This window comes from Pinus tabuliformis, chromosome 5_1, assembly GCF_031772625.1.
Source record: "Pinus tabuliformis cultivar Carrire ecotype Pingquan chromosome 5_1, CPIR1, whole genome shotgun sequence".
NCBI classification, from domain to species: Eukaryota; Viridiplantae; Streptophyta; class Pinopsida; order Pinales; family Pinaceae; genus Pinus; species Pinus tabuliformis.
Genome location: NC_142305.1, coordinates 119,154,202 through 119,226,290, shown reverse-complemented (window position 1 = coordinate 119,226,290; position 72,089 = coordinate 119,154,202).

Below are 72,089 nucleotides of genomic sequence, written 5' to 3'. Positions count from 1 at the left end.
ACCAATAAGCGCCCTGGAAGATCTCAGACTTTTTTTTTTTTTAGAAAACTCCTAACAGAGTTTTACTCCTTTCTGATCAATACTGCAGTCGCCAAATCCTCAAAATGTCAATGCCACCAAAAGTCCTGCGAAAATTATATCCAGGTACAGGAACCCTTTCCAACTACTCCGATCTGGCGAATCTGGGAGATCTGAATGGTGGAACAACTGCTGCTGCTGATCTGGAATATCCGATCTGGTGGATCTGAGAGATCTGAATGGTGGAACAACTGCTGCTGCTGATCTGGAATAAATGATGTGTGATCCCTCTAGAGAAAGGGAACTATGGTCTTGGGGAGTGTTAGGTGCTACAGATCGCAATATACATAAGGGTCTGACAGTAGTACTCGGCCCAATGTTTCAGGGCTCTAACTAAGGAGGATCGACCGTACCCTTAGCCGTACAACCCGACTACCCTATCGTACGGGCGAGTAATCTCTCCGAGTGCTGTTCTCGGTGTACTGTAGCCACAAGACGGCCGAAGTTTTATCTATGGCGAGGTTTCAAGGGAGCTAGGGGGCTTCCTATATACCCAGAGGGTACGTGAAAGACAGTCCGTGCGCAGTTCTGTCTAATGCGCTACTACTCGAAGGGGTACCCACAGGGGTTACAAGGGAGTCCAATAGATGTGACCACCTCTTGTATTTCCTGCGTGCATGCCTCCCCAAATCCACAGGTTTATGCGCTTAACGAGAGATCCCGTGGTTTAAAGACGCCGGAACACGTCTCTAGCCTAAAAAAATTTTGCTAAAATTTGGAGATCCCACCGAGCCCTGGAAAGTGCTCTGATACCACTTGTTATGCTCTTAACCTGCAAAGCGATACCCAAACATAGAATTTGCGAAGAAAAGATACCGAGAACACAAAATATGCGAAGAAAATATACCCAGAGCACAGAATAGTAATGATTTTATTATCCAGAGAAAAATGTTCACAGGCCTCTTCGAGGGGGCAACCTCCAATAGAGCAGAGCTCGATTACAAAACAAGACACAATACTCCTCGCAGGGAGTCTCTATCCTTTATATATGACTCATACATGCAATACCACGAGCCAATATCGTGGATTTTATTAATACCATCTATCTAATACTACCACCCATTTACCATCTAACTAATACTACCGCCCATTTGCAACTAACTGTGGTCCCGTCATTAATTGCGGGTTAACCACTTACAATTATTAATATGGGCTTTATTGACTCTTGACTATGACGTGATCCCATGACATAAATAAGGGGGTTAGGGTGGGACCCTAACAAGGATCCATCCCTGGCTCTGGTTGATCCTTACTACCTGAAGTGGAGGTCTCCGCGAAGCTCTTCTTAGCTTCCATGAATGTCTCCTTTGCGTGTTCTAAGTCAAACTTAGTTTCCTTTGTAGGAGCCTTGTGAACCCATGTGTCTTCCTCGATCTGATTCCTCTTATCCTCCCCTGTGGTCGCACCACTTTTGAGCATCATGTTCACATTTGGGTCTTCTTCGCACGGTTCAGATCTCATCATTTGCATATTTTGAGATGAAGGAGGCTAGAGTACCCCTTTCTCGTGCATCTATGCGATCAACGTAGGACAATCTACTACTTCACGATCGAAATGAGCATAGTATGAACAAGATATTCTCATTGGGTTGGTACAATCGCAGGCGTAGTGCTCTCGTCCTCTGCAATTGTAACAAATTAATTGTCTGTGCCCCTTCCTGGTCCCATTAATCCTCGTCCTCGACCTCGCCCTTGAAATCCAGTGCATGCCATCCCTACAGTTGGGTTAAGGGTTCGCATTTATGTCTGCATCCTATATGTAGGGGTCGGATCCATCATTAGCACGTAGTTGCGACAAGTTTGCTCGTTGTGGCCTACTAACCTGCAGAAATTACAGAACAACTGCTAGGGAGTCTGTGTATACTTCTGCAACAAATGACAATTATTCGTCATGTGTTTTAATCCTATTTGATAGATCGTGCACCATAACATGGGTGTCCCACTTGGCCCTGCCTATGCCTCTGGTCTCAAAGGCATTGCCCCCCCACTTGCCAAGTAGTTCGCGAATATTGGACAGTGGTCCTTGTTATGTCCCTGGCCTTTGCATTTTATGCACCACACTTCCTCATGCGCCTTTGGCTGTGGTGCCCTATCATGCTTCAAGCTTTGCATTTCCCGTAGAGATTCTCTAGTTGCATGTGGATTTGTTGAACTCCCAGCCCTGGATCATGTATCGGTGTTTCATGCAACCTCATTGCCATTTCCAATGCTTCGGCCTCGGTAGAAAGTTTCTGTTGCGACAGCGCCATCCTCAGTTGCGGTGTTAGAGATGCCATGAACCATGCATAATGTTGTGCATCCGTGAGTGTCATATTAGCCTCGCAGATCGTACTCTCCAGTCATTGATCCAGATCCCAAGGGGTCTCACCTAGAAGCATCGCGATCTCTTTAAACCCGATGATTGATTATGTCTTTGATTTCGGCCAACTAAATTTTTTGTTCATCGCATTATGGATCTCTGCTATTCCTGCATTTGGGTGATCATTAGAGTGCTTGATATACCGTGTCAATGCGCGATCATGCAGCGCGCTCACCAATGTAGCCTTCTTAATGTTGTCATCTGTGACCCCTTGTGCTTCCCAAACTATTCTTACCACAAACTAGAACTGGTAAAGATCCTCATTCCCTACTCCTTTGAATATAGGTAGCTTGATCGCACTCACCATGCTAAACTGTGGGGGTGGTGGAGGTGAGGGAGGTGAAGTGGGTGGTAGCGTGGGTGGGGGTTGTAACTGCGGAATGCGCTACCTTATCAAACTGACCGCACTTCTCAGAGAGACTCGAGCGAGCTCTTCCTTGATCTCTCACGAAGGTGAAATTAAGGGAATGTTTCCTAATTCCTCGCTACCCTTGTAGATCTTTCCGCTCCGCATTGTTCCAAACATTAATGTATTCGCATAACCCGCTTTTCACATAAAAACCTCTTAATCTAGGTATTCAAAGATTTAATGTACTTACCTCGCGGTCCCTTGAGAAAATGTCGTTCTACTTTTCTATAGCTCACGGTCGTATCTACCGCAAATTCAGTGATAAATATCCCTATTATCCATTCAAGCCAATGGTCCATAGCTTGCGCGATATTATCTTCTGATCCCTCTAGTCTGCACACTAATTCCGGAGTCCACATTATTGGTTGGTTGAGCTTACACCTTCCCTGGCTGTCGGCTAACCTCGCGATCCACTCATATAGTTTAGAAAGAAAGGATGCAAAAAAGATCTTGTGGATTTCCATATACACGTAGCGATCCAGCTAGCTTTTCTTGGATACCTACGGAGTTCTGTTTTCCTGTGTCACAAACTCATGAATCATCATGTCCAACCACTCTTCAATTTCCTTCTTCGTTGGGTTCAAGTGGCATGACATCAGACATCCCTTAGGTAGATCCCGGTCCTGGCAACGGAACCATTTGTTGGCTACGTGGGGCCTGACCCAGGTACAACAGTGAGTTTAACCAAGAAAATATCGGTACTACTGGCCCTTTCAGCAACAGTCCGCAGAGCACAGACTGAGGTCTCACCCAAAGTAGTATGGGAGGGTGCTGGAACTAGGTTTCCGCACCCTAGGGATGTCTTGATGAGGGTTCTAGAAGTTTGCGATCCTAATCTACACGTTGCGCTGCTCCGCGGAGCTTTCTATTCTTCACAACCCATGCACACCTTCGTATTATTTTGATCTGATCCTTACTGTACTGTTATATTAGTGCTTAACTTAGTTTGTGCAAGCCCAATATTCTTATTACTTATTCAACTTTCAGATTAGCACGAGTACTCGAAAACAATATAAATGTATAAAGATAACTAGAACATAGAAATATAGATCTAAAAATAGATGCACAATAATCTGAATCAATCTTGTCTTTATTAATACTCAAGTTCCATTACAGACCCGAGTCCACCCTGCACACTCAGTTTTGGACTCTATTAGGCCTCTGTGTACTCAGCTATAGAGCCTCTACCTACCACTACGACCCAAAACACTTCAGATTCACTTCTATCTTCTAACCATGCCTTTGCATCTATTTGTTACTTGTCAAAAAAACTAAGACTTCCTTTACACTTAGAGCCTCGCTATATTTATACAATCCCATGGTCCGCGGACCATGGGTAGGCTGCCACAATTTACATTAAATTACATTATCTTAGGGCGGAAAACCCTAGACTCTCCCACTCCATGCCCACATTTCGTGGGGTCTTTACATTACACTTGACCAAAATTCGGGCTTCAAGCCCCGAAAACATGCTATGGGGGGATTCGCTACCCAACTTGATATTTATGTTCTCTCCTGTAAAATACTGATTACGATCATAAAGATAAGGACTTCCTAAGACAACTCCACATATGTTTACTGGAACCACATCTAATTCCACTTCATCAATGTAATTAGTTGTAATGGTGAATCTTAATCAACACTGTTTGGTGACTTTTATCTGAGTTGATTTATTTAGCCATCCTAATGGGTAAGGTCTTGGATGATTCCAAGTTTGCAAACCCAAAATTTTAACTAAGTATTCAGATATTAGATTGGCCTGTGATCCACTGTCAAACATTGTATCTCTCTTTGTATGCTTAGAAGTTATCCTTATATTAAACAATTCAACTCTTTTATCCTCATTTTAAGGATTTATGTTTGATGAAGATGTAATAATTTTCGAACTTGAACTAGTGTCAGAGGTTTTAATTGTTGTAACCATAGCGGTTATCCTCCTTTCATCACCTGAATTGAATCTAGATCTTGCTGGACTACTGTAATGGCCTTATTTTCATCCTTCTCCTTAAGGAAATTTTTTGGCTTAGGTTCTGGATGACGTTTCCAACACTTAGATTCATCATGACTGATTCTCTAGTAATGAAAACAAGTAGGTCTTTCCTTCTGAGCTATCACTGATTTCTTTCTCTTAGAATTATTCTTCCCTTTACTGTCATTGGAATATTTAATTTCCAACTCTTTGGATGATTGCGATGAAAACTTGAATGGTATGCCACTTGATTCAATATGTATGGCCTGAACACACACTTCATCAAAATCATCAGGATTAAACATCAATAATGTATGCTGCAAATATGAATGTAAACTGCTGATGTATTTTAATGAAGTTTCATGTGTATCCAATGAAATACCAAGTGCCAATTCTTTCTTTCTGAACTCTTAAGTAAACTCCTGAACACTCTACCCTTGACCTTGCCACAGATGTTTCCAATCAATAACAACTTGCTGCATGTATCCTAAAGGATAGAATTGATTCCTAAGAGCTTTTAAAAACTTAAACCATGAAGAGATGACTTTTCCTTTACGCTTTACATCTATCTAAGTTTTACTTTCCCACCAGATTAAATTTGTTCCCCCCATTCTAAGTGTAGCTAAATAAATTTTCATTTGATTGTTATAGATGTTCTAAATGCAACAACACACTTCTAACTGCTTAATCCAGTTATCTAACTTTTTAGGATTCATTTCACCATCATAAATAGGTAACTCAAATTTTACATCAAGTTTCAAAAGAGATGTTTGCTTAGGTTTCTTTTCTGTTTCAGATTCTGCATTGGAAGAAGAAGAAGAAGAAGATAATGATGGAGATGATGGAGGTGAAGGTGGTTTATCAGCCTTGCCTTGACCTTTGTCCTTCTTCGATGTCTTTGAAGAATAAGTTGCATCCCTCGCCTTCTTGTCTTCATACAGTTATCCCAAAATCTGCTGCATAGTCAAGAATGCGTGCTGAATCTATTCACCACCCATCTTAGTTTCAGTGTTTTCACTTGCATCGGATCCTGTCATGGTCGATTTATGAACGACTCATCACTTTCCAATCTCTGGATCAATCTGCTCAAGAATTCCTTCTCCTCGTTGTGACTTTGACCTGGTTAACATTTAATGGCAAATTTTACAAACGAAACCTAATCTGATACCAAATTATATGATCTGAAATGCTTATAGTCTAAAACTTATGTAGAATTGATTAGCCATTAATGATTTGAATATTAACTGAAAGTGTGGAAATAAAAGAAAATTGCTTGAGAAGAAGACTTTACGACAACTGATTAAACATAAGAAAGATGCATAATAGAAGTAAAAACAGTAAAAACATAGCAACACCAGAGAACAAAGTTGATTATGGAGTTTGTCCCTAATGGACTACATCTCCGGGTCTGTTTTCATGATGGGCAACTGCTCTATTAGGATTGAAACAATAGAGGTCTATTACATAGAGATTTGACTAGATTGACTATGCACACAGGTACTTCTTGTCAATGGTAATGGATATCTCTCTAAACTAGCTTTCAAACACCTGTCATGGTTCCCAATTTCGACTCTAGATGCTCCTGTTACACTAAAAAAAACTGCCTATGACCTCCAGAATTTGCATACAAAAACAAAAACCACTAATCTCCTCTTCAATGAAGAAAAACTGCCTCTTATAGGCCTACAGGTACATCAAAACCTCCTTGGTTGAATTCGAGATGAATTTTATTGCTTCCAGATGAGTTTGAGCCTTGGTCTAGTCATAAAGTGACACTTAGGATTAGGTTTCTAGGTCTTTGCATTAGTTTGTAACCAAAAATTTAACAAAAAACCCAAAAATACATTGTAATAAACACATAATCGTTTGTGGTCAGGCTAACCGGGCGGAGGTACGGACAACTTATGTGAGTAGGTGACCGAACCTATGGTTTGGATGCGGGCGGTTCTGCTGACGTTCACAGTGACGGTTGGCGGTTGCGGCTAACCCCATGCTCACATAGCGCTGCCACCTGCCTAACCGTAACTATCCACCAAACCCATGGAGTTTAACCCTGATGGCTTATCTGCTGTTATTCACACGCCACCGGTATCCACTGCGATTCTGAGACCTGGAGGTTACCACACTTGACGGTTAACACATGATCACATGTAATCATGTCCACGGTTTTCCTCTGATGCGGTTATGGTAAGTTTTGCGGTTCTAAAGACCCCGACGGTCAATCCAGGCCTGTCACATGTTATTTCGCTAGGGTTAGGGTGGTGGTTACAACCTGTCTATGTGTTTTAATGTTTTGTATTGTAATAACATAGCCTGAGAGTGTTAGAACTTTGGTTTAGGCTTAGTAAAATAGCTTTTTTTATGTATTTTAATACATATTGTTAATACGATAGGTTTTGTAGGACTTTAGGTTTTGGCTTAATGTATTTTTTGATACATAGTTGCATTTAACTCTATGTTTAGGGTTTTACAATAAATAGTGTAGGTTTTTATTGTTAGCACTCAAAATGAACCTTAAGGTTGAGAAAAGGCAATTCCGAGGTAACCACAAACCAAGCTTTTGATCTGGCATCTAGCCCTGCCAGACCAAAGAGGGCTCTCTCTGTGCCAACAAAATGTGGTTGTAATAAGTGAATATTAGGCTAGCTATGAGGTGCAGGGATTTGATTTAAAAGTTGTGGATTGAACGCAGCAAGATAAGGGACCATTAGGCTATGGATTTTGAGGCTAGTTTCCACCAGCAAACTTGGGGCAAAGTAAGTGCAATGTTCAGCCAGATAAAAGATTGCAAATGCAAGAAGAATAGGGGAGAAAGCTCACTACCCTGTAGGCATCAATCAGGGGATGGATCTACGGTAGCAGTGTTAGAAGACAGAGAAACACAGGGTTACTCAATAGAGCATCTAACAGAGGATGGATTCCGCAAAGACAACCACTACATTTAACAACAAAATCATTGTGAAAGAAGCATCATGTGTAGATGGGTTCCTAACACGTCTCTTAGATAATGTTGTAACAAGAAATAGTAGGAAAAAAAAGTATGTAAGTGAGTCTACAGGAAAAACATACTGAACATTAAACACCATGATGGATCCCAGATCTAAAGGGAAAAAACTGCTTCATTAAAATAATATTCAAGAAAAACTTTACACAGTTCCAAGCAGCCTCTCTCTGCTGCAAAAATCGAACCTCTTCATATTTAAACTAATCCTATTTATATAATATTACAAAATCATTTTAATTTCCTCAACATAGGAAATAAAAAATAAAATAAAATTAATAATAAAATCCTATCATAAAACAATATTATAAACTAAACAATATTAAATAAAACTCTCGTGAACTATGGCAAATAGAGTTTTTTGAAAACCAAAATCAGCAAATTTTGGTCAAGATTTGCTTCCTTTAAGGGTGAAATTCCACAAAATCTGCTCTTGACTGTCACCTTACAACTCCCTGCATGAATTTTGGCATTGGTTGATCAACCTGTTGTTCTTGTTCCCCTAGAAAATGGATCTGAAGATCCTCTCGTTGATTTTGTGGCCATTTCACCAGTTGTTTCCACTTGTTTCACTAGATGCTTTAGAAATATATAAATGTTGGATTTTGAGCGTGATTCTCATCGAATGCTAGAGATACCAGGAATCAACTCCTAGCTGGCAATTGTGAAACCTAATTATACACTACAAATTTTGAAAATGTATCCACCTGATCGCCATTTCTGCCTCACTGTCCTATCGATGAGCTTCCCAGGACATCATTTGAGGCAACAACAACATTAAGCGCAACACCACTATCACTCTCAATCCAATCTAAGCCTTCTGCTTCTTACCAATCTCCGTGCAGTCAAAATTGCCTCTACAGTCTCTACTTGCTGAACCAGAACATGAAATGAATATGATAGATGAAATTGAATATGTGATTCCCATGTGGCTTCAGATAGGGGAGCAGACGGTATGAATGGAAAATTGGGTGGAATTTTAATGATATATGGAAGGAAGAGAAAACAATGAGAATACAGTATGGAATGACAAAAGAATGGAAAACTGGCAATAATGAGATAGTGGAGTCAATATGGAGGAATTTATGAAATTATGGAAAGAGTGCTGAAAATGAAGTGAGACTAATGATAATGGCAGAGCGAAGGCGAGAGTATAGTAGAAATATGGTGAGGTGAGCGGGATGTCACACCCAAGGGCTACGCGTAGTGCCACACTTAAATTGCCTTGGCTTGATGTTTGTGTGTTGTGGCTGCATGGGTGCTGAGTTGGGATTTCGGCTCTTAATTTTTTAAATTAAATTTGTGATTTTTGATGCAGGACACATGAAATTTTGGAGCTGGTTGGTCTTCAACAATACTTCCGTTCATGCATTGTATGCATTTTCTTCATCAAAGCCTTCTCTGCATAACTTTTCTTGGAAAACATCTTACCATTGATACCCAAAACCTTTTGGACAAATGCATCTCTCTTGTGCATTTCACAAATCTCCTCTTCTTGTTACTTTGAGTTTAGATTCCTTTTCACGCAAAGTTTTGAATGATGCCATTAAAAGTAGCAACAACATATGTGGAGTTACCTATGCCTCCACCTGTTAACAATGTAATCTTGTATCAAACATTTAGCACCATAGAATGAATTCTTTGTCATTTAATCATTTAGACACTTGGATTCAACATTTTTTCGGTGCCCTCTTTTAACATTTTCATGGGCTTGGCACTAGACTCGGTTGCTAGGCTTTGACCTGTGTGTCGTGACCTGTAATATATAGCATGAGTGCAACTTTTTGTCCCAAATTCTAAATTTCTGTCATTGGAAAAACTAGCACTACAACACCATCCAAAACCTCTAGCGCTATGAAATAAACCAGCTGCATGAAAATAAACCTGAATCAATTTTGAAAGTGGAAACATTGCCGATGTAGTCATGTAAGATGAAAGGGATCTTCACTGGAGAATTTGTTCATGAAACTTGGCTAATTGGCTTGCCATTTTTGTTAGGACAGGTTTTATTCTGTTATTCCTTTTCAAGTCCTATCTTATCATTTAATCCCAATTTCAAGTCAGGCATGCCTAAGAGAAAACATTTCATAAGGATTTTTCCAATAACATCACACCGAGCAAAATAATAGCCAAGTCTCATCACCAATCCTCAAACATACTGACGTGAAGAGCTTATGGTGTCCTTATTTTAGGGGAAATTCCCTTCATCTAAAACCAATAGTCCTCGTCGCTCTAGTAGAATTTGTGGCAATATTTTGTCATTTGATTTTCTAATTTTGACAAACTATTCTTGAGAACTGTGAATAACTTACAAGGAGAATACTCTGTTTCTCTTTCCATTATTTCAATGTCTGAAGCTGGTTACATCTCAATGTTTCTGCTTTATTGGTTACATCATATAGGTTATAAACAGGGATCTCCTCCACTCTTTCGTCATGTCCTACTAACTGACAGAAGTTACAAAATAACTTCTTTGGAACCTACACATACTTCTGTAACAAATAATAGTGGTCAGTCATGTGTTGGCTTGCAACTAGGAAAATACTACACCAAACACTCGATCTGGTACATGGTCTAGCACTAGGTTCCAACTTCAGAGGATTAGGACCTCCAACAACCGAATAATTGGGGTAGATAGTACATTGTTACTTATAGTGACCTTCCACTTTACATGTGATGCATCAAATGTCAAAGCGCATATCAAGTTGAACTTCATTTCCCTTCTTTAACTCTTGTAGCTCCACATGTAAGCTCGCTAAATGGGTTTGTATCCACTGAACGCCTATGTGAGTATCCTATACTAACGATGCTTCTAACTATATAGAAATTTCTAATGCCTCAACTTGTGGTGCAATAGTCTGTTGCGATAGTGGTAATCTGAGATGCGGTAACAGAGCAAATATATACCACTCTTTGTGCTGCTCATCAAATATTTGAAATTTGACTTGTCCCAACAAACATTTCAGTCTCTGATCTAATTCCAAAGTAGTCTCGTTGACTACTTTCTTAATCTCTTTTATCTTTTTAATGCAGTGTGATGACGACTTTGGTTTCTTGAACTCTGTGTTTAGTGCTTTCTTCATCTCAGCTAGTGAAGTGGCGGGGTTTGTCGTACTGTACTTAATGTACCATGAAAACACTTTGTCCTGCAGCACTGTGACAATTTGATATTTCTTCATATCTTCATCATTGATCTATTGTTCTTTCCATACAGCATCTGTGACAAACCAAAATTGATCAGGATCCTCTCATCCTTGACCCTTAAAAATAGTCATCTTTACTGCGTTAGCCATATTAAATGGGGGAAGTGGAGGTGGAAGTGGAGGTGGAGGTGTAGGCGTATGAGTTGGAGGTGAAGGTGGAGATGGAGTGGTCAGATGGGGAATCCTAGAAGTGCCTTGATTATATCACTGCGATGCACATCTAGGCATACTAGGGTTTTTCCTTTCTTCTTCGCCTTCTGATTCACACAATAACAGATTGTAAATAACTTCAACGAAATTATCGTAGTCTATTCCAAATCTCTTTCCGCTCCATGTAGATCTAGTCTTGTTCCCTTTAAACATCAATCCATGTTCATGTGCAGTATGCCATAGCTAAGCCCTCTCGTTCCATTATGGAATAATTTATTTCTTCCTTAGATAACTTTCGACTCGCAAATGTGACGGGGTGATCAAGATCCCCTTTTCTTGGTTGCGTTAAGACAAACCCAAAATCTATGAACGCTGAATCTACATGAACGTGGAAATCCTTCTTCTAATATGGAAACACCATAATCAACGCAATGACCATTTTTTCCTTTAATATTTCGAGGCTCTGCTGACATTCATAATCCCAACAAAAGGTGACATATTTCTTTAGTAATTTTTCCATCTACGCAATGATCTACACATAGTCCTTTATGAACTTCTGATAATAACCAATATGTAATAGAGTCATGTGTAGCTACTTCTCATTCTTTGGTGGAACCAAACTGATAATAACAACAATTTTTGCAGGGTCCACCATTAGCCCGTACTTTCAAACAACATGTCCTAGTAATATTCCATATGGTACAGAAAAATACACTTTTTTATGTTCAGCTACATTTGATATTTCCTACAAGTATCCTACATCAAGCACATGCTTGAAACATTCTTCTTTAATAGCCTAAAGATTGTCTCGTCATCAAAGTAAACCTCCAAAAATTTGTGAATGACTTCTTTAAACAATGTGATGACAACTCTGGAGAATATCGAAGGTGCATTCTTCAATCCAAATGGCATGACTATATACTGAAATGATCCCCATTCTGTAGCAAAAGTGGTATTACTCCTATCTTTCGGTGCAAATGTAATCTGATGGTACCTTGAGAACCTATATGTAAAGGAGTAGGCCTCTTGTCCTCCCACATTATCCAGAACTTCATCAGTAAATGGTGTTGGGAATGGGTCATGCACATATGCATCGTTCAACTTTCTTAAATTGACACAAATCCTTATTTATGCCTTATTCTTTTTCTCCTGCACTACCATCAGACTCACCCATTTAGATTCTTCCATAGGTTCAATTATTCCAGCTACTATCATCTTCTTGAGCTCCTCCTTCACCTTCTCTTTGTATTTTGGGTTTAACATATATGGTCGTTGTTTTACAGGTTTCACATATGGCTTCAAAATGATCTTCATTACGCCCAGATTGCCTACAATACCTTTTAACTCAATGAACTTTGTCAGAAACAACTCTTGGTACTCATGCAGTAATTTAGTGACCTTACCTACTATATCCTCATCCCAATAATATTTGATAACCACAAATTGGGGCTCCACCCCTGAGCCTATATTGACTTGCCTCAATTAACAGGTTGTGTTTTGTAAGGTATCTCAACTTATGGTCCCGCAACCTCATGTTTTCCTTTTAATTCAGGGATGTTAAGATTGTATGGATCTTCCTTGCCCTCTTATGTGGGCATATTATAGAATTCGATTGCATGTTGGAACTAAGTGTTCCAATCAGGCTATACCCATCCTTTCACCATGTACATGTCCGTGCCAAGAAAGACCTGGAGGAAGTATGGTATGAGCTGCCATTTTTAGTCGCTGATGACAACATCGCGCAAGTGGTGAGAAACTATTTAAGTGATTGGCTAACTCCACCAATAGAAAGAGTAGAGAAAGAGCAAAGAGGCACCAGTCGAGTAGTAAAATATGTTTCAGGTGCATGAACTAAGAAGAAGCCAACTAAGAAGGGCCAATAGAAGGTAACTGAGAAATTCATAGTCAAGCTAGAGAAGGACATTGTACCAGAGATAGTGTGCAGTTGAGAAGGAGGAAGAGGCCACCAGAGGTGGTGATCAGGTGGTTAAGAGCCTTTTATTGATACTGAGGAGGTGGATTCCCCTTTCATTGTTAAAGGTGGAAATCAAGTGTTGTAGGCGTGCAGAAAAAGAAAAAGTCAGATAGATCTACTGGCACAAAACCAGTGGTCCTCACTGAGGGGGACATCGACAAGATAGGAGACACATTCCAAGCTGTGACAGAGGACTTATGTGGAAACATTGAAGACCAGTACAAAGTAGTGTTGACAAAGGTCCAACAGGGCCTCAAGAAGCTGGAAGTTCAGGCGAGCGCAGTTCAAGCGAGCGTGACTCAGGTGAGCATGGGTCAAGAAAACGTGGAACCATTTAGTACAACTACAAAAATCACATCTGAGCTTCGGGTTGTGCAACTACTAAGGGGCTCACTATATTTTGAGATATCCAAATACCAAGAGTGCATGTAGCACTAGAAAAATTTGAGTCTCAACCTTGTGACGCTCCCCATTCAGACATTTCACGAGTTACATTAGGTAGTCACTAATGAAATGAAGATACGAGGAGCAATTTGCTCTGTTGGTTATTAAAGAAGTTAAAGAGGACAACCTACATATGTTTGATACCAAGAATCAAACCATCATGGAGTGTGATGAGGTAGTTGTATATAGGCAACAACTAGAAGAGGCCATCACCAAAGCTTGCAGTGAGCTACCAGAGCTCTAGATCCAGACATAGGTAGCACCTGACGAAAAGCTTTAGAAGCTTGCAGTAGTAGTAAAAGACTCCAAGGCACAAGTTAACAAAGTGAAATTTAAGCTAGAAATGTAGATTCTAGAGTTGCAGATGAGGTTGTAGTCGAAAAATCCCCCATAGGTTTGCGAACAACTCGCAGTGGACATCAAGGCTGCTACGGAAGATATAGTGGCTACAATCAAGGAATTTATTCATATCTTTGAATACACTATCGAGGTATGGACCTCGTTGCAGAAGGACCCACATGTATATAAGATTCAAGAAGATATCTATGACATGCAACAAAAATTTGATGAGATCAAAGTGATGGCAGAGACCCTATCACCTGCGCAATGGTTTTCCTGTCTCTAGAAGGGAAAGTTTTTGTAGGGACAAATTGATGATATGAGGTGAAAAGAGAAAATAATTTCAGCACTGACGTAGCCATAAGCCGGGGAAGTCATTCAACTCTCACAAACAGTGGAGAAAAAGTTGAAGAACCTCAAGTAGACGCAAAGAACCACTAGTTTAGCAATAGCAGGGCCGATGACAGAAAAGTTGGTAGAGGAAGTACGACAAGTTGTCATGCAGTGCAAAGAGACACTTCAATGTTTGAATAATGCATACATCAGTCTCAAAGAAAAGATTCAAGAAATCCCAACATAGTGACTCAGGACGAGTCATATATTTTTATTAGGGGCCTGTTGGGTAAGGTTCCCCTAGGTTAAAGTTTTGTGAAGAACCCACATTTCGAGGAGCAGAAAGCACTTCGCGCAATATTTTAGGAGTCATAGGGGCTTTAGGGTGGGTCAAATCCCCTTATTTTGTAAAGGGATGGGATTAATTTGAATGTTTTAAGTTTCGCCCATGGTTTGCGGACCATGGTATTGTAAGGGAAAAGGATATATAAAGGGTTGTCTTAGTAAGTCAAAGGAATTCCTCATTTTTATCATTTTGAGTCTGTATTATTAGATCTTTCTGTGTTAGAGCGAAGGGGAAGGATCCCGGAGTTGTGTACGCAAAGACCTTGGTAAGTCTGCAACTGTGTGCACAGGCCACTGCAGTTGTGTGCGCAGGGTAAGAGGATTGTAACAGTGAAGATCTGAAGTTAATAAAAAATATTTTGAAGGTAGATCTATGTGCTTATCTTTCTTACTTTACTTTATGCAATTATTGTTTACTTCTATGTTGTGCAAGTAAAATATAGATCATAATTTATGTATGAATGTTGTTACAGTTAATTACAGTTCAGATCCATTGGCTTATGCACGATAGATAGAGTTTAGATCTGCAAATAGTTTTTTTGTATGAATAGATCAGATTCGGTATAATACTAAGTTAGATCTAATAACGTAGATATAGATCTAAGACTAATTCAAGATGCACACTCCATATCCTTCTGGATGAGGAAACCTAGTTTCAGCATCCCCCAATATTGCCTCGAGTGAGACTATAGTCTACGCGAGCAGGTCATTGCGGAAAGGGTCGGTGGTATAGGGTTTTTTTGGTTAGCATAGCTAACTCTAAACCTATGTCTAAGCCCCCCAAGCCAACAAGGAGAAGATTTGTATGTTGGAAACTTCGAGAAATAGTGAGTTGGATGTTATTGGGTAGAGATATGGCCGAGCTCTCTCATTTGGATCTCTTGATCCTACCTTTAAGGGTCTTCCCCTTGATATGTGGACCTTCCTCCCTCTTTTGTGGATCCCTAACTCCCTCTCCCTTCCTATAAATCAAATTCCCTACATTCCCAAATGGTTGGTCATTGATTGCCTGCATTCCTATGATGAAATTATGCCTAAATTCTACCCATCTAACTTGGAGGAGTTCTTGAAGAGTCTTGGCTTGGAATGGACATATACTAAAAGGAGGTCTCCAACATCAAGGCAATGGTTGTCTGCTTCCATTTTTTATTCATTAATATACACATATGATGTTCACTTTCCATAAATGTCTAAATATTTATGCATTTAGCTAGATACTCCTTGATCTATCAAGTAGTTTATGTTTGATATATGCTATGTATGCTCTTGTATCTTGTATTGTGTTTTGATATCTTTTGGAGATACTCGAACGTAAGGAAAAAAGAAAGGAGAAAGTATGGAAGCTAAGAGATCAAATCCATCAACAAAGGATTGAGCAATTAACATCAGAGTGAGGTAGGTTTCTCTCTCTCTCTCTACATTTTTAAACATAATCTAGGAGATTCTGCATTAGTTTGTTCAGTTTGTTGCTAGACCCACTCATTGGGCTAGAGATATTACCTCTGTCTGTGGAGGGGATTTATCTTCACAAGGCATGGAAACCACCTTAGTGTTTGAAAACCACCTGCAAACACCTACAACCACCAAGTCTTCTCTCCCCCTTTGACATCAAGGGAAAATGGTTGAACTAGGTTGAACGAACTACCTCCCTTATAGAGCTCAATACTTTAAGTTTGATTAGCTGATATGAATCATGAAATTTTTGTAATGACCATGCTCCCCTTGAGCATATGCTAGACCTTATGAAGATATGAAATAAATTACAAGGCTTGAAATACATGGCTAATAAAATATGATCTTTCCTATGACCAATGACTCTAAGCTTCCATGATTACATCAATCACCCAACATAATGGGTTTGCATATTGGACCCAGCTTTACATCCATCACCCAAAATAATTTTATTATATACATGACATGACTCAATCCCAATCTCCCATACATGAATTAATTTTACAATGATTAAAACATGGGTATTTTCATGACCTTTACATCAAGAGACATACATGACATCTGTAACCATAACAAGGATCTCAACTATGAATAATCTTTGTAACAAAACCATGATAATCATTAGCAATCGCCATGCTCCAAATCCACATCTGAAACATAATCATCTGATAGTAACAACATAAATTGACATAATAATAACAACATGAGCATCCTCATCACGAAGAAGCAATATATCATTAGTGAGATAAGATAGTGTGGCATCAATCTTTCTAGTATCATTAACACATGACCAAATATGCAATGCTTCCAAGCATCACCAATCATAAGATTGTGTAATAAATATTTGTTAGCAATTCATCCCCTTGACCTCATGTCATCAAAGCCAACATTCTCTCTCTACATATAGGAGGTGCAATGCCATAGTTAGCATATACATGCATCAACAACAAACCAAGGGTACCTTCAACGTCACATGCCATTAAGTAGAATAGAAGTGACCAGTAACATCATCAACTAACATCTTCAATGAACATATCTTCAATATTTAACAATATCAAGAATAAGACACCATTAATAACTTCACTAGATGCAAATCAAGCAACATATAGGCATCATCCATAACTTCACCATATGCAATCCATGCAACATTTATAATCCATGACATAATGACAACAACATATATATCTTCTCATCAATGAAATATGCCAAAAAATAGTGAGTAAATCATGAACTCATCATTATCAACCAATCTCAGATAAGAAATTCCTAATAAAAGACCATAATTCCAATAATGAACCATTGGAAGCATATAATATGCTCCCCAAGAACCTGTGCCAACTCTTCAACATCAATCTAGATCATATCTTTCTCACCAATCAAAGAGACATATCAAAGACCTTGCAACATCTCAACATTCATCATGAGACAATACCCTAAGAAGCATAAGGGCATCACCAACGGACTGCAACAAACCAATGTTAGAACCAAAAAGAGAAGAATGAACTGATGGAAACATGTGTGAAGCTCCCCCTGAGTTTGTGCCATTCATTTTCACCATAGGAAACCATGCACGACTATCTAAGTCAAAAACCCCATATACATATGACTATATTTCATAAGAAATGTGTATTGATTTTTTTAGCCAGAACTCCCCCTGAACATGTCATGTTTGTTGTTTTTCACATTCTCTTCATTAATGGAACATCAATGATATAAAAAGAATGAAATCATGATCCAAGTACACATGCATAGCTCCCCTTGAGATCATACACCACTAATCCTATGGACTAGATATTCATCACATGTTCTCCATGAGGCTATGTACCTCACATTCACTTCTACAGTCAATGTTAGAAGTATGCTTTAAGAACAATGGACTATGTTGGGCATTAGAGAAGGTATGTAATTACCACTTATTTTGTCATCTTTTCTTTAAATTCATAACTTCTTTACATTATGAAATGGGCATATGGTGAAAGATTATGATAAAGTTTAGAAGATTTGTGAGCAACGTAAAATGACTAATAATTACCTTTCCTATGCAGAAAAAGTGGAAAATGGAAGATTGCCACTCCAAAGGAAAAGACAAGACAAAATTAATTGTTGTCCCTTTGACAGGGAACCGCATCCAAACGAGGCAATCCATATTGGAGTGTATAAGCCAGGAAAAGGGAGAGGAGATACCAAATCGGTGCAAGAGAACGAAGAGAAGAGATAACGATATGGTGAATCCCTCAGTATCCTTTGATCCTGAGGGATCGCTGCCTTAAGGATTTTCTATATCTTTGATATTTCCGCTTGGCTGTTATAAAAAGGGACAGCGTTGCTAGCCTAGGGGGATTATTGTTGTTTTGTGAAATTCACTATTGTAACTTAAACTTTGATCATCAAGTCTCTTTAAAGAGTGATTACTGTAACACTGTTTTGATGATTAATACATAAATCTTGTTGCTATTCCATCTTTGATTCTGGAGTAATCACAGCAGTGCGTCCCTGGAGGCTAAGGGCCCGGCCCTGGTGGATCACTTGCTTCCTGTACCATTATTTTCCAATTCCAAGTTGTGTGTGGTTTGATTTCTCTTATTCAATTTTTTCAGTAATCTTTTGTTCCTTATTATTTCATGTATTGACTCTGTTATATTTCATTCATATTTGAATAGTAAGGTTATCCTCTGCAACTGGAATGTTATGTTGTTCATTCTGAATTTGTATTGCATTGTCGTTCCTTTACATATTGATATTATTGTATAACATTACTGTTACTTACAGATCACCATTACTATTTGGTTAAAGAGTAACAGTGATGTGTATTCATAAATCAGTACTATTGTCTATTTATCTACAGTTTACCTCCGAGCATGATTGTTGTTCATTGGGATTGTTGTTCCATAATGACCGCAATTGTTGTTTCTTCATAACCGTGATTAATAATTGTTATGCCAAAACTCATATTATTGTTTCCTTCAATATAGATGTGTTGTGTGTAATATTCAATTTAGTTTGTTGTGCGTTTACATTTGTTCCAAGTTGTTGTTCTATACTTCATAGCTTACCTTAATTTTCTGTTCCATTTTCTATTTGCTGTTCAAATCATTTATGAGGTAAAGATTGTTGCTTAATTCCTGTAAATTACAACTACTGCTTCATCCATTTCTGTAGAATAAAGCTTTGTTGTTCAATCTTTTTAATAAATAGTTGTTGTTCCCTTTCCTGTTATTTGAATTATCATTGCTTTGGTGTGAACAAAACGATTTGAAACTGTAGTGAACATTGACTATTGTTGTCCAATTCCCAGATTGATGATCTTCTCCTTGATTGCTTTTCAATTACATCAGTTTACAAAGGGAAGAGTTATTATTACTGCACCCTTGACTGATGAAGTGCTGTAGTTTCTTAAATAAATGATTTAGTCATAAGCATTTCAAGTTCTTGCCATTACATATAGAGTTTGTTTTCAGTATTTAATTACTTTTGCAAAAGCACTATACTACTAGCATTACTCTTGACAAATGACCGCCTCAAACTGAGTGCACTCTTTGAGATAAAAAATCGTACCTGGATTGATAATTAATGTAGGGTAAATAGAGGTGAAAAAGACCCTTTTTACTGCTCGACATTTTGGCATCGTTGCCAAGGAAGAGTGTAGCCATTTGTTTCTTTTCAGAGTAGTGTAAGTACCTACTAGGAGAGAATTGGGTTTTAAAAACGGAAGGTAAGAACCTGCGTACGGAGCATGTAACAACCCTGCTCCCCTGCCCGCTTTCCTATAGATTTGTTGTTGTTTTGGGTAGAACTTAGCATTCGATTTGTGTGCATGACTAAGCAAAAAAAGCCTAAAAAGAATCCTAAACCACTACCCAAGCCTGATAAAGCTAAGGGGCCAGTGACCCTTGGCCGATCGACCTTTAAAGACGAAATCCTCAAAAATGCAGAATCTTAGCCTTCAGTAGGACCTAGAAAAGTTGCTTCTAGACAACCTACTAGTTCCCTTTAGGCCACAAGATCACCATCTGTAGCCTTTGCTGAGGTGCAAAGCCAAACTGAGGAGCAAGATCTTCAAGAAATTGAGAATTCTAGCCCAAAATCATTGTAAGAAGGGAACCTTAGTAATCTCCGTGAAGGGAGAGGAGAAACAGGGGAAACTGAAGAACCAAGATCTCCTCTTGGAGTAATGCAGCCATTAAGCAACCTAGATAAGGGAAGTGCTGCAAAAATCATTCAGAATGAAGTTGAAGAACCTCAAGAGCTAAAATCACCCTAGACATTAGGAACTCTCATCATCCCAGACAAAGGAAGTGTTGTTAAGGCCATTTCTGTTAAGGCCATCCCTGATCCATCTAACTGACCTAGGAATACCCTCCTAGAAATCCTGGAAGGCTATTGGCACATATTTGACCAAATGGCCCAGAACCAGCCAAACACCCAAACCTCCACACTGCAATATCCCATTGTAGATACTGCAGTCAATGCACCTATGAAGGCAATTCCTCTCCAGCATATCCCTACATTTCATGGCCTAACATCGAAAGACCCAGATGCAATTTTTTTTGAATTCGATGTGCTGTGTAGAGGATATGACTATACCACTGACCCCCAAAAGATGAAACTTTTTCCCTCTACATTAAAAGGAGCTGCTTTACGATGGTTTATGGGGTTGGGTGGAGGTGTTATAAATGACTGGGATCAGATGAAAGGTTCTTTCCTAAATAAATATCAGGATTATTGTGGATCCAGAGAGTTAAAAGATGAAATATTTCAGATGGTAGCTAGACCTAATGAAACACTAGAAGAATATGTTGAACGTTTTCAGTATAATCTTCAAAGATCTCCTTATGCATCATTACCCTTACCTGACAATGTATTAAAAACAACATTAATTAAAGGTATGAAGGAACAATGGATTGAAACACTGAATATTATGGGAAAAGGAGACATCTATCAAGAAGATTTTGCTAACATCATTGATTTATGTATTAGGATCTCACGAGGAAGCACAAGGCTGAAACTAGCGAAACATGACAGGTTTACAAGGGACAACAAGATCTCTAGAGAAGGAGTAACTCGCGTGGAAATTGGAAATTTATTAGAAAATTTCAAAACTGATATATTGGGGACTTTGACAGTGCAGCTCGATATTATGCAAGCCAAACAAAAACAAGCAGAGGCAGAGTAGAATCTGGCAATATTCTATCCTAGATGTAGAAAGAAACACAGCCACAAAGAGTGCCCATTAGATGTGGTTCAAGTTTGTGCCATTTGTACAAAAGACCACTCTACAGAAAGCTATCCCTCACTTCCTGGTTTGAAAGAAGTATACAAAGAAGTGAAAGAAGAACCAAAACCGATGTACCTACTTAATCATCACCATCAATGGTAGCCACGACAGTCAGGTATGTTCCCCGATCCAGCTTCTTCTTTCCAGCCTCCACAATATCATGCTCAACAATATAATACAATGTGGAAAAATCAACCTCCCTTCTCAAATTGGTCACAACAACCATTTCCTTCATCATCACTATGGCCGAATCAAGCAAGTCAATCTAATTGGCCAAATTTTCCCTACGCCCCACCATATTGGAAAAACAATGCATATCTAGCACAATGGTCCCCTCCTTTGCAGAGTCAAGCATGGTAGACAAACTGGCAAAGACCAATGAATCATCCAGTAGGAACCATTCCACTCCCTCAACCTACATTTCCAGCACTGCAACAAAACCCTCAATCCAATTTAAGACCACAATTCCCAGCCCAACCCAACCTGAACCCAAATAACAGACCGGTCCAATATATTTAAATAATTGAAACACCAAAGCTAGAAATCAATCTAATGGAGTGCAACAACCTTCAATTAAGGTCTAGGCGCATTATAGAGACCGAGGGAGATGAAAATGTTCAAGTTGAAAATCAGTTACCCGTAGAACAACCATTACAATAAAAAGATGTGGTCAGAAAACAGACTCATGACCAAGCAACCACATCTTCTCCCCCATTCCCAGAATGATTAATTATACCACGTCCTATAGAACATCCTGACTTTGATATTATGGGAGAACTTAAGAATTTGTACATAAAAATCCCACTCCTCCAAGCTATCCAAGATATCCCAATATATGCAAAGACCATCAAAGATCTATGTATAAAAAAACCAAGGAGGAGAATAACAAATAACCCAATAGTCCAAGTAGTTGGCACCTTATCTAACCTATTATCAGGGAGAGAAACACCTATTAAATATGAAGACCCAGGAAATCCAATAGTGACAATGCAAAGAAATGGACAAACCTTTTCAAATGCCTTAGTTGATTTAGGGGCTACAATTAATATCTTAACAACCACCACTTGTCAAAAACTGGGCATCACATCAGTAGAACCAACTTCCACTTTATTAGAACTAGCTGACCAATCAGTGGTTAGGCCGGAAGGCACACTACATGATGTCATGGTATCCGTTGATTCTTGAGAATATCCTGCCGACTTTCTGATAATAAACCCCAAAAATCGACTTGATGGACATCTGTTAATTTTAGGCAAACCTTAGCTTGCAACGACTGATGCTTACATTGGTTTCCGACAAGGCAGTATGACCATAACTAGAGGAAGTAATATCAAGAATCTAGCCCTATATGCTTCAGCCCAGCCAAGTGTAACAATAATAAAAACTAACAAACATCTTGTATCATATCTTACCAAAAACATTATATCCCCATTAACTATAGAAGATGCCCTCGATTTCAAAGATCAAACAGAGGATGATGTTATTAACAATTTTCTTAACCAAATGGAAACCAAATCCCATGTACAATGTCACATGATAGAGGCAGCATTTGATAATGAATTAAAAGAAGATCCTCTCAAAGACACTCATGATCAAACAATACCTACTACCTCTGTTTCAAATAGCAAAACTATAGAGATTGAACCGGGAAAAAATTTAAACATCAATAGTAACCTAACTCCAGAACAAGAAGAGAAGCTGATCCAACTATTGAGAAAATACAAGGAAGCATTTGCATGGGATTATCCAAACATGAAGGGAATCGATCCCCAGCTATGTACACACCACATTTATATAGAAAAAGATGTGAGACCTGTTCGCCAACCCCAAAGAAGATTTAACCCTCATATAAAAGATATTGTGAAAGCTAAACTACAAAAACTTCTAGATGTAAACTTCATTTATCCTATCTCTGATAGCAAATGGGTCTCTCCACTTGTAGTGGTGCCAAAGAAGAATGGAAAGTGGAAGATTTGTGTAGATTACAGAGAATTAAATAAATCAACCAAGAAAGACCGCTTTCCCCTTCCATTCATTGACCAGGTATTAGATACATTAGCAGAAAAGAAACTCTTTTCTTTCTTGGATGGCTTCAGTGGATACAATCAGATTCAGATTGCCCCTGAAGACCAAGACAAAACTACTTTTACCTGTCCTTGGGGAACGTTTTCCTACATAGTTTTACCCTTTGGCCTATGCAATGCCCCTGCTACATTTCAAAGGGCTATCCTCAACATCTTTTCAGATTTAATAAAGGAAGGGCTCGAAGTATACATGGATGATTTCACACCATACAGAGATGATTTCGACCCAGCACTAGACACATTGGAAAAGGTGCTGCAACGGTGCATCACCACCAGGCTCTGCTTGAGCCACGAAAAATGTTATATGATGATGAATGAAGGACTCATCCTTGGTCATTGTATCTCAGCAGCTGGAATACAGGTAGATCTGGCCAAAATTCAAATAATTTTGTTAATACCTACTCCTACCACACAAACAAAGGTACGCAGTTTTCTTTGATTTTCTGGGTATTATTGGAGATTTATAGAACATTTTTCTCAAATAGCTGCACCTCTATACGCACTAACGGGGAATGTTGATTTTGTTTGGACAGATAAATGTGACCATGCTTTTGAGGATCTCAAAAAGCTTGTGTCAATAGCCCCAGTTCTCAAAGGTCCAAATTGGGACCTGCCATTTCAAATTTCATCAGATGCTTCAGACACAGTTATTGGAGCAGTCCTTGGGCAGGAAGAAGACAAAAAACCATATGCAATCTATTATATTAGGAAGAATTTGTCTCTTGCTGAGTTAAACTATACTGTTACTGAAAAAGAATTTTTAGCTGTAATACATGCTGTAAATAAATTCAGGCATTATATCACTGGATATCCTGTTGTTTTATATACAGATCACTCTGCCATAAAATAATTAGCAAATAGGCCAATTACACATGGTAGAGTAACAAGATGGTTGATTTTATTACAGGAATTTGACATCACAATAAAAGATCGAACTGGGAAAGAAAATCCTGTAACTGATTTTCTCTCACGAATGCCAAAGCCAGTGGACGTAGCAGCAGTCGAAGATCAATTTCCAGATGAAAATTTGTTCACTGGTACTGTCAAAACACCCTGGTATGCTAATGTTGTGAATTATTTAGTAGTAGGCAAATTACCAAAACATCTGACTCCCAATGAACGAAAGCAGATTGTGCAGTGTAGCACCCTATTTTCTTGGATTGGGGCCTACCTATTTCATACAGGAGTAGATATGCACATTAGAAGATGCATCCCTGAAGATGAAATTTTTTACATTCTCAGAGCCTGTCATGACGGACCGTATGGCGGACATTTCGCAGATTGAAGAACTAGTCACAAAGTTCTGTAAACAGGGTATTATTGGCCCACAATCTTCAAAAATGCAAAGAAATTTGTTCAAGCCTGTGACAGTTGCCAAAGAGCAGGATGCCTGGGATAGTTTGACGAAATTCCCTTGAACCCATAACTAGTCATTAAACCATTCGAGCGTTGGGTGCTCAATTTTGTTGGTCTGATCAATCCATCATCAAACCAAAAAACATATATTTTGGTAGCAACGAAATATGTGACCAAACGGGTTGAAGCAGAGGCACTGCCAAGAGCTACAGAGGATTCTGTCATTCATTTCCTATTCCAGATATTTGTGCGATATGGCCTCCCAAGAGACATAATCATGGATGGGGAACTACAATTTTCTAGTAATAAAATTGTTGCAACACTAAAAAACTATCATATTCAACATAAAATTACCTCTCCATACCACCCACAAGAAAATGGCCAAGTAGAGAGCACGAATAAAGTAATAGAAGCAATACTAACAAAAACCATTGCATCACACAGACACGATTGGGCTACAAGATTGCCAGAAGCCTTGTGGGCATACATAACAACATGGATAAACACTACCGGTTATTCACCATATCAGCTAGTATTTGGAAAGGAACCCATCTTTCCAATAAAATTTTAAATACAAACCTTGAGAACAACACAAGAAATCGATCTAGATTTAAACGAGGCCTAGATTAATAGATTACATCAAATCAACGAGTTGGATGAAATCAGGCTCTCCACTCTTCAACATACCACATTAATCCAACAACAGAGAGCCAAATGGCATGACGCCCTCATCAAAAAGAAAGTCTTCCTCGAAGGAGATTGGGCGCTGCTATACAATTCTATGTTTCAGGATTTTTTGGGGAAACTTCAGACCCGCTGGCTGGGACCATATGAAATCTAGAAGGTGCATGATAATGGCACCATTACTCTAACCACCATTGACGGATCTGGACATACCTTTAAGGAAAACAGCCACCGCGTTCGATTGTACCGCAAACCACTTGCTCAGGAATCCTTCTACCAACAACTCCGAGAAGACTCCGACATGCAGATTCTGGCTGAGGAAGAGAACCCATCCTCACCTTTGGTTCACTAAGTGATTTGATTGCTTTTAAATTTTGTACATAATTATTTTGTTTTGCTTGTGTAAATTACTTTCTGTACAGATTTCTTCATTTCTGTAACTTTTGCATTTTGTTGTTGTTTTTGAATGGAACAAAATTTTCACCATTTTGCCGTTCCTTTCCAAAGGAACAACACTTCTGCGTTTTTGTTGTTCCTTTCCGAAGGAACAGCACTTCCACCTTTTTGTTGTCCTTTCCGAAGGAACAACACTTTTACACTTTGCTGTTCATTTCTGAAGGAACAACACTTCCACCTTTTTGTTGTTCCTTTCTGAAGGAACACCACTTTTACTCTTTGTTGTTACTTTCTGAAGGAACAACACTTCTGCCTTTTTGCTATTCCTTTCCAAAGGAAAAACACTTTTATGCTTTGTTGTTCCTTTCCGAAGGAACAACAATTTTATGCTTTGTTGTTCCTTTCCGAAGGAACAACACTTCTACATTTTTGTTGATCCTTTCCAAAGGAACATCACTTTCATTTTCTGTTATTCCTTTCTGAAGGAACATCACTTTCATTTTCTATTGTTCCTTTCCGAAGGAACAACACTTTCTTTTTCTGTTGTTCCCCATCGAAGGAATAACACTTTTGTTTTCTACTGTTCCTTTCCGAAGGGACAGCGTTTTTGCATTTTTTTGTTTGTGCTTGCTTTCTTTGTTGTTCTGATTAAGGAACAGTTATTGTTCCTCTCAAGGAACAACAGTTTTGAGCATGTTTTTTTCCTTTTGCTTGTGGTTTTTGTGTGTAAATATTTTTTTTCTGTCCCTCTAAAGAAACAATAGTTGTTCGATCTTGAGAAAAACATTTTTGGAGTGCATTTTTTTTTATTTTTTGTGTGTTTTACCATTTAGATTATTTTTGTGAATCTAGGTCATTTAAGGCACAACTATACATTTATGCAACAATATTAAAACTAGAGGATACTGAAATCAGCAAATTACATAAAAATCATTATCTTTAGAAGAAATTGCTATGAATTGATAAGAGAAAAGAGGAAAGGACACAACTATCTATCACCTTGTTGTCATTATTTTACTAATACCAATATGATTGATTATTTTTATCATGATGGTTCTTTCTAAATCCCCATAATTCTCTTTGATCATTATTATTGAATAAGAATAAGGGCATATTTTTCTCTATTGAGATGTTAAGACTTCTTCCACCATTCCAACTCATAAGGAGTGTTGAACCACCCTCTGCATATAAATAGGAAAAGTGCATTATAAAAGAAAAAGAAGAAAAAGAAAAATGTTTATATGATTGCTAACATGATTTGTCAGATGAAGGATAGGGGGTCTCATCAAGATCCAGCATACCATGATCATAAGGAAGAAAATAAAGTGGCATTCCCACTATGGCCACCACACCAGGGATATGATCCAAGAGGCACATCACAAAGATAAAAAAGTCCTTGGAACAGGAGGTCTCATCACGAGCCGCCTGCCCACCTTTCACTCCTTCCTGGTGAATGGCATTGTGATTCAGCTGGTTACCAAGCCAGCACAATGGCCTCCATTCTGACATTGCACAGCACTTTCCTAGGCATACACAAAGGATTATGGTTCCAAGGGTGAAATAAACAACTCTGTCAAGGTTATGGACACCTGTGGGCAACAAAGCTCTATTTATGATATTGAAGTCATATTTCTTATACACCAATAGTAACTATAAAACCCTTCTTCTTATATCTTTATAAGTGGTTCAAATGAGATTATGTATATAACCCTTTCGAACCTTTGATACATGAAAATCATTTATCAATCAATTATGACGGTAAAAGTCGATAATGACCGCATAAGAACTTTTATTCATGTCAGCTGTCCTATCCTCCATTTCTCGCATCATATCATGGCATTTCCATATTTATTAATGATTCTATCATACACCTCAATTTCGATAATCTGCTCGTCTTTGTAAACATGGAATTTCTCTATACGGTGTTCCTTTATTACTCTGTACTATGGCAGTTTGTTGGGTGTGGAGTATGATTATTTAGAGGTCTTTGTTTCAGCCGGATGTATACCCCAATAAGTTTGTACACCCCTCCATGCGGGGGGGTGCGGGGGGGACTTGGCCCCCCTGCAGAGGTTCAAGGGGGGTGATCCCCCCCAGCTAGGGGTCTGGGGACCAACGGTCCCCCAACGGGGGTTTCGGGGGCAGCGCCCCCGAAGCTAAAAACATATGTAAAATTGCCTTGTAAAAGTACAGTAATTTCTAGTCAATCTGGGTCGTTCATTAGGTAGATGATCTGATGGTAGAACTTATGTTTAGTTTAGGGTTTTTTTCCCTAGAAGGAAAACCCTCTATATGTATGAGGGCATTGTATTGAGGCTGTGAAATAGATGTGTATTCTCCAAGTGAGAATCAGAGAGGTGAGATTGTGACAAAAAATAGAGGACATTACAGTGGATCTACTGTAGGTTGTGTCTCTTCATTTTACTAGATAATAGAAAGGAATGACTAGCTGTTCGGGGTGGACGTAGCCCAAACTGGGTGAACCACATATATCTGTGTCTCTGTTGTTTTATGTGTTTCCTGCATTTATATTTTTGCAATATTTTATGTGTTCCATTGCTCCGTAATATATAATTGTCTAACAACTGGTATCAAAGCCGAAGGTCTATTTGGCTGATAAACTCGTAGGAAAGAAGGGTTCCTTGTTCAAGTGGGAGCAATGGTAGAAGATGGTAAGTTTAGGATCGAGAAATTTAACGGCCAAAACTTCTCACTATGGAAGATGCAGATGGAATATTATCTGTATCAGAAAGATCTATACCTACCATTGGGCAGAAAAACAAAGATGCCGACGGGTATGAAAGATGAAGAATGGAACCTTCTTAATAGAAAGGCACTCGGAACAGTACGGTTGTGCCTCACAGTGTCGGTCGCCTTCAACATTTCGAAGGAAACAACAACAGAAGGTTTTATTAAGGCGTTGGAGAAACTATATGAACAACCCTCGCCCTCAAACAAGGTATTTCTTATGAAACAGTTATTTCATATGAAGATGTTGGAAGGTGGATCTTTTGCAGACCATTTAAATGATTTTAATACTATTACAAGTCAGTTATGTTCTATAGGGGTAAAATTTGATGATGAAGTTAGAGCTTTGTTATTCTTGTGCTCATTACCAGAAAGTTGGAATGGTTTAGTAATAGCCATTAGTAACTCTATTTCTGGATCTAGTACTTTAAATTTTGATGATGTTGTCGGTGCTATCCCTAGCGAGGAAATGTGACAGAAAAGCTCTGGTGAGACATCGGGTAATGCTTTGAGTGCAGAGTCTAAGGGAAGAAAAATGGAAAGAGGAAAGAACTCAAGATATCGCAGTAAATCAAGGAAAGGTAGATCCAAGTCCAGATCGGTGATAGTGTGCTGGAAATGCGGAAAGAAATGACACCTAAAGAGAGACTGTAGATCTCGGAAGGGAAAAGAAGGAGATGCACAACAAGAAAACAATCATGAAGCAAATGTGACAGGTGAGGTGTTACAAGATGCTTTGATTCTTTCTTTCAGAAATATTATTGATTCCTGGGTGGTAGATTCAGGGGCCTCATTCCATGCCACACTTGATAAGAAATAATTTCATGACTATGTTCAAGGAGATTTTGGACAAGTTCGTTTGGGTGATGATAAACCTTGTAAAATTGTTGGAATGGGTAAGGTTCTTGTAAAATAGCAGAATGGAAACGAATGGCTACTAAAGGAGGTAAGGCATGTTCCAAATCTAAAGAAAAATCTGATTTCAGCAAGGCAGTTAGGCGGTTAAGGTTGTGTGACAACTTTCACAGATAAAGCTTGGAAGGTCACAAAAGGAGCCCTGGTAATAGCAAAAGGAAAAAAGGTTGGTACATTGTATTTATGCAATGGTACTTCTAACTCTGTTAATGCTTTAAATTCCAAAGGAGCAGATGCAGCATTATGGCATCATAGGCTCAGACACATGAGTGAAAAGGGGATGAAGATTCTTCACTCAAGGAATTTGTTGCCGGGTTTGAAGAATGTTGATTTGGACTTCTGTGAGAATTGCATTTATGGAAAACAGAAGAGAGTCATATTTCTCAGAGTTGGGAAAGAAAATAAGAGCGAAAAATTAGATCTTGTGCATACAGATGTATGGGGACCTGCTCAAGTATCATCTCTCGGTGGCTCTCATTATTATGTTAATTTATTGATAATGCAACTAGAAAAACTTGGATTTATTGTATTAAGAATAAATTTGATGTATTTGATACTTTCAAGAAATGGAAAGCTTTGGATGAGATTGAGACAGGAAATAAATTGAAGTGTCTTAGATCAGACAATGGAGGTGAATATTGCAGCAAAGAGTTTGATAGGTACTGTTCAGAGCATGGAATTCGCAGAGGGAAGACAGTTCCAAGAAAACCACAAGAAAATGGTGTGTCAGAAAGGATGAACAGAACAATCATGGAGAGTGCAAGGTGCATGAGATTGCATGCAGGATTTTCTTTATAGTTTTGGGCAAATGCTGTAGATACTATTGTTTATCTAATAAACAGAGGGCCTTCAATTTCCTTGGATGGTGGTGTTCCAGAGGAAGCATGGACAGGTAAAAAGGTAAACTACTCCTTTTTAAAGCCTTTTGGATGTGAGGCCTTTGTCCATATGATAAAGAAAATAGAACAAAGCTTGAGGCAAAGTCAAAGAAATGTACCTTTATTGGATATGGTGTTAATGATTTTGGTTATCGCTTATATGGTTACAAAAATCACAAAATCATTAGGAGCAGAGATGTAATATTCAATGAAAAGGTCTTGTATAAGAATCAGTTGTAGGAAAAGAAATAGGAAAAAGAAAACAAGGAATACGCAGTTCTTGATGAAATCACTGAAAATGTAAAGGTGCCTGAAAATAATAATAATCAACAACCACAACAACAGCAACCAGCACAACAGCAACATGCACCCCAAACACCTGAAAGTGGTGTTAGAAGTTCTACCAGGTTAAGTATACCCCCTGAACGATACTCTCCTTCATTATATTATTTATTGTTGATTGATTCTGGTGAACCCGAATGTTATGAAGAAGCAATGCAGGTTGAAAACAGGAAGAAGTGGGAGGTAGCCATGGAAGAAGAGATGGACTCCTTAATGCATAACCAAACTTGGGACTTAGTCAGGTTGCCTGTAGGAAAAACTACATTGAAGAATAAATGGGTTTACAGGCTGAAGGAAGAATATGGAGGAAAACAGAGGTACAAAGCTAGACTTGTGGTGAAGGGGTTTGCACAGAAGAAAGGTATTGATTTTGATGAAATATTTTCTCCTGTTGTTAAAATGACTTCAATCAGAACTATTTTAAGTCTAGTAGCAGTTGAAGATTTGCATCTTGAGCAGTTAGGTGTAAAGACAGCCTTTCTCCATGGGGATTTGGAGGAAGAGATATATATGCAGCAACCAAAAGGATATGAAGTGAAAGGGAAGGAGAAAATAGTGTGCAGGTTGAAGAAGAGATTGTATGGCTTAAAAAAAGCTTCAAGGCAGTGGTATCTAAAATTTGACAAGTTTATGTCTGAACAAGATTATACTAGATGTCACTCTGATCATTGTGTTTATATGAAAAAGAAAAATGATGGCAACTATATTATATTGTTATTGTATGTAGATGACATGCTTGTTGTAGGGTCTAACATGCAGGAAATAAATGTGCTCAAAAGAAAATTGGCAAATTCATTTGCAATGAAGGATTTGGGAGCTGCAAAACAAATCCTTGGTATGAGAATAACTAGAGGCAGGAAAAATCATAAATTAACATTGTCTCAGAATGAGTACATACAAAAGGTGTTGAAAAGATTTAATATGCACAATGCAAAACTAGTTAGTACACCTTTTTCTAGCCATTTCAAATTTAGTAAGGAAATGTGCCCAAAGACCTAAGAAGACATGGCTTATATGTCTAAAGTTCCATATGCATCAGCGGCTAGAAGCTTAATGTATGCAATGGTCTGCACAAGGCCAGATATTGCACATGCAGTGGGAGTTGTAAGCAGGTACATGAACAATCCAGGAAAGGAACATTGGATGGCAGTGAAATGGATTCTCAGATATTTGAAAGGTACCACAAATCAAGCATTATGCTTTGGTGGTTCAAACATTTCTCTACAGGGATATGTTGATGCAGATATGGCAGGTGACAGAGATAACAGGAGGAGCACTACAGGATATATATTTACTGTTGGTGGAGTAGCTGTCAGTTTGGTTTCAAAAACCCAATGTGTTGTTGCACTTTCAACAACAAAAGTAGAGTATGTTGCTGCTACAGAAGCTAGTAAAGAAATGATTTGGTTACAAAGTTTTGTGGGTGAATTGGGTAAGGAGCATGATATGGGCACGTTATACAGTGATATCCAAAGTGCCATTCATCTTGCAAAGAACTCAACATTTCATTCCAGGACTAAACACATACAGCTCAAGTACCATTTCATACGATCAGTGTTGGAAGATGGAGAGTTGAAGCTGGAAAAGATACACACTAGCTAGAATCCTGTAGATATGCTAACAAAAGTTGTAACCAGGGAGAAACTGAGAATATGCTCAGTTTCAATTGGTCTTCAAGGATGATGATGAAGATGAGAGATAGGTAGGTACAAAGAGGAGTCATTGTCCAGCAAATGAAGCAACGATGGAGTTTCTACAATCATTCTCCAAGTGGGAGATTGTTGGGTGTGGAGCATGATTATTTAGAGGTCTTTGTTTCAGCCAGATGTATACCCCAGGAAGTTTGTACACCCCTCCATGTGGGGGGGTGTGGGGGGGACTTGTCCCCCCCGCGGAGGTGCAGGGGGGTGATCCCCCCTCGCTGGGGGGTCTGGGGGCCAGTGGTCCCCCAGCGGGGATTTCGAGGGCAACACCCCCAAAGCTAAAAATAGATGTAAAATTACCTTGTAAAAGTATAGTAATTTCTAGTCAATCTGGGTCGTTCATTAGGTGGATGATATGACGGTAGAACTTATGTTTAGTTTAGGGTTTTTTACCCTAGAAGGCAACCCCTCTCTATGTATGAGGGCATTGTATTGAGTCTGTGAAATAGATGTGTATTCTTCGTGCGAGAAGCAGAGAGGTGAGACTGTGAGAGAAAATAGAGGATATTACAGTGGATCTGCTGTAGGTTGTCTCTCTTCATTTTGCTGGATAATAGAAAGGAAGGACTGGCTGTTCGGGGTGGACATAGCCCAAACTGGGTGAACCACGTATATCTGTGTCTCTCTTGTTTTATGCATTTCCTGTGTTTATATTTCTACAATATTTTATGTGTTCCATTGCTTCATAATATATAATTGTCTAACACAGTTCAGCACGCTACTCCTTTATTTGACGGCTGAGGACAGCCTATCACATTACGGGGGGGCGCGGGTGATCCCCATAATTCGCTGGCATATGTGTCAGCTCATCATTCGGAAGAATTATAACTCGGGAATAGCAAAGCTTAACGGTATTTTGTTTCCCAATATGCATGGCTTACTGTTTCAAAGCTATTACCGTGTTCTGCTCTGCAAAAATTAGAAGTAAGTTCGAAATTTGAACAGCTTGCTATTCCGTCATCTTCTCTGTGTTTTCTTAACAGTGAGCTAAAAATTTGAACAGGTTGTTGTTCCATTATTGTCTCTATTTTTCTTTTATAGTGTGCTAAGATGGGAGGAAGATCAATTCACAAAGAGCCGCGGGTGTTGATGATCTCTGATGCTGCATGAGAAATCCTAGCAAGGGCAGGATGGATAACTTACCTTAACCGCCTACAACAATCCAATGAGACGGTGGCAATTGAATTTCTGCAGAACTTGCAAGAACATCATTCCATGGTGAGAGAGAGATAGATAGCAGTCACTGATGACATAATTGCACAACTTTCAGGACTGCTAGCCACTGGACCTGTGTAGACTCTCAAAAAGGTGAGACTGCGAGACGCCATGACTATCTTCCAGGATGAAGGGAATAATCTTACTGTAAAATGGAAAGGAGTTTTACAAGCAACCCTGGGAAAGTCGTGGGCAGAATTGGCGAGAATTATCCAGAGCTACATCACTTGCGATGGCAGGAAAGACGTGGTAAGACCACGCCATCTTAAACCTTTCGCTGTTTTAAAGCAAAAATGTGCTGTGAATTTGCCTGCACTTTTAAATTCTTTATTACATGATGTTGCCTGAAGCATGAAGAAATATCACCATCTAGAGTCAGTAGTAAGCCACCATGGGTTAATACGACTGATAGTCAGCTACAGTCTTGCCCAACAGCAGAACAGTTGGGAAGAACTAATTTTCACGATAGACGAGGGACTGGCTTTGCCAGTCCCAAAATGAAAACATATTTCCAGTACATCGAGTAGACCAGTGAAAGGAAGAAAATTTGTTAGATTGGCAAGGATCCGAGGAATTTTGGGAAATTCCCAAAGAAACATTAGTCAACCGGTGGAAATACATGATTTAGGGGACGAGGAACCCCCACAACTGGAAGGTGGTGAGAATGAAAAAGAATTGGAGGAAAATGATGAAGGAGAACTGGAGGAGGAGACTGAGCAATCCGGTCAAGAAGAAGGAGAGGAAACAGAGAAACGCAGCGAAAGTCCACTGCAAAACGCACTACAAGAGGATGAATTGGCGCAAATTTAGGCCAATATGGGTGAATATGTCCAACCTCACAGCCCACTCAACCCCCATACCAAAGAAGGACCACAGGAGCACTCTGCTCATGACAAAAGTGCATCCGAGGAACTGTGTGACGAGGAGGAAGAAGAAGAGGATCACTCTGCTCATGATGAGAGTGTATCTAGGAGAAGAGTGACAAGGATGAGGGAGAGGAAAAATTTGTTCCTAGTCAGAATACGCTCAAAAAATTCCATGATGAAGAGGAGGTAGAAGAAGAAGCTACCCAGGAGACAACAGAACAAACTAGGGTTTCTACCCATGAACAACTTGATCAGCATAACATTGAAGAAGCACCCTAAGAAGAAAACAAGAAGTTGGCCAAGATGAAGGTAAAATACTTGAAGTACAAACCCCAGGCCCGAGTAAACGAATGGATGTTCCTTCCAAGAAAATAGAGGAAATTAAAAGATTGCAAAAGGAACAGCAGAGATTACTTAACGTAATTAAGCAACTTAGACAACAGATAAGAGTCTTGAAAATGGGGAAGAAATCAAAAGGAAACTCTGTGGTAAAGCATGCAACCGCCCAGGAAAAACCCCTTAAGAAAAAGACTAAGAGGACTCAAGTCCAACCTGTTATTCAAAATCAAAAGGAACAACATCTTACTATTGCACATGTGGAAGTACAAACAGATAACGTATCAGCCTGTGATAATGAAATCCAGACAGAGGCACTGCCCTCTAGCGAGAAGGAAACTCAGACCATGAAGAAAAGATGTCATAATAAGGAGACCCAAGTAGATCTCTAGCCCAAGATTATCATGTTGGATAATGACCCAAGGATAGTAACTCTCCGAAAAGATTTGGCACAAGCCCAACAAACAATAGAGAAACTTACAGAGTAGACCGTTCCTCAAGAAAAATATGAGAAATTACAACAGCAGTTGAAGAACATTAACGCATCAGAAAGCCAGGCCTTTGAAGGATGGAAAAAGGCAGAAGAAAGAATAAAAAAGGTAACCCATAGACTAGACATAGTCATTAAACAAATGGATACCTTATGTTCTCTATATACTTACGTTCTAGTGTGTAGGGCACATCCTAGAAACTATGCTTTGTTTTTAATGGAAAGATATTTACAATTGAAAATTAACGCTGTCAAGGTAGGAGTAACTATAGAGATAAAAACCATTGATGACTTCATAAATTGTTGTAAGCACTACGGGGTGAAAGTTTAGCGATTGTTATGTGAATTTTATTTTGCACAATCTTGTATTAAATGGAGAAACAGAACAGAACCCTACCCCTTTTGTGGGTGATGTTCAAATGCAGGCATTTATTTCTTTTGGTGTTAATCAAATAAAGTGGCTTAAAGCCTACAATGTCTTTCAAAGATATGAAAATGGATTAGATCTATGGGTGAGGGGTGAACGTAGAGACCCACTACAGTTATGGAATAAACATAGGATCCTAATGAGAACTCAGGGAGTGATCGAGGCATTGGGACCTATTCACACAGCAGTCATCCAGCAAGGGGTAGAATACTTCTTTACCATCAAAGACCTTGCCATAGCAGTAGCCAAATTCCGATACCAGACTTCTTATCGGAACATCCAAAATAGAGAACCATTCAATTATGAGAACTTTAAGCTAGCTCCTGACCGCTTGGGTATCTATGGTGACCACATTCTGATGGAAGGCCCATCTTGGCTAGGCTGTAGGTTCCAAAGTCTAGTCATTTTGCATCCTGCACTAGGATATAGAGCCTTATATGAAATGGCTGAAGGCCAAATAGGGCATCTTTTTTAATTCCTAGCTAGTCATCATGGTTGTAGACCACCTACTGAGATCCCTTCTCCAGCCTATTCCCTAACTTCCTTGCATGTCAATTACAATGTTTTCATGAGGGCATTAAAAAGGGTAAGCAGGGGGGTGTGTTGGGAATTAGAGAAGGTATGTAATTACCACTTATTTCATCATCTTTTCCTTAAATTCATAACTTCTTTACATTATGAAATGGACATATGATCAAATATTATGATAAAGTTTAGAAGATTTGTGAGAAACGTAAAATGACTAATAATTACCTTTTCCTATGCAGAAAAAAAGGAAAACGAAATATCTCCACTCCAAAGGAAAAGACAAGACAAAATTAACTATTGTCCCTTTGACAAGGAACCGCATCCAAACGAGGCAATCCAGATTGGAGTGTATAAGCCAGGAAAAGGGAGAGGAGATACCAAATCATTGCAAGAGAACGAAGAGATAACTGAGAGATAACAATATGGTGAATCCTTAAGGATTATCTGTATCTTTGATATTTCCGCTTGGCTATTATAAAAAGGGACAACGTTGCTAGCCCAGGGGGATTATTGTTGTTTTGTGAAATTCACTATTGTAAATTAAACTTTGATCATCGACTCTCTTTAAAAAGCGATTACTGTAACACTATTCTGATGATTAATACATAAATCCTGTTGTTGTTCCGTCTTTGATTCTAGAGTAATCACAGCAGTGCATCCCTGGAGGCTAAGGGCCCGGCCCTGGTGGATCACTTGCTTCTTGTAACATTGTTTTCCAATTCCAAGTCGTGTGTGGTTTGATTTCTCTTATTCACTTTGTTCAGTAATCTGTTGTTCCTTATTATTTCATGTATTGGCTTTGTTATATTTCATTCATATTTGAATAGTAAGGTTATCCTCTGCAACTGGAATGTTATGTTGTTCATTCTGAATTTGTATCGCATTGTCGTTCCTTTACAGATTGATATTATTGTATAACATTGTTGTTCCTTACAGATCACCATTAATTTTCGATTACAGAGTAACAGTGTTGTGTATTCATAAATCGATACTATTGTCTATTTATCTACGTTTTACCTTCAAGCATGATTGTTGTTCATTGGGATTGTTGTTCCATAATGACCGCAATTGTTGTTTCTTCATAACCGTGATTAATAATTGCTATGCCGAAACTCAAATTATTGTTTCCTTCAATCTAGACATGTTGTGTGTAATATTCTATTTAGTTTGTTGTGCATTTACATTTGACTCAAGATGTTGTTCTATACTTCATAGCTTACCTTAATTTGTTGTTCCATTTTCCGTTTGTTGTTCAAATCATTTCTGAGGTAAAGATTGTTGCTTAATTCCTGTAGATTACAACTACTGCTTCATCCATTTCTGTAGAATAAAGCTTTTTTGTTCAATCTTTTTAATAAATAGTTGTTGTTCCCTTTCCTGTTATTTGAATTATCAATGCCTTGGTGTGAAAAAAATGATCTGAAACTATAGTGAACATTGACTATTGTTGTCCAGTTCCTAGATTGATGATCTTCTCCTTGATTGCTTTTCAGTTACATCAGTTTACAAAGGGAAAAGTTATTATTACTGCACCCTTGACTGATGAAGTGTTGTAATTTCTTAAATAAATGATTTAGTCATAAGGATTTCAAGTTCTTTCCATTACATTTAGAGTTTGTTTTTAGTATTTAGTTACTTTTGCAAAAGCACTATACTACTAGCATTACTCTTGACAAATGACCGCCTCAAACCGAGTACACTCTTTGAGATAACAAATCATACCTGGATTGATAATTAATGTAGGGTAAATAGAGGTGAAAAAGACCCTTTTTACTACACGACAAACTACAATAGGGACAATCTTCCCTACATCTCCGACTGATGTTCCTTCTTCCTCCAAATCTTCTTGCAATTTCTAATCATCTGCTTGAATTTGTGGAACTTATCCCATCTTTTTCTTCCATTCCAAATTCTTGATCTGCAATTAGTGACCTTATTCCCAAACATGTTACAAGTATATCATATTACATGACTAGACAAGGGAGCAAAATAATCATAATATTTTTGTTTCATATTCCTCCTATTGCAATCAATAGCTTTGTGACCAAACATGTTGAAAGTAAAACATTATCTCTTAAAGAAACAAGAGGAAACCATACGCGACTGTCTAATTCAAAAACCCAATATACACATGACTATATTTCATAAGAAATGCATATAGAATATAAATTGTTGATTTTTATAGCCATAACTCCCCCTGAACATGTCATGTTCGTTGTTTTTCACATTCTCTTAAACAATGGAACATTAATAATATAAAAAGAATGAAATCATGATCCAAGTACACATGCAATAGCTACCCCTGACATCATACACCACTAATCCTATGGACCAAATATTCATCACATGTTCTCCATGAGGCTATGTACCTCACATTCACTTCTACAGTCAATGTTAGAAGTATGCTTTAATAACAATGGACTACAGTAGGGACAATCTTCCCTATGTCTCTAACTGTTGTTCCTTCTTCCTCAAAATCTTCTTGCAATTTCTAATCATGTGCTCGAATTTGTGGAACTTATCCTGTATTTTTCTTCCATTCCAAATTCTTGACCTACAATCAGTGACCTTATTCCCAAACTTGTTACAATTATAGCATCTTACATGACCAAAGAAGGGAGAAAAATAATCATAATATTTTTGTTTCACATTCCTCCTATTGCAATCAATAGCTTTGTGACCAAACATGTTGAAAGTAAAACATTATCCGTTAAAGAAACTAGAGTACCTGGGGCTTGATGATATTCTTATGAATCAATGTATTCAAATTTATGGAAAATAAAACATTCAACATTATTTTCCAAAGGAGAGAGTCGATTGAATATTCTATAGTTAGGAGAAAATGATTTCCTTCGAAAATTCACTTTCCTTGGTTGTTGGTCTAGTTGACTTCTTATCTCTTTATCAATAATTCCAAATTTTTCATTGTTATCCTTCAAGTTCCTTGCACAAGCCTATGAACCAGATTCTCCTTTAATAGTTTCATAAAATCCAAGACTAGATTTAATGGAGGGATACCTTTGACTGCTAAGAATGTTGTCCAAAATCTTAGTACTATTTTGAAATCTCAATTGTTTATCCTGTTCTACTAACTTACCTACTAGAATACTTACCTCAACCCATTTTTAACCTCTAGTCTTCTCCAATGGAGTTCTCAACTCAATGATCTCCTTCTTAAGCTCGTTTTCTTGTTCTTCAAATACTTGAAGAATATCCTCATATCATTTGTTTGACTTTTCAAGATCATATTTGTGAGAGATAATCTATGCTTCTAGTCCTTCGCAATAATTGGTTCTTTATTTTTTCTCTTTTATTGTTGCATCTTCTTCATTTCTTGTTTCCTCCTATAAAATTCTAAATTTATTTCTTAATGAAGCTACTTCATCCTCCAAACTTTGACATTGATCTTCTCTTTCCTTATATTTCTTTCCCATTCCTTCTTCAATTTTCTTTCCTTCTTTCAACTTTGTTTTTAATGTGAAAATATCTTCTTTGTAGGCACACTCATTTACATCAAATTGTTACAATAACTTTTGTTGATATCTATTTTCATCTGTGAACCTTTTAACCTATGCTTTTAGGACCATTATTTTTTAATCTGTTTTCTCTTTAGAATGATTACTTTCACTTTTACCCATGAGAGAAATTTCAGTTGATTCATTGCCATATTCACTTTCATCATTACTGCATGAACAGGGAAATGGATCATAAGTAGAACAAAAACCAGTACCTGATAATTCTTTGGTACTATCTTCTTCATTCATGATCAATAGAAAGTGAGGTGCTAGCAAAGGTGAATATTTCCTGACATCTATAACTGCCATTGCATATGATATATCACTTTCATCGCCATAGTTTTCTTGAATTGGCTCCTTCCTTTTAGTTTTATTCTCCTTTTTCTTCTTTCCCATTGTCCCTAATACACTCTCAAGTAGTTAAGTTTTTGTTGGAGTGACCTACTTTGATAACAACCATTAGGAAAAATACTGAGAGGGGAGGGTGAATCAATATTTTTAATTCACTTTTACTATCAATTTCATATTCAGATATCAATATGCTACTTTCCTTCATGCAACCTGCATTTTTACGTGACTTTAGTGAAATAAAACATCATATATCAAGTTTACTCAATTTGTCATAAAATCCATAAGTAACTTAATTTAACCAATGAATCATTGTTTCATTAGTTATCCATTATGCAATAATCATGAACAACAAAGAACAAATAAATCATCAACGCATAAGAAACACGTCAACAGATGAGGACACCAACATTTTAGGTGGAAACTTAATTTGGGAGAAAACCATCATTGTCCTCATCTCTGTCTTCCTTCTTAGAATATAAAGCAAATATTCATTACATATTGTACTGGTGTTGTAATGTCCCCTAATAATAATAATAAAAATAATAATATAATATAATATTAAAATATAATGAAATAAATGATAAACAATAAATAAAAGATAATAATAGTAAATAAATAATAAGCAATGAAGAAAATATAATAATAATAAATAAATAAAATAGTAAATAACAATATTAGAGTTCTAAATAAATATAAATAAAAGTAAACTATAAAAATAGTAAAAATAAGTAAAGTTACCAAAAATTAAAAAGGAATAAAATAAGAAACAACTAAACTAAGTGAAATATTAAATTAAGTAAAACTTAAAATAAATAAATAAAAGTTGCATGTTGACACATGGAATGTGTGCATATGGTCCCCTTTCCATTGTTTGGTCTATTAGAGGAAGATGAGATTCGTCATTCATTCTGTCATTCTCTGGGGAAAAAAGTGTGTGTGTATATAGATATATATTGTTTTTCATGAATTATAAGTGGGTTAATTAAGTTTAAAGGATAAATTTGATAAGTTACTTTTAGAACATTCTATATACATTAATTAATTAACAAATTATATCTAAAATTGTGAACCTCTAAAATTTATAAATTTCATAGTTGATAATAAGTTGAGCAACATTTTAAATATGATTAATAGCAATATTTTGAATATTGATAGAATTTAATTTTGAATGTATATTAAAGATAAAAGAAGAGTATTTCATTTACTTGGTGGAAAAATAAATTAGATAAATTATATAGAAACAGATTGAATTGTAAATAGTTCCAACTGCAATTATTTTTAAAATCATTTTGAGGCATTAACAATGTTTAACTTTCTTGATTATTGATTGGTTACCTAATATTGTCTATTAATTTAGATGTCAACTTTATTTATTGTTGTCTTTCTTTTGATATAGCTTTTAAGGTGGTGGATACTAATATATTAAAGTTACATATGACCTGGGGGGAATTCTCTCAACCTTGTTGGCATTAGTTTTAGAATCACTGATAATATGGTGTCCCTTATTAAATTATGTGAGTTTTGATGTTGTGTCAATTATGACTTGATATCATCAATTGATTATAGATGTACCAAGTTTCTTCATGATGCTCATCCATAATAAGTCATCTAAAATATAATTTGTCGATTATTTCGATAATGCTCACTTTAGTTATTTATGGGTTGGTAGCAATAATGTGATCATGTGCCTATGTTGTATCTTAGTTACTAACATTTTATCTTTTAATAGAATTGATGTAAGAGTTTGACCTTGCAAGGGTGTATATTTGTGTGATTTTGGGTTTCATTTACAGTTGGGAGTATCATTTATATAATGATATAGATGCAATTTGTATGGTTGCAAATATATGTGATTGAATTCTCATAGTCATTTGGGCATATAAAAAGTTTAATTGGTCAACATTTCTCTAAGGATGCCACCCCTTGAAATTTAAAAATGATAACTACACTTCCAAGGTAAATAGTTAACTTCCTAATAGAAAGAACAAGAAATTATTATTGAAAAGTAATTGGTACCTTGATGAAAACATGACAATAATAGCCCTCATGAGATTACATAGATCTTAGAGGGATAGTGAATAATATTAATTCATAGTTAGTATTCATTGTTTATATAAGTAAATGAAATCAATTCATGATAATAATGTTTAAAGTGTATTATTGTTCTATATTCGATAAGTATTGAGATTATTCTCATATTAATGATGTTTCATAATGAGAGGGTATGTGGTAAACATATATAGTCCGAATGAGAGGGTAATGATTTATATGTGGTTCTTATTTATTTATTTATCTTGATAATGACGTTGAATGCTCATGATGAATATGATATGCATAGGGATAATGATATTATATTGAGGTATATTGACATGTGGTTAATTTATTATGTGATGATATGTCTTTGATGTTTATATGTTGATGTTGTAACTTGTGATGATATTATGATGTGAAGCATGTGGTAACTGCAAGTATATTTTATAACATGAGAATGTGGTGATTAACAATGATGTTATGTTATCATGATGACATGCAAGAGTTGGCATGTATATTATTTTCTATGATATTATGATTATAACTAATGCAGTGGTTGCATGTTGAGATGTGGTGACTAACAGGAACTCCATAAATGGGTCAAGAGGTCCAATTTATTTGATGATCTCATGGGAGCCCATACTTGCAAAGGAGAATATGTAACACCATATAGGCTGGGGACAAACTCAATCAACACTAAATATGCAAGTGGTTCCTTTGTATTGTATAGCTCTTGAGGGGCTATGGGACCATCTTGAGGAGGCCAAGTGCATGATATTGTAGGCTAGGTGCTTGGTATTGGATTGGGATGTCGAAGTCTCGTGGGGTTGTAAGGACTTCGATGCATAGGGTTGTGCACCTTAGTAGGTGTAGAGGGAGTGGGTTAGCCTTGCGAGATGCCCAAAGTCATTGAGTACTGGGACTAGATGCCTGCCTTGAGGCAGATGAGGTCTGAGTCAGACATGAGCCTTGTAGCCAGCCTTGTGCTATGGTATGGACCGATGAGACTTATGCCTGGTTCCAAAAGTGGGAAAAAGGACAAAGATTCCTTGAGATTTCCCAGGTGTTGTGGAAACTTTCGATGCCTGCTGGTTATACTAGCTCAGTAGAGGGTGTAGGGAAAACATGAAGTAATAAATAACTAAATAAATAAAATGTTAAATGATTCAACTTAACTTTAGATGAAATTCCTTAAAGAGGGGGAGTATGTAATGTCCCCTAATAATAATAAAAATAATAATATAATATAATATTAAAATATAAGAAAATAAATGATAAAAAATAAAGAAAAGATAATAATAGTAAATAAATAATAAATAATGAAGAAAATATAATAATATTAAATAAACAAAATAGTAAATAACAATGCTAGAGTTCTAAATGAATATAAATAAAAGTAAACTATAAAAATAGTAAAAATAAGTAAAGTTAACAAAAGTAAAATAAAATAAGAAATAGTTAAATTAAGGGAACTATAAAAATAGTAAAAATAAGTAAAGTTATCAAAAAGTAAAAAAGAATAAAATAAAAAAGAACTAAATTAAGTGAAATATTAAATTAAGTAAAACTTAAAATAAAGAAATAAAAGTTGCATGTTAACACATGGAATGTGTGCATGCAGTCCCCTTTCCATTTTTTGGTCTATTTAATAGACGAAGAGAAAGATGAGATTCATCATTCCTTCCCCCGTTCTCTAGGGAGAAAAGTGTGGTGAGACAGAGGATTCCCTAGTAGTAATATGTTGATTGAGGGCTCGGGGGTGGCGAGTTGTAGAAAAATTATAAGCAGTTGAGCCTACTGTTGGGTGGAGAGTCGTTCCCAAAACTTTCTTGTGGTTAGCGAGATTCAAATAGTGTTCAACTCTGAAATTACAAGTAAGGAATATCATCGCTACAGGTAAGTTTCCTTTGCTCCTATTTCTCAAAAATTCTATGCTAATTAGTTGAATAGAGGTATGTTGATTGTAAATCGCATAATTGATCTAATTCGTTGCATGTTTTAATTTCAAGGTTATTACAGGTGCAGACTCTTACCAACATGGAGACACCCACATGTAGGAGGCTAAAACCTCCACTTGTTCTCTAGCATCCACTCGAAGGGATACAACTCCCTAATCTAGTTTACCAACTTCTACCGAAAGGGAGCTCCTACCCCTCATTGAAGGATCCAACCCTCAGCAGATTGTGGACCACGTTTCATAATATTTCATATTAGATATACATGTCTCAAATACATGTCAAAACATGTAGGCCACCTTTCACCATATATTCACACTGGACCCACACCCAACATTATGCTCAACACCAAATTGAATATTAAATCTGAAATATAATCATTGAAACACTATATACCAATTGATTGATTATAACATCATCCCACCGAATACTGAAGAAAGCCAATCACAACCAGATCAAATCAATGCACAACCAATCCACAACAGATACAAATCATCTTTATCAAGACATCATGATTGATCGACAACATGAAATATAATAGAAGTCATAAATTGTCGTCATCAAGAAGCATTGTAAATCTTGACCAGATTTAACTCAGAATATATACACAACTGTTATTAAGAATACTTGCCTATATACACGCTTATTATGTGCAACACCCATGTACATATTTCATTGTACTGAAAAGCATATCTTAGAATATATGTGTTACTAAAGGAAAACAGATCCATGTATGTCTGCGATCATACTAAAGGAATCCTGAATACACATCTTAAACTACTGAATCAGATCTTCGCTACAAATCACAACATCGGTTAAATCCAAATCTTGAAATGCATCACTACATTCATATCATACCATCATCATATATACATATCTAACATTGTTAGCTACAAACAAATCAAGCAAGTAAATTCATTACACTTTTAGATCTATCATATTTGAGCCATCTCCTTTCTCCCTGGTGCATACTTGTTCCAGATGAGATCACACATGAATTATCCATTCACTTGCACACATAACTCCTTGATCTCCATATCCTTATATATATTTTTCCTTTGCCAATACCTCAAGCAAATATTTTCATAATGTTGTTAGTATTCGTTGAGAGGATCAAATAAATGTTGCCACCACAATTACTATGGGAAATTACCATGGTAATGACCCCTGGTATCCAAATTCTCATAGTTTGGATTATGTACACTACATTTTTTCATATTTCATGTGTATGTATGCGGCCCTTCTTCATAGGAACTGAGTATAAATTCTCAAACTTCACATTTTTCATGCATCCTGTGATTGAGTTGCCAATTCTCTTCCATATCCTTTGTAACATATGTACTAATATTCATGATATTTTCATTAGTTCTGTTATCACTGACAAAATTCTCAAAGAAAAAGGGTAAGGTAAAGGTTAATTGATCCTAGACATATTCATGTTGATCTTGGTCGTGTTCATGCAATATACATTTGATACAATTCTTAGTTTGAGCAAACAAGCCCATGGTGAGCAGAGATCAGAAATCTTCATCAAGTTCAAGCGAGGCAGCTCCTCAATTAAGCAAGGAATTTAGCCCTAGGGCTAAGGAAACATCATCACAGCTGCATAAAGATGATAGAAGTAAGGCTAAGTCCTAATTTTGGACAAATTACCTTTTGATACTTACCTTGAAGAATGGTGTCTAAATATTCAATGTTGAACAATTTCATGTCAAATGGAAAAGTCATTGCAGTAAAAGGAAAGACACAAGAAAGTTAGATTTTGATCCTAAGCTGTGTTTTTGAAATTACACAGCAGTTTCGCAGCGCGCTGCGAAACCCCTGTAGCAGCCTGTTTCAGCATAAAAAACTATGTTTTCTGCGTTTACTAGTAAACTTCCAGAAGGGGTTCTGAGCAGCTGAAAACTAAATTTTGAAAACTGAAAGAGGCTTTTATTCCTAACATGCTGCACTACAAAAACCTCTTTCAGTTTCTTCAAATTCGTTCTGAGGAGGGAGGAATTTATGGTTAAACTTGCGCTACGAAACTGCTGAAAGTCAAGCTTTGTCTACTGGTTTTAGCAGTCTTTTTCAAGATCAGTTTTTGGTTACAGGAAGACGTATTTTGGAATTCTGATGGAGGTTTATCTTCATAAAATGTCCAGCTACAATAACCTATCTCACTTTATTCATAAGTATTTTCAGTTGGGAGATATTAAGCTTTCATTGAGACCCTACTTTCAGAAAACGGATTTTTCCTGTTTGCCACGTGTTTTTCAAGGACAGTTTCTGGACACCTGGAGAAATGTTTTAAAAACCAGGAGAGGTTTTTGTTCTAGACAACATGGGCTACAAAAACCTCCTTCAGTTTCGAAAAATATGTCATGGATGAAGAGATAAAGGCTCTGTCCCATGTGCCATTTTCAGGGATCCTAAACCTAAAAACAAGGAAACATGTTCCCTAATTTCTAGGGTTTGTCTTCAGCAGTCAGATGACCACGTGGGAGGCTTCATCAAATTCAAATTCTTGAGGTTTTAAGTTGTCAAATAATGCTTTAAATGCTTAGATAAGGTTGTTGAATCATGATAAGGAGTTACACTCCTAGTTGCATTAGGTCTCTAGGACTGCTAGTTAGGTGTCATTTGCATTTAATAGTTAGTTTTGAGTGTCATTAGGTGTCAGGTCAGGTAGAATTCGAATTCCCCTCATGCTGGAGGAGGAATCTCAGTTATGTAAAGAGCTCTATATATAGAAGAACATCTGATGTATAAAGGGTTGGAAATTTTTATGGAAAAGCTTGTATTTGGCATATGTAAGACTCATTTTCAATAATACATGCTTGATTTTACTTCTCAGGATTCATGAAGGGTTTTTTATGTTCAGAATATGTGATGTTGTCCTCTTCTTACTTCTTACAGTGGTATGGATGTATAATCACTCAGAATTCACTGAATGTGCTCTGACTTCCTGTATACATGCATAAACTGTGTGGTCCCATATGAGTTTATGTTCTGAATGTTTAAACGCTGAATGCCCTGACTTCCATGTAAGGTTGAGTTCATTGTTATATTGAGGTGTTGTTGACTCCATAAGCCCAATGGATAGTTTTGTTTAATGTGTTTCCACCATTCATATTTGTCACAGTTGTTCTACAAGAGTTAGCCATCTTATCTTTATCAAAATCATTAACCTTTGAGAGAGCCCTCTCAGGTTGAGGAGGCTAAGCCTCAACCAAAAGTTGGTTTGAAAGAGTTACTTGAAGTCTTCCTGGTCTGCAGCCTTCCAGGGCCTAATTTTGAGAGAACAAGTTCCATATTAAGTCATCATATTATAAGAAAGTTGACATCAAAGACATATTTTTCAGCAAATTTCCATCAAGGACAACACATTAACCATAATTCCAACAAATTTATGATAAGAATATAAATATTATTGCATGCCAAATGACATTGAAAGTATTAATTTCATAATATGGAATGACTAATTGTTTTTCACTTGGGGGAGCCCATTGCATTATCATGAGAATAGAGAATGGATTTTGCTCTCGAAGAGGTAATATACTATCAAACCATGTTATTAGGAATAACAAGGGAATCTTTGAATACTCAAAGTTTTATAACCAAAGTGAGTTTCCAAGAAATTAGTTGGGCCTTAGCTAAAGCATCTCTATAGGGTTGTATCGATTGGTTGAAAGGCTTGAAGGAAATTGTTATTATCAGGGGGATGATATATGTTGGTATGACAACAACAAGATCCAGCATCTCTTATAGCCTAGTCACCCATTTTTTGGCCACATCGAGTTCCTTAGGATAAATATCAAGCACGACTCCATGCTTAAGGGGATCATCAAGATGGTGGATCTGGTCTAGTGGGAGAGAGACTGGGATTTTCACAATAGATATTTTTTCATGTATGAATGCTTGACATTCGAGGCCTCTGATGAGGACATTAAAATTTGTGGGTTTGTTATGGATTCGTCATTTACCTGCAACAAATCGACCATGGCTTCCACCTCCGCGTTCAAGCACTGGCTGTTGAGAAATGGAAACAAGAAATTCCAGTTTAATTTGTCCTTGAATTAAATTGTGAATGAAATTCAAATTTTATTATCATAGAAACTTAAAATAGTTAAATTAAGTTTATTAAACTTACTTAACTTAGGAAATTCGAGTTGGAAGTCTTTTGGAAGTCATTTATATGTTCTCCCTACTTTGTAGGTGTCCAGTGTGAGTTAATTGCGAGTTGTAAAATAGAAGAATTATTTTCATGAGTCAGTTAAATTAAATTAGTTCTCAAACTAATTGAGAGAACTAATAGAGAGTTAACAGTCAGTGGTGACACTAATGAACTCCATCAGTGCTACTCTAGTGAACTGAATATTTACTCATCAGAAACTCATGCATGTCGATTCTAAGAAATACCCAATTGAGACTAGAGTGCAGGGAAAGTGTACTTTTTGTTTTATATTATTCTAAGTTGCACTAATAATGCATGCAATCAGGAATTGATCCTTAAGGTATTGCACAAACTTTAGAGACTTTATTTCCCTTTAAATACAATTTATCCTCCATAAGAATTATGCATTGGAATAGAGACTTAGAGAGCTTGTGAAGAGGCTACGCTTTGGCCATGAGTTTGCTTATGCGTTGGAGATTGAATTTTCCTAGTGCTGAGATTGTTCTAGAGAGAACAATCATTGTGATTTCATCTTGATTTTCCATATTAATACAAAACAGATAGTTGGGTTTTGAGTTGTGGCTTTCCCTGAATATTGATTGTGTTATGTTCTTTGATTCTCTTCCTCTATTGATTATTTTTTTCTCAATGTTTATGGGCTTCCTCGTTAAAGAGTAAAGTAGATTCTTGTATCTTGCTTTAGCAAACGGCATTAGCTTGTGAATCTACAGGATTTTCTACATGGTATCGGAGCAAGATTATTTTTTGGACAGAGAGTTTGTAGAGAAGATCTGATAATTTTTGTGCAAATTTTTTAGAAAAAACTTACATATATTGATTCCTTGGGAAACGATAACCAAATTCAAAAAAAAAATGCCGAATTGTAGTTTGTATGAGAGAGATATCGCTGATTTACAATCAATTCTCTAGAGGAGATTTCAAATTTTTGAGTTTCTAGGTTATAGGTGAAAGTCAAATTTGCAATACATATTTCAAGATCGGCAAATGGTGTTCTATGAGTTGAGGGTTGAGTATGCCTTGGAAGGCATCTCAAATTTCATAGCCTAGAGGGACACAATGGACGTTGTGCTAGAGGACAATGGCTCGAAGGAATTTGTTGAACAAGCAATTCTTAAGCCAACAACTACTGATGCACAGAACTTGGCCGAGTAGAACAAGTGTGTGGTGAAGGCAAGGCAGATAATCCTTGAGGGAGTTCAAGATCATATTGTCTCAAGTCTCCATGGAAAGGAAACCCCGTATTCTATGTGGAAAAAATTGATGGACTTGTATCAGAATAGAAGTGATCAAAGGAAGTTGGCACTCAGGGATAAACTTCGTAAAATCGAGATGGAGAAAGGTGAGACGATTCCAAAGTACTTGACGAAGTTCACTCAATGTCGAGATGAACTTTGAAGTGTTGGAATCACAGTTGTTGAGGAGGATATGTTGATTATTACTCTTCTTGGACTCCCAAATAGTTGGCATAGTTATCAGGACTCTATCAATGGTCAGGAGAAGCTACCAGATTAGGAATGACTATGGTCAGATTTGATGTAGGATGAGATCAGGAGGAACACCATGGATGGATCTTCATCAAAGAATGATGATTGAGAGAACTATGCCTTAGCGATTAAGGTGAGGAAGGGGAAAGGTAAAATTTCCCATTCCAAATTAGATTCTTATCATGGAGGTAAGAAGAAGGACATTATGAAAGTTAAATGCTTTTAGTGTCACAAGATGGGTCACTTTTCTACAAATTTTCCATTGAAGAAGTTTGAGGAGAAGTCCTCAGGAGGAGCAGCGAGTGAGGCCTTGGCCTCCCAATTCGAATTGGACTTTCTCCCCATTGCATGCATGGTGTTTTCAATGATAGGAAGTGCCTGGTACTTAGATAATGGAGCTTCTTTCCTCATACTGGCAACAAAGGGTTATACAGTGAACTGGAGTAGAAAGATCTCAAGATGCATATCAACATGGGTGATGACAGTAAGTATATTGTTACTAGTTTGGTCACTAATACTTTTCAGAGGGAGCATGCAGCTGCACTCACCTTGAAGAATGTTATGCATGTACCTGAATTGACAAAGAACTTAGTATCCATTGCCATGCTTTAGGATAGAGGCTATGATGTGATATTTTCGAAAGGAAAGGCGTTCCTTTGACAAATAGCCACCGGTCGAGTAAAGAGGATAGGGATTCGAGTTCAAAATCTCAATAAGATAGAGGTAGAGGATTGTGTTGCTTTGAGTTCAAAAGTGGAAAATATGTTGAGTCGAGATGTCAGCGAGTTGTGACATGGGCGGTTGGGCCACTTGCATCATGGGGCTTTGAAGATATTGTAGCAAATCTCTACCGGTCTTCCCAAAGGTACACTTGAGCAAGTTGATACATGCAAGGGTTGTACTTTGAGAAAATACACCAAGTCTTCCTTTGGATACAGAGATAGTTGAGTAGAGTCTATTATGGAGAGAGTCCATTCATATGTGTGTGGACCATTCTCGACAACATCCATAGTCAAACAAAGGTATTATGTTATATCTTTTTATGACTATTATCATAAATTTTGGGTATTTTTTATGCAGAAAAAGGATTAAACTTTCACAAAATTTTGTGAGTTCAAAGAATTGGAAGAGAAAGAGTATGACAAGAAGGTTAAAGCTCTGTGGAGTGATAATGGTGGTGAGTATGTCTCAAATGAGTTAAAGAACTTCTATGCAATGGAAGGGATTGAAAGAGAGTTGACAACACCCCATAACCCTCAATAGAATGGGTTTGCCGAGAGGAAGAATAGGAGCATAGTAGGGGACACAAGGGTGATGTTGCATGATCAGGGCCTACCACTACACTTGTGGACTAAGGCATGCAACACAATGGTTTATGTTTAGAACAGTAGCCCATATCGGATACTTGAGATGAAGACACCATAGGAGGCTTATTCCGGTAAGAGGTTAGATGTTGGTCACTTCAAGATTTTTTTGTCATCGGTTTATTTCCATGTGACCAAAGATCCATGGAAGAATCTTGAACCAACAACAGATTTGGTGATGTTTTTGGGGTACACTGATACACCCCACAACTATTGGTTGTACATGCTGACCATTCGAATGACAATGGTTCGCAGGGATATCATGTTCAATGAGGAGAAGGCCATGTGAGTATCCCTTGAGGGGGAGATTGAGCTACATGTGGATGAGGAGATTTTAGCTCCTAAGATTGAGGGACCTGAGATTGATTTGGAGTAGCCACATGTAGAGGTTCAAAGAGTGCAGACATCCACTCAGGTAGAGTCTTCCAGAGAGGGAAGAAAGCACACTAGAGAGGTTGACAGATTGTTGGATGATTCACGGGAGAATGTGGGAGCACCCTCTTCTTAGTACAAACAGAGGAAGTCACTAGAGGTATACGCTAGATACATGGCACTTATGGGTGCATTTGTTGTGAAAAAGCCATCTTCCTTTCGGGAAATAGTGTAGCAGCCGGTTTGGGTTGATGCAATGGTGGAGGAGTATGCCTCCATAGTTGGAAACAATTTTTGGATGTGGTCCCGAGACTAGAGGACAAGTCAGTTGTGAGCTCCCATTGGCTTTATAAGGTAAAGAAAGCTGCAGATGGTGGTGTGGAGAAGCATAAGGTTAGATTTGTGGCTCGTGGCTTTTCACAGGTAGAGGGGATTGATTATGATGAGACCTTTTCTCCTATTGTAAGGTACTCGTCAATTAGATCTATTTTGGCACTATCAGCACAGATGGGTTGGAATATCCATCATATGGATGTGAAGACTGCCTTCCTTAATGGCATGATTTAGGAAGAGGTGTACATAGAGCAGCCTGAAGGTTTTGAAACCTTGGACCTTGAGTCACGTGTGTGTCGACTCAAGAGAGCATTGTATGGCCTGAAGTAAGCACCCCGTGCTTGGTACACCAGGATATATAGCTACTTCACTGGGATGGGCTTCACGAAGAGTGAAGTGGATGTGAACATGTATCACATAGTGGTGGAAGGTAAGTTGTTGATCATTTTACTTTATGTAGATGATCTCATACTGATAGGTGATGAGAAGCTCATCAAATCTTACAAGGAGGACCCTGCAAGAGAGTTTGAGATGAAGGACATGGGGCTCATGCATTACTTTCCTGGCGTGGAGATATGGCAGGGAGATGGGGAGTTGTTTGTATCTCAAGGAAAGTATGCCAATGAGATACTCAGGAGATTCTGCATGGAGAGAAGTAAACCCATGGAGACTCCTCTAGCTGGTAATTGGAGGAAGGAGGATGCTACTTCAGGGGAAGTAGTGGAAGCTACTGTTTATAGGAAGCTTGTGGGTTCACTCATGTACTTGGTGAACGTATGACCGGATATGTGCTATGCAATTAACAAGCTTATTCAAGCAATGGTTAGGCCTACCAAGCTGTATTGGAATGCAGAAAAGCATGTATTGAGATACCTCAGAGGCACTAAGTTTGGATTATGGTATAGATGGACAGAGGGAGTGAATCTTCAAGGCTTCACCGATGCATATTGGGCAAGGAGTCCATCCGACATGAGGATCACATCAGGAGGAATCTTTAGTATTGGATCAGTGGAAATTTCTTGGTACAGTAGGAAACAGAGATCATTTGCACTCAGTTCGGAAGAGGCAGAGTAAATGGCTACAAGTTAGGCAACATTTGAGGCTATTTGGATGAGGAAGATCCTGGTTGGCTTGTTTGGTCAGCAAATAGATCCGACAGTGATTTATTGTGATAATCAGAGTTGTATCAAACTCTCTGAAAATCGAATCTTTCATGATCGGTCCAAGCATACTGATATCTGGTACCATCATCTCAGAGATTTTGTATTGAGGCGGATCATGTTGTTAGATTACATTCCCATGGAGGAGCAAGATGCTGACATCTTGACAAAGGCATTGTCAAGATGAAAATTCGAGTTTCAAAGAGACATGATCGGGGTAGTTGATAATCCATTTTTTGTTGAGAGGGAGTGTTGATAAATGGCAACAAGCAATTCCAGTTTAATTTTTCCTTGAATTAAACTGTGAATTAAATTCAAATTCTATTCTCATAGCAACTTAAAACAATTAAATTAAGTTTATTAAACTTACTTAACTTAGGAAATTCAAGTTGGAAGTCTTTTGGAAGTCATGTATATGTTATCCCTACTTTGTAGGAGTCCAATGTGAGTTAATTGCGAGTTGTAAAATAGAAGACTCAGTTTCATGAGTCAATTCAATTAAATTAGTTCTCAAACTAATTGACAGAACTAATAGCGAGTTAACAGTCAATGGTGACACTAATGAACTCCACCAGTGCTACTCTAGCTAACTAAATATTTACTCATCAGAAACTCATGCATTTCGATTCTAAGAAAGACCCAATTGAGACTAAAGTGTAGGTACAGTGTACTATTTGTTATAGATTTTTCTAAGTTGCATTGACAATGCATGCAATCAGGAACTAGTCCTTAAGGGACTCCGCAGTTTTTAGAAGATTTATTTCCCTTTAAATTCAAGCTATGCTCCATAGGAATTGTGCATTAGAATAGAGACTTGGAGAGCTTGTGAAGAGGATACGCTTTCGCCTTGAGCTTGCTTATTAGTTGGAGATTGAATTTTCTAAGTGCTCAGATTGTTCTAGAGAGAACAAGAATTGTAATTTCATCTTGATTTTTCAGATTAATACAAAAGAGATAGTGGGGTTTTGAGTTGTGGGTTTCCCTAGATATTTATTGTTTTATGTGACTTTGATTCTCTTTGTCTATTGATTATTGTTTTCTTGATTTTTATGGGCTTCCGCTATAATGAGTAGAAGTGGATTCTTGTCTCTTGCTTTAGCAAATTGCATTAGCTTGTGAATCTACAGGATTTTCTACAATGGCTCAAGCCTGAGACAAAATTGATCTCTACAACAAACAAATGCATAATCTACGGGGAAGCATCATTGGATTCTTACCTCACCAAGAAGCTCGATGCAATAAATCTACCCTCAAATTTACCAAATGAGACCAATATGAGGATGTATCTAGGATGCCAAGCGCCACATTTGCTTGAAGGGGCTCTGATCCAAATTTTTATTAAAACACTGGGAGGGAAATCAATGTGTATGAGGGTTTGGATTTGGGATCAGGTACAAGCTCTTAAGAAAAATATTCATGAACAGTTAGGTATTCCAGTAAGACTCCAAAATTTGATTTATGCGGGAAAATCATTGCAAGAGTGATTCAAGTTGCAGGACTATCGCATTGTTCCTGATTCAACCATCATCATGAACATGCAACTTCTTGGAGGTTTTTTTGGATCTAGTTCCAAAGGCCTAGTTTTATTGAAGGATGTAGTTAAAGGGAAGATAGAACCGAAATAAAATGTAGAACAATGTCCTAATCTTCATGGTTGCTATATTGTGGAGCAAATGAACCAAGTGTCGTTATTTAAAATCAACTTGCAAGAGGTAAATGAACTATACTTTGATTTCCATACAAGAGAATTTATCTGTAGATTCAATGGTTTCTGGCCCAAATCAGAGAACTTACATCAATGGATTTTCTCTACCTGGACAAAAAACTGTGAAATTCACCTATCTTCTAAGGGTTTTTTTATTGTAAAGTTTGACACAACAACATATCTGGAATATGTATTAAATGAAGGACCATGGCTTTGGGACAATGAAAGTCTATTCTTGATACCTTGATTCCCAGGATTTGATGTAAATATGATGGTGGTCTCCAAAATGCTAGTATGGGTCGGGTTACATAACCTTCCCTTGCATTTTTGGCACCACTTATCAGAAGGAATAGCAAATTCCCTGGGGAAGTTCCTAACAGTGGATGCAGATAGATTCTTAAAAGGAATTTTCACTTTTGCTAGAATCTGTGTAGAGGTAGACCTCAGATAAGGTTCACCCGATAGAATTATTTTGTTTCACAACAATCTGTAGTGATTCTAGCTTCTTGATTACGAGAATACGACATTTTGTTGCTATATGTGTTTAGAAACTGGTCATCTTCAGAATGCGTGCCCTCAAGAAAAAACAGATCCAAAAAGGAAAAATCATCGCTCTACAAAGCCAAAAGGTTGGCAGTATTTAGAATCCCAGGAAGTCGAAGCAGAGGATGTAGAAATCCAAGAAAAAACCTCAAACAACAATTTCCATAAATCCCAGGAAGCCATGCAGAAGAGCGATGTTGAACATAATTCTTCAATAGTTCCAATGCCTTTCGCAACAGTAAGAGATTGCGAAAATCCCATCTAAAAAAGAAGTAAGTGGTACCAAAAGAATTCATGCTTTAGAAATTTCATATTTTGATAAAGAAATTCTTGTAAATGTAAAAGAGACTCAAATGACTATTATATCTTCCACTCCTAACTCTAGTGGTTGGCGGAAAGTGGAAAAAATGAAACGTAGAAGAGAGTAGACTTGTATTAACTCTTTGATGACTTGTTATTGATCTTGGATACCAGGATCTGTTGTTTTACGAATATGCTTTCTAACATTACAATATGTGTTATAGCTCCAAATATCACTCTTATGGTTTGTGATGCTGCACTCATGGCCTAGGGCAACCCCTCCTTCCAGACCTGGTCCTAAAATTTAAAAAAAAGTGTTTTATCCCTTATATGCGACATTGCCCTGAGTTAAACGCGTGTACACGCGGGTCTGCGTATACCCAACCCGCGTGTATGTATTAAAACACTTAAAAAAATAAATAATTCCTTATTTTCGGGCGGAGATCGCGGGTTTTACCTACTGATCACCTGTTAGTGCCCGTGGCCCAACTGTTCCCAACCAACTCCTAACTAAAAAACTACTTTGGAGATGGTATAAAAAGACATCAAAGGGAAGGCCTAAGGGAGAGAGAAAAGAGAGCAAGATTATTATGCTGAGATTTTCCCCTTAGACCAGGTCTGAAGTCCTTGGTGCTTTCTGCACTTCCCCCACTTTGCATTGGAAACCCTTGTTTCCATGTGTATTGGTGATCATTCATCCTTTATATCACCATTGAGTAAGACTTGGAAGGAGCTCTTGTTGGAGGCTTGAGGCTGGAACGAATCCGGGAGGAAGCTTTGCTTGGAGCCTGCTGAAGGTGTTTCAGGTGAAATCTTTCCGTTATATGTACTTTACTTGCCTTTATATAAAGAAACACGTCTTGGTTCCCGAAACAATCTTTCTTTATGCTTATGAGATTCTTGTTTTGAATTCTTATGCAAGTAGTTACTTAAATATTTTTATAACTAACTTTATAGCATGAATATGGTTTATGTATAAGTATTTGTCCATGTACTGTTGTGTTCTTTGATTTGTTTGTTTTACACGTCAAAGGAGAAGAAGGGAACTCCAAGAAGGGTTTGGACCCTAAAGGCCTTCTCGAACCTACTTGAGGGTACGTACCTAAGGTCCTACGTTCGAGAAGGCCTTTAGGGTCCAAACCCTTCTTGGAGTTCCCTTCTTCTCCTTTGACCTGTAAAACAAACAAATCAAAGAACACAACAGTACATGGACAAATACTTATACATAAACCATCTTCATGCTATAAAGTTAGTTATAAAAATCTTTAAGTAACTACTTGTATAAGAATTCAAAACAAGAATCTCATAAGCATAAAGAAAGATTGTTTCAGGAACCAAGACGTGTTTCTTTATATAAAGGCAAGTAAAGTACATATAACGGAAAGATTTCACCTGAAACACCTTCAGCAGGCTCCAAGCAAAGCTTCCTCTCGGATTCGTTCCAGCCTCAAGCCTCCAACAAGAGCTCCTTCCAAGTCTTACTCAATGGTGATATAAAGGATGAATGATCACCAATACACATGGAAACAAGGGTTTCCAATGCAAAGTGGGGGAAGTGTAGAAAGCACCAAGGACTTCAGACCTGGTCTAAGGGGAAAATCTCAGCATAATACTCTTGCTCTCTTTTCTCTCTCCCTTAGGCCTTCCCTTTGATGTCTTTTTATACCATCTCCAAAGTAGTTTTTTAGTTAGGAGTTGGTTGGGAACAGTTGGGCCGCGGGAACTAACAGGTGATCAGCAGGTAAAACCCGCGATCTCCGCCCGAAAATAAGGAATTATTTATTTTTTTAAGTGTTTTAATACATACACGCGGGTTGGGTATACACAGACCCGCGTGTACACGCGTTTAACTCAGGGCAATGTCGCGTATAAGGGATAAAACACTTTTTTTTAAATTTTAGGACCAGGTCTGGAAGGAGGGGTTGCCCTAGGCCATGAGTGCAGCATCACAAACCATAAGAGTGAGATTTGGAGCTATAACAATATGTAATTTTGTTCATTATGAATAAAATTGCGATTTTTCCTTGGGAAAAAAAAACATACATGTTGGTACTAGACAACATATTCATCATTCAGGGAAATGGAATGGAATAGATCCAAGAATAGGGAATAGGAATATGCTTAGCAATGAAATGAAAGATATTTTATTTCATCATGACAAAGTATATTTTTTCCATTCAAGAAAATTCTCACAATATATTGAAACACCACTAATATAGTCTTGAGAAATATTCTTGAGAAAGATGTTTCTTGTTATTTTCATGAATATATATTCTATAATAGAAAGAATATCAAATATTCTATGAGTGATAACATTGATACCATGTACTAGACAAACGTGCAATATTTGAGATGTAATTTATTCTGTTGGAATAATTAGATATTACAATACATATTATTTCATTATTTGGGGAGGAAAGTGAACAAGAACGAGTGAAAGATATTGGCACATTGATTTGGAAGATATAATGGAAGGAAGAGTTGATTTAGGGCATGAAACTAGGAAATGGAACCTTGAGATGACACCTTACGTTTTTTCAGAGCGTAAACATACTTGTATCATAAATCTGGTAAAACTACTTGTTATTTATTAGAAGCTTTTGATTTGGTGTTTGATATAGTAGGTATAGGAAAGCAATTTTTGATAGTTGGTACAAAATATCAAACAACTAATTTAGTAACATCAACTACTACAAAAGCTCGATGTCATTATGTAAATAGAAAATGGCTTGGTGGTATCTTAACAAATTAGTCTACTACAAAGATGAAAACTTATAAGTTCAAGTATTTTAAAAACGAGCAAGATATAGGAAAATTCAAATAACTTCTGAAAAAAGGAGTAGTTATGCTTAAGAGGCAATTAGACCAATTGCATAAATATCTAGGTGGGATTAGACATGATGAGCATAGCTGATATTGCAATAATTACCAATCAATGAGAACTATTCATTGCTCTTGGGGAATGTATAACTTTGGGTATTATGCCAATTTGCTTGGTTGATACAAACTGTGATCTAGATCTCATGGATATCCCAATTCTAGCCAATGATGATGGTATAGCTTCAATATAATTGATATTTAATAGTTTAAAGTTAGATATTTTCGAAGGAAGGGAATTAAGGTCTTTATAGCTATATGAAGGGAAATAAGGCCATTATAGTTATATGAATGGGTAATATATAGTGAATTATTATTCATAAGAAATTAGAAAAAAAATGTGGGGGGAGGAAGGGGGGCTTAAGGATTTATTAAGTTGGTTTCTATTCCATTTAAGTTCTCTTAAGAGAAAATTTCATTTATGAGTTTGGTTGGCTACTCCAAATGGAAAAATATTCTTAATGGAATAACCATTTTATTATCTCGTGACATCAGAAAATCTAATGAGAGTGAAATAATTGAGGAATCTCTCATTCAACAAAAATAATTTATTTCTTCTTTAAGTTCATCTTTACAAGGGGGTAATATGGATATGGATATTGTATGATCTCCTATTAGCACACTAAATCATATCTATGAGATATTTTTTTTTTTGTAATAGAGGAATCGGCAACTAGAGCAGCCTCACAACTCGCATAACACGGGGTCGATTCTGACCGCTACCACTATAACCCATGGGAAACTATGCCCGCCCCTCTCCACAGCTTTCGGGTTAGTCCGAGGGATTTGAACTGATGACCTTTAGTACAGAGCCCACCTTTCTAATGAACTTCACCGCAATGTGATTACCAACTCGCCTACCCCCCTGGGGCTATATCTATGAGATATTTGGTGTGGAGTCCAGTTAACATTTTTTTTAGAAAATAAGGGGGTTTCAAGTTCATGGACTTGTACTTATAACTTCTTTGTTCATATTTTTTGTCTTATTGGGTTCAACTACAGATCCAGGTGGATCTTTAGATACAATGGCATGGAAAAGCTCAAAATTAAAAGTGGCAGAAAAGCAAGTATCTTGACATCAAATCGAAGTGCTTGTCATCCTGATTCCAATGGTGTGAACGAAACTCCAATCCAAGTTCGGATGATGAAGTTATCATGAAAAGAGTTTGCCTTAGTTCATTTGAAAAAGGAGGCATTTCTTATAAAAATGGGTTTTAAGCCTTTAAAATTCAAATCGCAATCAGAGAAGTCAAAAGGTGGGCTTAAGGCAAGGGCAGTGGAACCCCCAATCAACGATCTTTGATATGTCAGGTCGGAGGAAGGCAGGCATGCGATATCGGGACTTAAGGCAGGCGACATGCAATCGGCATCAATGATCGTCATCAACGATTGGCGTCGGTAATCAGCATCGGCGATCGGCATCAGCAATTAGTGTCGACATATGCCAAGGTATCATCGAAGAACCTTGAGCTGTAGTGATGCGATATGCTAATGCGATAGGGCTGATGCGATACGTCGATATCAGCGTTATTAGCGATCGGCGGTCGGTAATCCCTTGTTAATAGGACCAGTGAACCAGCAATATGCCGATTGCAATATGGGGACCAAACCTGATGGGTTTATGGGCCCGATTTGATATATTTTGAAGTCAGGCTTTATAGCTTTTCGGTCGGAATTTTCAATGTTTTCGTGTATTGTCTGTTTTAACAAAGAAAGGCTATTCCGAGGTTTTTGTTGCGCCCGTCGATCCCTCTATGCAAACGGATTCTATTATAAACAAAACAGACCCCGATTTTTAAGCGGCCTTGTATTATAAAACCAAAAGCATGCAACAAAGTGTAGGGAGAAAGGATTTTGGCACACAGTTCGAGGCAGGAGAGCTAACAGGAGGGCCGATAGTGCATTTTGTCTGAATTGGACAAATCTTATATGTTTTCAGCCCCTCTCGATGCCACGGATGCAGTGGTGCTATCCATTTCTCCATATGAGTTCTCCTTTTCTCAACCATTTTCCAGAATGGAGGTATAAGACTCCTTTTATGTAACTGATGATTGTATTCTCTTCTTTTCATGCCATTTAATGAATGAAGGCCTCCCCATTGATCGAGCAGGGCTCAGAGACGTAGTCCGAGTTGGACGAACTCTGTTATCAAGTCTTGTTGTCTTCCTATCATGCTTTTATGAGCTTCTTCTTCTTTCTTGTATGCACATTAAATTTCTGTGTGAAGCTACAATTTTTACATATGATTCTTTTCGTACATCTATAAGAAAAAGATCCCTAGATCAAGTGGTATCAGAGCAGGTCTTTTCAGATGCGAATTGCATGTTTTTATGCTAACAAGAAACAAGCTCCGAAGAGGTGAAGGGGAACTAGAGCCTTTCGGTTCTAAAGCGAGGCATGCACATCGAAGGAGAAACATGGCAGAAGATGAAGCTCATCTTGAAGAGGAGTGAAATTTCCGCAAGACCTTCTATTCAATGGCAGAGAATGTCGGTAAGTTATTAAGGTTAGAGAAAGAAAAAGAGAGAAACCCATAAGAACAAGTTTCAGTGCATGGAAATGGTGGAGAAGAACCCCCTCCTTCTCCTTCCATGAGTGAAAGTTCTTCTTCCTCTCAACACCATAATCGTAGAAATTCAAAGGATGCATCTAAGAAACCTTTCTTTAAATTAGATGTGAAATTTGATCTTCCCATGTTTAATGGTGAAAGTAACGCAGATAATCTTAATAATTGGATTAGGCAGATTGAGGTCTACTACAGGATTCAACAGATTATGGAGGATGAGGAAAAGATTCAGCTGGCCTCTCTACGGTTGAGCAGCACCGCTCTCGTTTGGTGGGAGAGAAAATTGCAGAATAGTAAGAATGTGGGCAACCTCTTTTCCTCATGCCTTGATTTCATTTCTGCATTAAAGGAACAGCTTTATCCCTTGGGATACAAGCAAAAAGCATTAATGAATTGGCAGCATTTAAGGCAAGGCAAAGGTCAGGATGTTTAGAGTTTTACAGAGGAGTTTAGAAAGCAAGCACTGAATTTGGGTATTGCACTTGATACACCTGAAGTAGTAACTAAGTACATTGGCTCATTACATAGTTACATTAGGCATTCATTATTGTTGTTTGAACCAACCACTACTGACTCATCCAAGGTAAAGGAAATTCATATTAAGAACAAGGGCAAAAATGAAAGAGATGATCATTCCAAAGAACCACCGTTCAAACCTCCCAATGGAAAATCTAAAGAGAAATGGAAAGGAAAGGAGACGAAAATGGCAGCAGCCAAAGAAGGAGAAAGGTTGTATTGCAATCACTGCAAAAAGGAAGGCCACAATGACGATCATGTTGGAAACAACGCCCAGAAAAGCGTCCAAAGAAGTATGGAAGAAAAGGGAAGCAGAAGACAATGGCGACTGCGCAGCAAGACCTTGGATCCGATTCGGGAGATGAAGCGTTGATCACAGCAGCAGGAACAAAAGGTACTCTTACACCTCATGTTAATTCTGAATCGCATGAAGGCACTAGTTCTATGAATGAGTCCCTTCCTAATGGTAGAAAGAGAATTGAACTGTTTCATATCAGAGTTGTCATAAATCATACTAAAGTAGAAACTCTGTTTGATACTGGATCCCAAGAAAACTTAATTGTAGAATCATTGGTAAAGAAACTCAGCTTAGAAACAAAACCACATCCAAAACCTTACCTGCTTGGATGGATACATGATAAAGCAAAACTGAATGTAACCAAGTAGTGTAAAGTAAAATTTGTAATCGCTTCTAAGCTAGTGGACGAAGTAGAACTGGATGTAATACCATTGGATATCTGTGGCATGGTGTTAGGGAGTCCGTATCTATATGATAGAAAGGTAGTCTTTTTTCATCATGAAAACAAATACCAAATCACAAAAGATGTGGTAGAATATATAATAAGGGCTCATCAAACTAAAATCAATGCCAGCCTTTTAAGTGTTGGACAAATGAAAAGGCTAGTGAATTCCAGTAAGGGCTGCATGCTGATGGTTGTAAGTGAAAAAGAGGTAGAATTAGCTGATGCTTTCCAAAGTTGTGATCAAGAACATAAACAGGAATTATCTTAGTTAATTTCTAATTATGATGAGTTGTTTTAGGAACCAAAGGGATTACCTCTGAAGAGGGAAATCCAACATGAAATCCATTTGCAGCATGACACTCCTTTACTGAATATTTTCATGTATAGGATGTCGACCATTGAGATGGAGGAAATCAAGAAACAGGTGCAGGAATTGCTAGACCAAGGGGTCATCAGACCGAGCACTTCTCCATGTGGCTCACTGATTGTCTTAGTCCCAAAGAAAGATGGCACATGGAGGATGTGTGTGGATTACCGCGGACTAAACAAGATCATGGTGAAAAATCATTACCCTCTTCCATACATTGATGACTTATTATATCAGTTAAATAATGTTGTTTATTTCACCAAATTGGATTTCTGCAGTGGTTATCAATAGGTCCGAATTGTAGAACAGGATGTGTGGAAAACCGCCTTCAAGACCAAACAGGGGCTGTTCGAATCGATGGTGATGCCATTCAGACTTTGCAGTGCTCTAGCCACTTTTATGAGGGTCATGAATGATCTCTTTAGGCCTTTCATTGATGAATTTGTTCTTATATATTTATATGATATACTTGTCTTTAGTAAAAGTTGGAATGAACATGTGTATCATGTGAAGAAAGTCCTTGATGTATTTAAAGAAGAAGAACTCTATGTAAAGTTGTCAAAGTGTGAGTTCAGGAAAACCTCTTTGGGTTACCTAGGTCATATTGTTGGTCATGGTCAATTAAAAATTGATCCCTCTAAAGTTGAAGAAATTATAAATTGGCCTAAGCCTACTAGTGTAATCGAGGTCTGTGGCTTTTTAGGTGCAGTCCAGTATTGGAGGAGATTTATTGCCAATTTCTCTGTTATTGCAGCACCTCTGCACACATTGAAAAGTGTGAAATAGGTCTTCTGATGGGGAAGAAGACAACAGAAGTCCTTCGAAACATTGAAGGAAAAGATTAGTACCGTCCCAGTCTTAACCTTACCAGATTTCCAACAGTCATTCGAGATCGAAACCGATGCCAACGGTTATGCCATGGGAGTTGTACTAATGCATCAAAAGAAGTCGATTTTTTACCATTCTAAGAAGTTTTCTGAAGCTGTGATAAACTATCCCACTTATGACAAGGATCTTTATGCCTTGGTGTAGAGTGTGAAAAAGTGGAAACACTACCTGATCAGCAAGGAGACCATCATCCATACAGATCATCAGCCCTTGCAATACCTTCAGTCACAGACCAAGTTGCAACAATCTTTTCATTTTAGGTGGATGGGTTTTCTTCAACAATTTCATCTGGGAATAAAGTATACGAACGGAACTAGCAATAAAGTGGCCAATATGTTATCTCGTCCTCCTATTTCTGCTTCTGTTATTTGCATAATGCTTCGTTGTCTTTTGAGAGTTATGCTAAACAATATACTAACGATGATAACTTTAAGGATATTTATGAAAAACTAACCCATGGTTCACAGGTGGAAAACTATCACTTGCAGGGGAAACTATTGTATCACCTTGGTAAATTGTGTATTCTCATAGGAGAAAGAGTACATGTAATTCGAGAGGCCCACACCTCTCTTGTGTCTGGACACTTTGGTGTCGAAAAGACTTTATGTTGTGTACAAAGATTTTGTTTTTGGCCTCATTTGAAGAACATTGTGACTCGCTATGTAAGGGGTTGTGTGATGTGTTCTGTTTCAAAGCCCTCTAATAGAAAACTTGGGCTCTACACACCACTCCCTATTCCAAGTCGTCCATGGGAAAGTGTGTCAATGGACTTTGTACGAGGTTTGCCTTTGTCTAGAAAGGGTCACGACTATTTGTATGTCTTCGTTGACCGTTTTAGCAAGATGTGTAATCTAATGCCTCGTAAAAAGAAAATCACTGTAGAGTAGACCGCTTATCTTTTCTTTCAGCATGTTTGGGTCCATTTTGGATTACCCACATCGATTGTGTTAGATCGGGACTCTTGCTTTCTTGGAGAGTTTTGGACCAACTTGTGGAAGATGATGGACACCAAATTGAAAATAAGCACGACATTTCATCCACAGACTGATGGACAGAGAGAGGTTGTCAACCGTACCATGGTACACTTGTTACGAGGCTATTGTGGGAAACATCCTAAGTTGTGGGGTGAGAATCTCCTATATGTGCAACATTCCTACAACCGGGCAGTGCACTCATCTACGTAGCGTTCACAATTTGAGACATGTTTTGGTTACCTTCCAAAGGACCCTTTTGATATGGTCTTTGGAAGGGAAGATGGCTCCAGTGGACGTAATGATAGGGACAAAGCTCAGTAGTTCATTCAGCGAATCCAATTAATTCACCAAGTAGTACAAGATCAGTTGGAGAAAAGTCAAGCCTGTTACAAGGCTCGACATGACAAACACCAATTTGACCATCAATTCCAAGTGGGCAACAAAGTGTGGTTCCACATCAGCAAGGACAGGATGAAAGGAGAAGGGAAGAAGTTGCGACCAATCCGGTATGGTCCATTGACCATTTTGGATAAGATTGGAAACAATGCCTTTCGTCTTGATTTGCTTATATATATGAAAATGTACTTCGTAGTGAATGTGGAGAACATAAAGCTTATGAACCACCATTGATTATGGACACTGAGGAGGTGGGCACAATTCCTACAATTGATGATTTTGCACCAGAATATCTCGATGAGTTACCTGAAGACATCATCCTTGACAGAAGAACCAGGACTTCAAGAAAGGAGATGTGGAATACCTTTGAGTTGGGTTCAAGGGGATGCACCCCAGCAAGGAAAAATGGCTGGAGAAGGATAGGGTGAGCGAACAATACCATCACTTGCCAATTGACTAATGAAAGCTTTTGGCGGTCCAAAAGCTCCTCAATGGAGAGGATTGATCCAGGTGGATCTTTAGATACAATGGCAGGGAAAAGCTCAAAATTCAAAGTGGTAGAAAATCAAGTATCTTGACATCAGATTGAAGTGCTCGTGGCCCTGATTCCAACGGTGTGAACAGCACTCCAATCCGAGTCTGGATGATGAAGTTATCATGAAAAGAGTTTGCTTTAGTTCCTTTGAAAAAGGAGGCATTTCTTACAAAAATGGGTTTTAAGCCTTTAAAAGGCAAGTCGCCATTGGAGAAGTCAAAAGGTAGGGTTAAGGCAAGGGCAACGAAACCCCCGATCAGCAATCTCTGATATATCAGGTTGGAGGAAGGTAGGCATGCTATATCGGGAATTAAGGCAAGTGACACGCGATTGGCATCCGCGATCGGCGTCAGCGTATGCCAAGGTATTGGCGAAGAACCCTGGGCCATAGCGATGCAATATGCCAATGTGACAGGGCCGATGCGATACGCCGATATTGGCGATTGGCGATCGGTGATATCGGCGGTTAACAATCCCCTGTTAACAGGACCATTGAACCAACGATATGTCGATTGCGATATGGGGACCGGACTCGATGGGTTTATGGACACGATTTGATATATTTTGAAGTCTGGCTTTATAGCTTTTCGGTCGGAATTTTTAATGTTTCCGTGTATTATCTATTTTAACAGAGAAAGGTTATTCCGAGGTTTTTTTGCGCCCGCCAATCCTTCTATGCAAATGGCTTCTATTATAAACAAAACAGACCCTGATTATTAAGCGGCTTTGTATTATAAAAACCAATGCACACAGCAAAGTGCAGGGAGAGAGGATTTTGGCATGCAGTTCAAGGCAGGAGAGCTAACAGGAGGGCTGATAATGCATTTTGTCTGAATTGGACAAATCTTATATGTTTTTAGCCCCTCTTGATGCCACGGACGCAGTGGTGCTATCCATTTCTCCATCCGAGTTTTCCTTTTCTCAGCCATTTTCCAGAATGGAGGCATAAGACTCCTTTTATGTAACTGATGATTGTATTCTCTTCTTTTCATGTCATTTAATGAATGAAGGCCTCCCCATTGATCAAGCAGGGACTGAAGATGTAGTTCGAGTTGGAGGAACTCCATTATCAAGTCTTGTTGTCTTCTTGTCGTGCTTTTATGTGCTTCTTCTTCTTTCTTGTGTGCACATTAAATTTTTGTGTTAAGCTACAATTTTTACATGTGATTCTTTTCATACATCTATAAGCAAAAGATCCCTGGATCAACTACAATAGTTGTTCGAGATCCACAAACCATTCCTACTGGTGGTCAAATTTTTGTTGAATATATTCTCAATTTTTTTAGGACATGGCCAAAACCCAGATTAAGGAGGAAGAATATGGTCCCTAGGTTCCCTTTCTTAGAACTATGTTTCTATTTATCATTTTTTATATTTATCCCAATATTCCTTCACACCCCCACCCTCATACACCCTTTATATGAGAGAGGGTTTGGGGAAAAAATTGGATTAAACATATTATCATAATTTAAATGTTTCACCCAATAGTTCCTCCATCCTCACCTTGTAACGTATTATCATATAGGAGGGTTGGGGTGGAGGAAATATTTGGTGAAACATGTGAAATATGATAATATATTTCAAGGGTGGAGGTGGAGGAAATACATGTAAAATATGATAATATGTTTCACCTAATATTTCACCCCACCCCCACCAGCATATATGGGGGTGGGGGAAATATTTGGAAACATAATGTTATATTTGAGGGTGGGGGTGAGGAGAAATATTGGGTGAAAAATATTATTTCATTTTACATGTTTCTTACAATATTTCCTCCACCCCCACCCTTAAAACATATTTTCATATTTTATATGTTTCCCACAAGGGTAGGGTTGGAATAAATATTGGGTGAAACATGTAAAGTATGATAATATGTTTCAAGGGTTGGGGTGAGGAAACATCTTGGGTGAAACATGTAAAATATGATAATATGTTTCAAGGGTGGGGATGGAGTAAATATTGGGTGAAACATGTAAAACATGACAATATTTTTCACCTAATATTCCCCCCCACCCTCATATATAAGGGTTAAGGATAGGAGTGGAGAGAAATATTTTGTGAAATACTGGCGGGGGTGGTGGGAAATATTTAGTGAAACATGTAAAATATTATAATATGTTTCACTCGATATTCCAACCCCCCCACACCCCCCCAGCCCCATACTTGGGTGAAATATGTAAAATATAATGATATGTTTCACTTAATATTTCCTTTTATCCTCACTCTCACCCTCATATGGTATGTTACTAATCATTTAGTATTGAAAATAAATTATAATATTTATGCCCATACAAATAAATATTTTTACAAACAAAATTATCTTTATAGAAAATTTCTATTTTAAAATGGTTTAAGTTTTGTTAATTAGTAATTTAGCTTTTCATTTTCCACCACGGAGGGTGCCCAAGAGTGGGTGGTGCTCCCCCAGCCTTGACATGAAAAACTTAATCATTCAAAGGTGTGAACCACCAACCACCTGGCACACAACATGCATCGATATCTTTCGGCATTTTCTTTATGGTAAGGGATCGATTTCCATTACTCCACCACACAAAAGCATACACCTCTTAGCTGATGGGCCATAAGGTTCACAATCACCTTACTCATTTCATAATTGGGCATGAATTACATCAAGATCTACTCTATCATCACACCAACAGGGAGAACATCATGGAAAATGTATTAAGTTTATAAACAATGGCCAAGGTAGCAATGAAGTTTAGAAATCTTGGTATGATTGCATACCACCTTTGCCGAGATCTTTGTCAAATAATGCAATTAACCACTTTTATGGCTATCCTCCACAATATTTTCACATTCTAGGTTTTAGCCCTTGCAAATTTTTATTGATCAAGATCAAATCTCTTGAGAATATTAATAATGTCAGGAACAAGTGACCCTCAAATAATATACGGTGTTGTTTCCTATAGTTGCAGCTACTTATGCTTCCTTTATTTCTCTATCAACCTCTCTCCATGGTTCGGGACATATTTTTTCATTACAAGGCTTAGCCTCTTAGTGGATCCTCATCATAGGTTTATCATTTCCCTTTACATGTTTGATTTTTGGTTTATTTCCTCTCCTTTCAGTTTTTTCCTTATACTATTTTGCTGCATAGTGGGAGCAATCTATCTTGTTATATTGGTCATTTTCTTACAACCACTTTCCCCATAGCCCTACAACTTGGCATTCTTTTCCATCAGGGCTACTCTCTTGTCATGGACATTTTGTTTTCAAATTTGAAGGTTGTTTCAACCACCCTTGTTGGCTTCCTCATTGACTCCACATTGTCCCACCATAGTGACAGTAATGGTCTACAATCATATTGCCTTTGTCTTTATCTTTTCTGATGTTTTCTATCCTGTAAATCGACCATAAATAATAGCCTGGGATAGCCAACTATGTCTTATGTTTTTTGATTATCAGATGAATTGATCACGAGAGATCTTTATAACCTCAAAGTTTTGAATATTTTCTAATCATAGTTTGGTTTCTCTTCAAATAGACTAATAGTTAAACATTTTAGACTATATAATCTTTTACCACTGCAATGAAAAATATCTAACTTTACTAAAAAAAATAGCTTTTCATTTTAAATTTAATTATATTTAATGTTTATTAATTAAAAGAAATAACAAAAATTAAAATTAAATTTTTAAAAAATTGTAATTTAACCGGGATAAAAACAATGTTAAGTAAAATTATAAAAGTAAATTTCACATAATAACTATCGTCAAAGCAATTAAAAAAAAAAAAAATACCTCCTTGCACATGCATATATAGACCTATATATGTATATATACACACTATTTTAAAAATATATTTAGAGGTGAATGATTGCCACTTTCTTCGAGGCTATACAGTAAGTTGAAAATGATGTGGAAGATGCCAATAACAAGGTACTGCCACTTTCTTCGAGGCTATACAGTAAGTTGAAAATGATGTGGAAGATGCCAACAACAAGGTACAACATTTGAGGGAGTTTTGCCTAAACTTTTCATATATGCAATGAAACAAATGTTTTTATTTGCAATGAATTCATATGAAACTTTAATGATATTTTCAAAACGTGTTTATTCAATGAACCTTTGGGTTAGGTGAAGATTTTCATTGATGTGGAATAAAGAAATATATATATATTTTTTTAAGATATTATGATATTGATATTGATAGCACTAACTATGTTAACATTATTAAAGTAATGAGTATAACTAAAAATTTGTTTATAACACTATTTTTAAATCATAATTGATAATGTTATTTAAATTGTCATCCAAAGGTCTTTATCTTATATGGGTGAACACATTATCCATAAATACATCATTGCAGAAAAACACAAAGATTAGGTTGCCACCTAGATTGTTCACCCAAACATTGTACCATATTAATACATAAGATACATAGACTTGGCAAAGGCGTATGTCTTTATGGGAAACCTTAAGTTTTGTTTTCTATTATTTGGTATTCATATTCATAATCACAATAAAGTAATGGATTTGACTTAGGTATATTCATGTGGAGATATTAAATTTGAGTTATTATTTATATTCAAAATATATTAAAATAATAAATTTTATTAAAATTATTTGAAAATAGGGAAAATTTATAAATATTATAGTTTTTATTTTAAATTTTGAACAAATAATGATAACACAAAATTTATTAAAAAAAATAAACTTAAATGTATTTTTTATACCTAATAAATTTTATATTTCAATTATTCATATATATTATTCATATATTTAATAGGAAGATATTTTTTATTTTTAAATTTAATTCTCTATTAACTAGTTTAGATTCATTTTAATTCTGAATTTATCAAGTATCGAGAGGGATTAACCGTCTCGAGGTGAAAACTTATTTTTGGGTTCAAAATTTGAGGAAATGTTTGCACCTTGAGAGATTTGATCTCTCGGTGTTTGATAGATCCAGAGTTAAGGTGGATCAAGGATGATTTCAGTGGTCCACGGCTACAAAATATTTTCGAATATATGATTAATCTAATCATTTTAAATATTTTAAATATGACTAGGATTAATTTGATGAGTTCCTTGTCTTCTACATATTATTCACATTGGACCTGTATTTGTATTAAATGCCTAAATTCTAGCATATGACTCCTCACACACATGACACATTTGAACTTCAGCTATTCGATAAGTGTTTTCACAAACTTTTCAATGTGCAATATTCATATTGGTAAAAGTTACAAGTTGATCTTGGGCATATATATGTTTTAAAAATATTTTTTCATAGAATTTTCTTCTCCATCTTGTACTATGCATGAGCTGGTTAAACTGTTTTTTTTCTTTATTGATATGATATTTGTTGTTTAGTTTTTCATTTCCTACATTCTTCATGTTCGGCATTTTTCATTTCCCTTGCTTTTTTTTCTCCATTTCCTCTCCATTGTGCTTTTTCTTGTATTCTTTGCTTTTGACACTCTTTAATTGTCATTTGTTGTGCCCTTCTGTGTGGATATGCTCTTTTATACTCTTTTTGATATTCTTTTTATCATCCAATTTTTCTTTCATATTTTCTTATTGTTGTTTAGTTATCATTTGTTGTGATTATCTTTGTCTATGTGTTCTTTTCTTCTTTTTTGTTGACACTCCTCAGCTGTCATTTCTTATGTCTTTCTCTATTGACTTTCCCTTTATTGTTCATTTGTATTTAAGATGGATCTAGGTTCTTTGTTGTTTATTTCTATTTAATATGGATCTAGGTTGATGATTACTATAATATAGAAATCAATGCATGTCATAATAATTACTTTGGGCATATTGTTGGCATGTAGAGGTGACACGAGGTTCAAATTTAAGCCAACAAGATGCCCTCCGAAACTGGCATTTTCAACACCTATGAGTAGGTGAGGTCTCACCGGAAGTATACTTTGGGTTTGCAAGAACCTTTTAAGGTTATGCAAGGGAAAAGGGGAAATAGATATGACTCTAGATTTCAATAACCTACCACAAAATAAAGTTACTTTCCAAATGTAGTCATAGATATACCCATTAAATAGAGTGCATTCAAACACCTTTACAGTGCAAGTTGAAACATACCCATTAAATTATGAAATACATCAATTATATGAAATTACAATATATAACTATAAAAGTAACTATTCAATAGGAATCCATAATATGAGTGCAAGACTAAATCCAACCCAAATAGGGAAATGGAGCTTCGTTCATACACAGACATGGTTATTGACATTATGTTCAACTATAGCATATCAACTTAGGAAGTTTTCCAAGAACTCTCTGCTAAGACTCTTTCATTCATTCAATTATCCGACCACTGATACCAAAGTGAAATACAACAAAACCATGAGAAACTAGCACATAAGCTCTAGAGACTTCATATTAATGGAAAATAATAGTAATACATATTACAGCGGGGTATCATACAACCAAATGAGAGAAATAAGACATTCATTATCCACGTTGTATTCATCATCCAACCCAAATACAATAAGTGCTTAGGAAAGTATCAAAGAGAGATAGAATTAGGAGAAAGAAAATAGGATTGAATATAGTATATAGAGAACCATCATCAAACTAGCAACAAACTAACAAACTAATATTAGAACAATAACAATAGAATAACAATAGTATCGAACAACAATTGATAGGAAT